This window comes from Bidens hawaiensis, unplaced genomic scaffold (assembly GCF_021521415.1).
Source record: "Bidens hawaiensis isolate Kalapana, Puna unplaced genomic scaffold, B.hawaiensis_p1.1 tig00000702_1, whole genome shotgun sequence".
NCBI lineage: Eukaryota > Viridiplantae > Streptophyta > Magnoliopsida > Asterales > Asteraceae > Bidens > Bidens hawaiensis.
This window is the reverse complement of record NW_027491042.1, coordinates 4,320,342-4,392,430: the sequence shown is the minus strand read 5'-3', so window position 1 is coordinate 4,392,430 and position 72,089 is coordinate 4,320,342. Positions and strand designations below refer to the sequence as shown.

General features: G+C 35.3%; 1 protein-coding gene across 1 annotated transcript; it reads left to right on the top strand.

Annotated features, from left to right (window-relative positions):
* The first annotated feature begins 38,758 nt into the window (after positions 1-38,758).
* Positions 38,759-40,433, top strand: LOC143532637 (transcription factor FAMA-like). The gene is made up of 3 exons (XM_077027639.1): positions 38,759-39,475; positions 39,706-40,152; positions 40,241-40,433. Exons 1-3 carry the CDS (start codon positions 38,963-38,965, stop codon positions 40,328-40,330), a joined length of 1,050 nt encoding a protein of 349 aa, XP_076883754.1. The 5' UTR covers positions 38,759-38,962; the 3' UTR covers positions 40,331-40,433.
* The last annotated feature ends 31,656 nt before the right edge of the window (positions 40,434-72,089 follow it).

Genomic DNA, 72,089 nt, shown 5'->3' with positions numbered 1-72,089 from the left:
CCGCTACTGGTCCTGAAGTTGGTGAGACAACAGTGGTCGTGTCGCTTCTGAGTGTAACAGCATTAGCTGTCGCATTCAGGTTGGTGATTGTGTTGCTTGGAAGAGTGCCAGGTGGTCTTTCGGATAATTGTTGGGCAATTTGTCCGATTTGAGTTTCTAGATTCTGAAGTGATGCTTGTTGACTTTTGAGGCCGGCTTCATGTTTTAATAATACTCCACTGATATCAACAGCTCTTGAGTCAGCCTTCTTTTCTGCTTCACTTGTTTTAGTCATAAATTGGATTAACATTTCTTCGATCTTTGAGTAGCTTGGGTTTTGATGGCTACTAGAACTTTGATCTTGCAATTGAGGTTTAGGCTGGAAGGATTGATTCATCGGTCTTTTTTCAAATCCGGGTAAGGGTTGAGTGTTACCTCCGTCTTTCCAGCTGAAATTCGGGTGGTTTCTCCATCCTGGATTGTAGTTATTGCTGAAAGCGTTGTTATGTCGAGCGATGAAATAAACTTCTTCCATGGCCATGATGACTTGTTTACAGTCACTCGTCTTATGATTTCCTCCACAAGTGTCACAGGTGGGTCTGGTTTTGATAGTTCGGCTTGAAGTTGTTCGATTTTTTAGAAAGAGCTTCAAGTTGTGCTGTGACAAGTGTGTTGGAATCAACGTGGTGTATTCGTTTATGGGTAGGTGTAGATCTTGGTGGGTTGTAAGCGAAACTCTTCTTTGCGGCCTTCTCCAGGACTTCAAATGCGTCGTTAGGTGATTTGGATCCCTGGTCTCCACCAGCGATCTGGTCGATGGCCTGCTTGTTTTGACTGGATTGTGCGTCAAAGAAAGTTTGTACTTGTAACTATACGCTCAGTCCATGGTGCGGACATCTTCTTAGAAGACTTTTGTATCTCTCCCGTGCTGCGTGCAACGATTCATCATCATCGGTCCGGAATCCGGTAATGTTGGCTCGGTATTTTGCAGTTTTATCAGGCGGAAAATATTTGTGGAGAAACTGTTCAACCATCTGGTCCCAAGTGGTGATGGAACCAGAGGAAAGGGATTCTATCCATTCTAGGGCTTGACCCCTTAGAGAGAAAGGAAAGAATTTAAGCTCGATTTGATAGTCTGGGCAGTTTTGTATTTTGAAGGTTCCGTAGATTCGTAGGAATTGAGATATGTGAGAAAGAGGGTCTTCGTCGAGGAGACCATGAAATTGAACTGAAGTTTCCACCATATGAATGGTGCTTGATTTGATTTCGAAATTTCGGTGATTTCGGGTGGAGCCATTCCATTTCCATAGCCTTCGAGAGTTGGCTTAGCATACTGGCTCATGTTCGGCTCATTGTTCTAGGCCGCCATCATTTCTTCGGTTTGATTTTCTCCCGATGTGGTGGTGTATACTGATTCGTCTTTGATTGCTTCGGCGGTTTCTATAGTCCGTTTACGTGCTCGTCGACGAAAGAGTCGTTCCGGTTCAGAAATTGGAAAAACAAGCTCAGGCTCAAAAGTAGAGGACATACATGGGAAAAATCAAAATGAAAACTAAAGTAAAAGTTAGCTAAGGTTAGTCTAAGTTAAACTATGAGTTAGGCTAAGCTATTTTAAACTAAACTAAGGTCCAAATTAATTAAGATAAAGTAAGGTAAGGTAAATAAAGGTTAAAATTTGGCTAGCTGTAAAATTATATATTTTAGTATTTAATAAAGATAAAATAAAATACAAGTTAAAAATTTGTACAATTATAGACAATGATTAAATTAAAACTTGGATAGTTCTTAGAAACGTACCGTGTCCCGGCAACGGCGCCAAAAACTTGGTTGTGTGCGTGCGTGTGGTGAAATATAAATAATGGGATGGATATTTTTGCTTTTGCACAAGATCGTGTTTTAAATTTATAAAAGTGATTTCTACAAAGACTAAACACACACAAAATAGACAAGTGTACCTATCGTATATGTAGAATAGTATTGGTAAGAATCAAGTATCGATCCGTGGACACAAATGTTTCTAATGATAAATCGTTGTTTTACTTTAATACGAGGTTTTAATCATTTTGGGGTTAATTTTTGAATTTTTTATAAAATATAAATACTTATATATAATATATAGGTGACCAAGATAAGAGATTCAAAACGAGTTGTTCAATTATACGAAGGTTACCATCTAAGATCAAGAATCCACTCCATTTTAGCATTGATAATTAATATTTAAACATGTGATAAACTTGTCGTAGCAATATATGATAGATAGCTCCTTAAACCTTAAGTGAGCATCTTTCCCACTAAGGAGGTAACATGCGCATTTTAAAGTCCACCATTTCCTAATGTCACGCCACCTCAATGATGTCAATTTAAGTTGGCAAGTAGTTTCGCAAAGTAGAAAGATTAGGATTGACTCCGATTTCTCAAATACCAATTCTAACAACTTCGGGTGGTTATAGTTTGGTCACACAACCTCCCCTTGGTTGATTTATGTAGGTTATAATTACACATTCCATTAACACATGATTTCTTTAACTAAAATGATATCCTAAGCAAAGCCATTTTCGAATTACCAAAACTTAGAAAAATACATCATAACTTGTATCTCATCATTTCTAAGTACAATATAAGGATCCATGTTTCGATAATGTATCAAAGTATTTTTATCTTTCAAGAACATGAATCGATCATGAACGATTGCCAATGGGATTGACAACCACCAACTTTGAATTAGTGATTTAAGATGGTGAAACATTTCTCATCAAAAGATAATTGTAATATAACCATGTACTTTACTAGACTACACCACATGTTTTAATTAATCATCAAGTAAAACAAAGCTTCTTCATAGATTTTAGATGGTAAATGGAGTTTAGCTCATAATGAGTGTGGTGATTAACATTAGGATGGATGATAATAACAAATACATGATTAAACTAGAACAATATAACCAAATGTAGATGAATCTTCCTTTTTAATTATGATGATGATGGTTGATGGTGATGACCTCCAAGCCTTCAAACTCTTCACTAAATCTTCTATGTGAGTGTTAGTGTGTGTTTTTATAAGAGAAAACCGGATAGAATTCTTTTCAAGGCACACCAAATGAGTGCAACATGAGCCACTATTTATAGGCAATCTGGAGTGAGAAGCACGGCCCCGTGCTTACGTAGGCACGCCCCCGTGTTTTATAGTGACATGTGCTAAATTCATTTTGTCTTTTCTGGCAGATATCCATGGCCCCGTGGTTGAGAGGCACGACCCCGTGCTTTTGTTCCATATTTTGTCTTTTCTTCTAGATTTTTGTCTTTTCTGGTGTTCAGAAGCATGGGGGCGTGTTTCTTGAGGCATGGGGGCGTGTTTCTTTGTTTTTCTTGTGTTTTCTTCTGTTTTTCTTCGTCTTTTCGCTTGTTTCTTCGTTTGGGGCTTGATTTCACCTGAAATTACATTTTATTGTGATAAGTAGCCTTTTATGCTATGTTATTTGAAAGAAATTGCAGTTTTTAGAGATTATTTGTTGACGAAAAGATGTATATTTTTATGTACATCATATGTCAATCCGAATAAAAGACAATGAACGTATTACACAATGACTAAAAGTTAATGACGAACAAAACAACACAATGACATAATCTTTGTTTTAATTTTTGTCTTTAATATGAGTACCAATTGAAAAATAAATGATCAAAATCTATAATACCATATGAAAACTCAACTAAAAGACACAATGAACAACAAAAAACACAATTAAAAAAACCCATTATTTTTTTTAATTTTATATAACAATATGATACTCATATTAAAGTTAAAAAAACGCTTATTATTATGGTGAATTTTTTTAAAAAAAAATAACGTCGTATGAAAAAGTTATGAACAATGATGGGGTAATTGACATGTGGAGAGAGAAAGTCAAGAAATGTGGGTTATTACCTTCATGCCTTTTTCATCAATTTTTATTTATCAAATTAATCTCAGCCATTCAAATCTAAGATCAATGGACTGGATTTCTTCTCACCACTCTCATTTTTGTTGTCATTTGTATTTTAACTTTACCATATATATATATAAGTTTTACTAATGCATATTACTTTAAACAAATTGATGTGTTATTAAAGGGAAGGAGTGTTTCCGGATAGTAGGAATCGGGTATACAAACTGCACGAGAGAACACCACCCCATCCTATTTTGCCCAAGCTGGCTACCAAAAGGCAAAAATCGGGTTATACAACCCTATGTAATGTGACAGTTGGAGAGAGCCGCCAGGCTTGAAAATTGTTTTAATTTATTTAAATAAATTTCAGTGTAAAACTCATCTTTTTACCATTCTACTCACACAAATCAAAATACACACAACCTACAATCATCATGGAATTTTTTTTTAAAAAGATCAAGCAATCTAAAATCCTCTAAAACCCAAGGAGGTGGTTCCACCGGTCGGGAATCTGTTAGAGTGCTGGTAGAGGCGGTATGAACAAGAGAAGGCGAGTCGACTGTGAGAATAACCGGTTCTTACACAAGAGGACACTATTCGGACACAAGTTGACGGGTTGAACTTATGTTCAACCATCCCATCTTTTATATACCCACAAATCCCTACTCTAGTTGCTCCTGGTCGATATGAATACCTTTTGGAGGGTCAAAATGTGTTCGAGCCATTTGCATATAAGAGCCTACCTCGAAGGTTCCTGGGTGATGATATGGAACAGTCACACCCTCTTCACGAAGACTCCGATGATGTAGATTATGTGCTCGAAACGCAAGATCCATTTAATTTGGATGATGATAATGTCGAAATGCAAGTTATAGAAGACAATAATGAAGTTAAAGTTGAAGACACAATTAGAACATGATTAGAAGGATGGGTGACTAGGGTCCAATAGTAAAAAAAAAACCAAGAAGCAGGCTTAGCTAAATCGTGGGTTTATTGCTTTAAAGAAAAAGAAGTAAAAAAATCCACAAAAAAGACGTTTTGGAAGACATTCTAAAACCATTAAAAGCAGTGGCAGATCCAGAAATTTTAGCCGGTTGGTGCCTTAAAAGGTTAACCTAGAACGAGTCTGGTTAAACTAAGCACGGGCCAACTAAAGACGGGTCAGGTTAAACCAAAATGGGGCGGGTAAAAAAGTTAAATTAAATAAATTATGTGTAAAAATTTAAGCAACAAAATTTATTAAACATAATAAACAAAATTCATATTACAATTGACCTTTACGTGATGTTATCTTTTGCAAACAGTCAACTATAGCATCATTCATAAAATCTACAACTGTTTTTTTTTCATCATTTAAATAGTGTAAAATTACTAAACATTAAAAAATGATACTAAGAATAAATTCATATTTCGGTCTATTTATTATAGCAGCCATATTATACTTTAAATTAGCTAGAATTAGTGATGTGTGCTGCGCGTGCTAGTAAAATGTAATGGATTGGGGTTTTAACTTTCGCATATGATCGTGTTTTAAATTTATAAAAGTGATTTCTACTAAGACTAAACACACAAAAAATAGGCAAGTGTACCTATCGTATATGTAGAATAGTATTGGTAAGAACCAAGTATTGAGCCGTGGACACAAATGTTTCTGATGATGAATCTTCGTTTTACTTTAATCGGAGGGTTTAGTCATTTTGAGGTTGATTTTCGAACTTTTTATAAAATAGAAGTACTTATATATATAATAAATAGGTGATAAGAAGAGAAATTCTAAGTGAGTAATTCAATTATATGAATGTTACCATCTAAGATAAAAAAATCCGCTCCATTATTTTTTGATGATTTATTAAATAAACATGTGATAAACTTGTCCTAATAATATATGATAGAACAGTCCCTCATTTCTAAGTGAACATATTCTATGACATAAAATAAAGTAGCATGCGCATTTTAAAGTCCACCCTTTCCTAATGTCATGCTACCACGAGAATGCCAATTTAAGTAGACATGCAGTTTGGAATAGTAGAACGATTAGGATTGATTTCGATTTCTCAAATACCAATCCTAACAACTTCGAGTGGTTTTAGTTAACTCACACATCCTCCCATTGGTTGATTTAATTAGATTATAATTACACATTCCATTAATATATGATTTCTTTGACTAGCATGATAACCTAAGCAATCGTGTTAACAATGTTATTTTAGAATGATCAAAACTAGAGAAATAGATTATAACTTATATCTCATCATTTCTAAGTACAACATAAGGATCCATGTTTTATCTTGAGTAAGTTATCAAAGTATTCTTTTTACTATTTCTAGTCTCCAAGAACATGAATGAACATGAATGATTGTTAATCATCAACCTTGATGTATTGAGTTAAAGTGATAAAACAAAACTTCATCAAAGGATAATTGCAAAATAACCATGTACTATTCCAAACTAAACCACATGTTTCACATAATCATCAAGTAAAACAAATCTTCTTCATAGATTTTAGATGGTAAATGGAGTTTTAGCTCATAATGAGCATTGTTTATAACATTAAAAGAGATGATGATACCAAACACATGATTAAACTAGAACAATCTAACCAAATGTGGATGAATCTTCTTTCTTAATGATGATGATGATGATGATGGATAACAATGGTAACCTCCAAGCCTTCAAACTCTCCACAAGATCTTCAATATGGGTGTAATGTGGGTGTTTTTATAAGAGAAACCCGTTTAAAGATTTTCTTCAACCACACTTGATCAATGCAACATGCTTCTCTATTTATAGGCATTCTGGAGAGACATGCACGGCCCCGTGTTTCTAGAGGCACGCCCCCGTGTCCAGGTGTCCAGTTGCATTAAATGTTGTCAGATCGTACATGATGACTCACCACGGGGGCGTGTTATTTAAGGCACGACCCCGTGCTTTTTTGTGATATGTGATAATTCTTTTTGTCTTTTCTCAAAGGTAACCACGGCCCCATGGTTGCTAAAGCACGGCCCCGTGCTTATGTATCCAGTATTTTTATTTTCTTGCAGATTTTTGTCTTTTCCTGTGTTCAGAAGCATTGGGGCGTGGTTAGGGAGGCACGAGGGCGTGGTTGGGGGTTTTCTTTCGTTTTTCTTCGTCTTTTCGCTTGTTTCTTCGTTCAAGGCTTGGGTTTACCTGAAATTGCATTTTAATGTGATAAGTAGCCTTCTGAGCTATGTTATTTGATAGAAGTTGCAGTTTTTAGAGATTATTTGATGGTAAAAAGATGTATAATTTTATATACATCAATTATAAACCTAGAACCCAAATTGTCGTTCCTCAAATGACAACAAAAATCCAATTAACATAAATCTAATGTAATACTTGATTAGTGTGTCTTGTATTTCAAAATAAAAACAAGAATCCGTAATATTAAAAAAGTCTTTTCATCTCTTGCTCTCGTATAACTTGCAGACTCAAAAATTTCAATTTATAATGTGGTTAGACAATTAAACAATTTGGACTTAATTGCTATTTTCCAAAAAAAAAATTAGGCTTAGAAAGTTAAGCTCAAAATGTGGGGTTGGGGCACTGAAAAAAATAAGGATGGGGCAAAAATGTCATTATGCTTAATACATTAGAAGTTTATAACATAAAATAGAGAGTTGAATGGGTGCATACGCTCCCACTGAATCAACACTGAATCCGTCCCTGATTACAAGCACTCATGAGTGGAAACAATCGAAATGCTCATCAAGTTCATTCAAAATGGGAGTCTATGAAGTCTAAAATGACTCTGTTCAATAAATTTTAGCGTCAATCGGTAAAATTTGTATATATATACATGTACATACATATATATATATATATATATATATATATATATAGGGTTGGTATCATTTAAGAACTCTAAAAAAATCAAGAACTCCTAGGAACTCATAACAACCAAACGTTTTTTTAATTTTTTTTTATATATTAACATTATTTAAGAGTAGTTTTATCATCTTTTATATATAAATTTTTGATTATATATATATATAAATCACAAGTTTACATATGTGTAAAATGTATGAACCAACAAATTTACATATGTGTTAAAAAAACATAAATATGTATACATACTAATTTTAATGATTGTAATCATAAATATAGATATAAAAAAAATAATAAAACTACACTCAAATAACACTAACATACAAAAAAATTTATAAAAGATATTAGTTTTCAAGGGTTCTCTCAAGTTCTTAAATAATTTAAGGGTTTTGTAATGATATTCACCATATATATATAACTTTATAGGACCATCTAAGAAATAGTGGGTGTGCCGATCTTGATGTAATGAAAAAGACGTTAAGTGATTACCAAACCAAACATCCCAATGGTTTTAGTTACGTTGATGCATGAGAGATTTTAAGAAAACATGATAAATGGGGCAAGGTCCTATTGATTGGTGAATAGGATGGTAGTAATTCCAACAAAAGAAGAAAATCGTTGGAAGTCGAGAGCTACTACTCGAGCATAAGTCCTTCGGCCCTTAATGAAGACGCCACACCAACAAGGCCACATCAAAAGAAAAGAGGTCATATTCGTCGACGTGAAGCAAAATGAGTATGGTCGAGACACTTATTGAATATAGGTCAAGGAAAGAATCAACGTTTAGGGAGTTTGTCGAAATAAAAAAAGAGGTAAGGAGAAGCCACCATGGCGTTGTTGGAGCAACAACAAGAGGTTGTGAAACAAATTATGTATGACCAGGAGTTGAAAACGTTTAATATCCCGACGACAATTTGCCCCGTCGGATGTTGGAAGTAACTTTAGATCAAAAACGTCAAATGTGGGAGAAATATGATTGGCTTTAGGATTTATACAATTTTTGTGATTGTTTTGTTTTGTTTTTTTAATTTATCATACTTGAATGTTGAATGTATTTTTTTAAGTTTTAATGGAATGGTATATATATTTATATTTTTATATGTTAGTTTTAATCTATAAAAGAAAAAAGTAAAAAAAAATGATTTTAATCACAAGCGTTGTTTGTGATTAAGGAGTTTTAAAGTAGTTTAGAACGTAAATGACAACACAGGACAAGATTGTTAGAAACTTAAATACATATAAGGAGCACCCTTCATCCATTATCTATGTTATATATAAAGTATGAGTAAAAGACCTCTTAAATTTTAAGAGGTACCAAACTTAATGCTTTAACTACAACACATAATACATTAAAAATTTGATTTTAAGGATAATTAAGTCTTTTCATTCTTTCAAAACATAGTTACAACTTTGGTCTCTCAACTTCACTCGCTTATTGTTAATTTAAAGAATATTTACATATATACCCCCTAATTCAAAACCAACTACCCAATGACTTTTTAACGGTTATAACCTTTTCACACGTTAATATATATATTTTTCAAATTGCACAATAAAAGCGAGCATTTTATTCTTTTTAATTTGAGTATGATATTTGTATATTTTTTTAGTTATAAACAGTTAACATTTAACAAGAATACCAGTTCGAACCTGTGATAGGTCGAGTCGGGCAAAGCTTGGGTCATATGTAATACTGGATTAGAAGCAGAACGAGTCGATACAAAAAAAATGGTTAATTTGGTTCAAGTAGGTTTGGTCGAGTCGAAAGGGTCAAGTCAGAACACTGTCGAGTCAGCTAAGCACGTTTAATGTCGGTAACGTGTATTCCGGTGCCGGTTACGCGTGTTCAATCTTCAGTTACACATGTACTAGCTTTACACGAGTTACACGTCTAATTTCAAGAAGTGGTAAAGAATATAAAAAAGATTTATCACCGGGTGTGGTTGATGGGGAAGTTGAGGATATTACGGGTAACGAAAGTGATGATGAAATAATAACAAATAAACCCACTAAACATGTCACTTTTGAAAACCCTTAAAAAATCCGGGTCAAACTTCAGATTTAAACGATGAAAATAAGGAAGTAGAACCAAAGGTGGTTCCATTTCCTTCGGCTTTACTTGACCCGGGTAAGAAAAGTATAATTTCAAGAAGGGGTCCTCAAAAAGAAGAGATGTGGGAAGTTTTTAAACAAGTAAAGGTAAATTTACCTCTACTTGAGGCAATTAAGCAAGTACCCGCATATGAAAATTTTTTGAAAGAATTGTGCACTCAAAAGAGTCAACAAAAAGTGCCTCTACGAGTGGATTTAACCGAGCGGGTGAGTGCGGTTTTAAAAGGAGATCTTCCTCCTAAGCTTCAAGATCCGGGAACGCCTTTAATTAACATTCAAGTAGGCGATTTTCAAATGTCTAAGGCATTACTAGATCTTGGGGCCGGAGTAAGTATTCTTTCGGGGGGTTTATACGACCAATATGATTTTGGTCCTTTAAAACGAGTTGAGACAACGGTTGTGTTAGCCGATTTGTCTCATAAACTCCCCCGAGGAATTGTGCGGGACATGATATTAAAAGTTGAAGAATTTAACTATCCGGTTGACTTTTTGGTCTTAGATTACTCATCGGTTGATTCGACACAACAACAAAATGTTATATTGGGTCGACCGTTTTTAAACACCGCTCATGCTATTATTGACTGTCGATCAGGCACAGTTGATATGGCTTTTGGAAATAGAAAAATGAGATTAAATGTGTTCACTAACGGATCTAATGCTTTATGTGGTGATGAGTGTTTCATGGCAGATATTGTTGACACGTGTGAACCGCACGATTATGAGGACGATGCTTTGAAAGCATGTGTTTGTGATTTTTCTGAACAGGTACATCATTGTGCATTGAAGATGGAAGAGAAAAATCAAGACGTGCTGGCGGTTAAAGAAGGACGACCACCATAGACTCATCAAATTGAAAGTGTACCGGCTGTGATTGATTCGGGTACAAAACCGTCATTGGAAAGTCCACCAAAGTTGGAATTGAAGGATTTTCCAAGCCACTTGAAGTATGCGTTTTTGGGGGATAATGACACATTACCGGTCATTATTGCATCTAATTTGGAAGAGGCTCAAGAACAAGAATTGTTGAAGGTGTTGAAGGCGAACAAAGCGGCCATAGGTTGGACAATTGCCGATTTAAAAGGCATTAGTCCATCTATAGTTATGCACAAAATCATCACTGACGAGGAGGCAAACCAACTCGAGAGACTCAAAGAAGGTTGAATCCCAATTTGAGAGAAGTTGTGAAGAAAGAGGTAATCAAGTGGTTGGATGCGGGAATAATCTATCCCATCTCGGATAGCGAATGGGTAAGTCCTACACAGGTAGTACCGAAAAAAGCAGGTATACAGGTAATTAAAGATGAAAGCGGTGAACAAATCGCCACCCGACCAGTCACCGGGTGGCGAGTTTGCATTGATTATCGTAAATTAAACGCCGCCACATCTAAAGATCATTTTTCATTACCTTTTATTGACCAAATTATTGAAAAATTATCGGGTCAAAAGTATTACTGTTTTTTGGATGGGTACTCGGGTTATAACCAAATTGACATTCACCCGGATGACCAACACAAGACCACTTTCACCTGTCCGTATGGCACTTTTGCTTTTAGGCGAATGCCATTCAGATTGTGTAATGCCCCGGCCACGTTCCAACGTTGTATGATGAGTATTTTTTCGGATATGGTCGGGGAGTCACTCGAAGTATTTATGGATGACTTTTCCATTTTTGGCCCAACTTATGAAAATTGTCTCAATGAATTAGAAAAAGTTTTAAAAAGGTGTGTTGAGACAAATTTAGTTTTAAGTTGGGAGAAAAGTCACTTCATGGTGCAAGAGGGTATTGTGTTGGGTCATGTGATTTCGGAAAGGGGAATGGAAGTGGATAAGGCAAAAGTCCGGGTAATATCATCTTTACCACCACCTAAAAACATTAAAGGGGTAAGGTCATTTTTGGGGCATGCGGGTTTTTATATGAGATTTATTAAAGGCTTTAGTGTTATCACAAAACCTTTATGTAATTTATTATTAAAAGATGTTCCTTTTGATTTTACTAATGAGTGTTTGCAAGCGTTTAATGTTTTGAGGGAAAAGTTGGTGGAAGCTCCCATTTTACGACCACCGTATTGGTCAAGGCCGTTTGAGATTATGTGCGATGCTAGTGATACTACTATCGGAGCGGTTTTGGGTCAACGATTCAATAAAAAGCCGATGGTCATTTATTATGCGAGTAAAACATTATCCGAAGCGCAACCTAATTATACAAACACCGAAAAAGAATTGCTTGCGGTGGTGTATGCTTTGGATAAGTTTTGCTCGTAAATTTGGGGGAGTAAGGTGATCATTTATTCGGACAATAGCGCGGTTCGATACTTGATGGAGAAGAAGGATGCAAAAGCGCGTTTAATTCGATGGGTATTGCTTTTGCAAGAGTTTGACTTAGAGGTTCGGGATAAAAAGGGTTGTGAAAATGTAGTGGCGGATCACTTATCCCGAATTCCATTGGAGGGTGTTGATGACCCGATGGAGATAAACGAACGATTTCTTGATGAACAATTGTTAGTCGTATCGACTACACCATGGTATGCCAATTTTGTGAATTATTTAGCAACGGGATCTATTCCAAGTCATTGGGTGAAGAAAAGAAGGCAACGATTCATGGCCCAAGTGAAACAGTATATTTGGGATGAACCGGACTTGTTCAAGATTGGTTCGAATCAAATGATAAGGAGGTGTATTCCCGATTCCGAGGTGTGGGAAGTTTTTACTCATGCACATGCATCGGCGTGTGGAGGTCATTTTAGTGGTCAAAAGACGAGTTATCGGTTGCTCCAATGTGGGTTTTATTGGCCCACCCTTTTTAAAGATGCAAGTGAATATTCCCGACATTGTTTGAATTGCCAAAAGTTGGGTGGTATCTCAAAACGGAATGAAATGCCTTTACAGCCCATTTTGGTGGTTGACATTTTTGACGTTTGGGGCATAGACTTTATGGGCCCGTTTCCGAACTCATATGGGTACTTGTACATTCTTGTTGCGGTTGATTATGTGTCGAAATGGGTTGAAGCGATTGCAACAAGAACTAATGATCATTCTGTGGTTTGTAAGTTTGTACAAACTAACATTTTCTCGAGATTCGGAATACCAAGAGTGATTATAAGTGATGGTGGATCGCACTTTAAGAACTTCACGTTTGGTAAGTTGTTGAAACGTTATGGTGTTAATCATCGAATTGCAACACCATATCATCCTCAAACGAGTGGCCAAGTTGAAGTTTCCAACCGCCAAATTAAGGAAATTTTGATGAAAACGGTTCGAGTGGATAGGAAAGATTGGTCGGTTAAGTTGGACGATGCATTATGGGCATATCGAACCGCGTATAAGACACCGATTGGTACTACTCCTTACCGGTTAGTGTATGGAAAGGGGTGCCATTTACCAATGGAGTTGGCTCGCCGAGCATTATGGGCACTTAAGAGTGGTAATATGGATTATCATGAAGCCGGAAAGTTGAGGAAGTTGAAGTTGAGCGAACTAGAGGAAATCCGAGACGAAGCGTATGAATGTTCCTCGGTGTATAAAGAAAAGTTAAAAAGAGTGCATGATGCTAAGATACGAAATAAAACATTTGAAGTTGGACAAAAAGTATGGTTGTACAATTCGAGACTCAAATTGTTTCCCGGGAAGCTAAAAAGCAAGTGGATGGGTCCGTATGTCATCACAAGAGTAGGGAAGTTTGGTGATGTGGAGATTGAAAATATGCAAAATCAAACGAAACAAGTGGTGAATGGTCATCGCCTCAAACCATACCTAGAAAGTAAGGATCTTAATGTGCTTGAAGGTGACAAGGTGAGTTTCGTTTTAAGCTCACCGGACGATGAAACAAATTAAGAGGCCAAGGTATGTTGTATATTTTAGTATAGATTAAATTAGTTTTTATTTGAAATTGGTTTTAAAAATTACCTTCTTCACTTTGGAGTTGTCCAAATCAAGTGTGGGGAAGTCCTTGTGATTTTTATACCGTGTTGAGGACAACTCGGGTTTTTCATGGGGGGTAGGGTAGTTTTGTTTAATTTTAATTTTTCTTTGGTAATTTTTATTTTTATTTTAATTTGCTAAATTAGTTTTTGTTACTAGTTTTTATTATTGCTGGTTATTGATTGATATGGTGTTAAAAAAAAAAGAAATATGCATGTCCTACCGTAGCTTACGGTAGGCACCGTAAGCTACGGTGGAGAGTTAAAAACCCACGCTGGCCAGCAACTGTTGTACGGTAGACATTTTTGAACCAAGGCCACCGTAAGCTACGGTGTCCACCGTAGCTTACGGTGGACCCTTGGAGCTGGGCGACCCGGGTTCCGATATTAAAAAAATTACAATTAATATACACCACATACGTATTACCCATCTCTTTCACCACATATTTCACCATCTTCTTCATCTACAACCTTCAAAAACCCTAACTCTTCAATCCATCATAACTTTCTCATCTCTCAACCAAATCAAGTGATTTTTGGGTCTATATTGGCTAGAATTTCACAAGGGTTTCAATTATACCATTGTATTTGTGAGAATCCTTTGTTTTGTTGGTCGGTTTTGGACATATAGAGTCTGAAATTTTTTGGGTTTTGGTGTATTTTGAAGCTTTCTTCATCTTCATCTTCTAGAACAACAAGAATGGGGCGAAAAGGGAAATAACCGGTTGGGTCTTCAAGTAACCCGGCTGACCAACCAAAAAGAAGAAGGTTAATTCAAAGGGATGACCCGGAAAGTGAGGAGGAAGAGGATCAAATAAGGGAAAATCCAATCTGGAGATCAGGGTCTTTGGCAAATCAACCTCAAGAATGGCAAGCGGAGCTCTTCCATGATCAAATGAACGCCTTGAGACAGCGAACTGATGCGTTTATTTGCGAAAAAGAAGTTAGAGAAGAGGATTTTGGTCCATTTGGGGTTACCGCTAAATTTAGAGAGTTGGGTTGGGAAGCAGCTCTGAAATGTTATGACAAGGAGTCGAGTAACCTGTTCGATACAGAAATACAAGAATGGATGGCTACTTTACGACAGGTTGCAGGTAACCATCCATCAAAGGATAAGTTAATTTGCATTGTGAATGGGGTTCAAGTGGAAATGTCGTTTGATAGTTTGAGACGGGTGGCAAAATTCGATAGTAAACCGCATAACCAATATAAGTTTCCGGATTTGGACAATTTGTATTTTGCACCCGAGAAGCACCCGATGTGGAACAAAATGTTGGATGATTTGTTTTTGCCCGGGACATACGCCGGGAAATTGTACCGAAAAAATTTGAAGATGGAAGCAAAATTGATGTTAACAATATGCATCAATAACGTCATCCTGCGTCGGGGTGATAGGATCGAGGTACGATATCCCGAAGTTCCAATATTATACACATTTCTACATGGCTCACCGCTGGTTTCATATCGATTTTTGGTAATGAGTAACGTATGGATAAGTCGGAATAGTGTGGACCGGAAGATCATACCACATTGTCTGTTAATAACGGCATTGTTGAAGAAATATGGTGCTATTCGAGTGGGTGATAGGGGTTCTTATAAGAAGTTCAAGCCATTTGACATTACACATTTGGGGTCTGGTTGGGTGTATTCACAATCCGAACGGTACCACAAGTTGAAGAGTGACATTACACATTTGGGGTCTGGATGATCTGTTTTTGCCCGGAACATACGCCGGGAAATTGTACCGAAAAAATTTGAAGATGGAAGCAAAATTGATGTTAACAATATACATCAATAACGTCATCCTGCGTCGGGGTGATAGGATCGAGGTACGATATCCCGAAGTTCCAATATTATACACATTTCTACATGGCTCACCGCTGGTTTCATATCGATTTTTGGTAATGAGTAACGTATGGATAAGTCGGAATAGTGTGGACCGGAAGATCATACCACATTGTCGGTTAATAACGGCATTGTTGAAGAAATATGGTGCTATTCGAGTGGGTGATAGGGGATCTTATAAGAAGTTCAAGCCATTTGACATTACACATTTGGGGTCTGGTTGGGTGTATTCACAATCCGAACGGTACCACAAGTTGAAGAGTGACGGAAGGAGATGGAGAGTCTTGAAAGAAGATGCAAGACCATTAAATGCGGGTGAAGCGGATGACCCGGAAAGTGAAGATGAGATGAGTGGTGATGAGGCATATCATGATGATTCAAATGTAACTCATATGAATGTGGATCAAGCGGGACCGAGTGGGGATGGAAGGCAACCGGGGATGCAATCCGGTTATGTGGGAAGTGCATTTGACTATGCACGAAGGCCGTATGATTTGAACTGGGCTCACCAGGGAACGATGCAAGAGGTGGTCGAAAGCCAAAGACCGCCTACGTTTGGGAATTGGCCCGAATATTCCCAAACCATTTTTGATCAACAAACCTTCATGGGTGCGAGCATGGAAAGGGCATTAAAGCAGAGTTATGATCGACAAGAGCAGTGGAACCGCATCTATGCATATGCCTTTGAAGATGACATGAACAGCCGATTCCTTGATGATCGTCAGCGACGGATGCATGACGCGTGGCATGCGGGACAGCCGGTTGTGGCCGACCCACCATATGTGGATTACACCACTTTGCCACCGTACGATGGTAGTGTCATACCCTACACCACCATTGCATCATTCTAGATGGGTGGATCCCAATCAAGGTTCAAGTCAAAGCACCTCGCAACAACAAGGAGGTGAGCAAGGTGGTGATGGTCAAGATGCATTTGGATTTGGTGAGTTCAACGATGTGATGGCGTCCATTTTCGGGCCAGCCCGACCGCCTTTCTTTTGATGGAATCTCGTGTTACCAGGTGAACATCATTTTGTATAGTTTTGTATAAGTTATTTTGTGTCTTTATGTGTTTTTGGGTGGATGGGTGGTGGATAAAATACTTTTGATTAAGTATTATGGGAATGTGTTGGAATGAAGGTGGTGTTTAACAAGTGGTTTGTTTTATTTTTCTTAAAACCGTACATTGGGGACAATGTATCCTAAGTGTGGGGATGAGGAAAAAAATTTTGTTTGTTTTGAAAAATCGAAAAAAAAAAATAAATAAATAATAAAATAAAATAAAAAAAATTAAAAAATTAAAAAATCAGAAAAATAAACAAAAATTTTAAAAATGTTTTAATGAAACCGGAAAGCGGTAAGATGGCGGGGTGAAGTGTTGGGTCCCTTTTCATGGTCACAATTCCTTAAATAACATGTGCCTAGTTATTTTTTTTTTAAAAAAAGGAAAATTAAAATGGACCGTTTAGATGGGTAACGAGTCATGGGGACGGGTACACATGTTTCATATCGGCAGCCTAATTCCTCCGGTATGTGTGTGAGATTTGCTTTATATATAATACACATATAATATATAGTATATACACATGTCATATAAGTGCCATTATAGAGAGTAACCGGTATGCCTATGATATCAAGAACTTGGTTGTCTCATGAATTTCGAGATCTTAATACCACCACCTGTATGGAGAAATAGGACTTTAGAGAACCCATTTTATATTGGCCTTACAATATATATATATATATATATATATATATATATATATATATATATATATATATATCCTGCCTTACATTATCCCTTAGGAGCCAATTGTTGCCTTTTCCATTTTTCTGTGCTCATTTTAACCCACATTACAAGCCGTGTTAGCCTTGGCCTTTTGTTTTAACCTTGTGGATGTAACCCGGTATGTTAAGAGTTGTATATAAGTTGTTTGTCGAGCATAGTACACAATGTACGTATGTCTCGGGTCAGTTGTTTGTATATATTAATGTCAGTATTCTAACAGTTAAAAAAAAAGATGGAAAGTCAAAGAAAAGCTCAAAAAGAGTCGATGTTTGAGTTAGTATCGTTTGTAAATAATTGTGAGTGAGTGGTCTGTTTGTTGAATAAATTGGGTTTCATCCACCGTAAGTCACTAAATAAATCCGCTTCCACACCCTAACCTAAGCCACAACCAAACCCTTAGTTCTATTCTCTATGCAACCGGTGGGTAATGGGTGGAGATATGACTTGCTTCCAAGCTTATTACATTGTGTTCATACTTGGTATTGAGGGCAGAGAGATACTAGCACATTTTATGCTGGTCCAGATATTAAACCGAGAGGAGTGATGTTATATTATGAGAGGTGTGATCATGTGTGCCCTAAACGGAAACAAAGTACACTCGTTTGGGCGGTTCCATGGTTTTAAATTGTAACATCAAATTATTTGGTGGGTTATCAACTTTGAACTAGTGCACCCGATAAAAACAAGGGAATAGGGTATGACTTGGGACCTTGACCGAACCGGATCTGTGGTAAGATTGGTGGATACAATTGAATGTAATCGGAAGTTGTTTTGAGATGTTGCTTGAGGGCAAGCAACGTGTACGTGTGGGAATGTGACGGGTGGTCCATGGGACAACCCTTAAGTGGTTTAAGTTCGTTAATAATCATGCGCTTAGTTGGTTTATTTTGTTGAATTAGATAACTACGTTTACTCGTGTAATGGCAGGTATGAAAAGCTAGATGAGGGAAATACGAGAACGTAGGCGAAAACGGACTTGGAACGAATAAAATATCAATAAAATAAGAAGTTGGTGTGAAGACCACCGTAGCTTACGGTGCCCACCGTAAGCTACGGTGGGGTTGAAGAAATCTAGATGCCGTAAGGCAGTTTCTAGCTACCGTTGGATAATTGGAAGCCACCGTAAGCTACAGTGGCCACCGTAGCTTACGGTGGAAACGACGCTACAACTTTGTAACTGCCGTTTTTCTTATATTTGGGACGGTTTTTCATATCTAAAACATATCTTTTCATCGAGAGACAACCTAAGGGCGATTTGGAGAGACAATCAATCAATATCAAGTGTAGTAATCATTAGAAACTCAATTTTGATTCTTATGCAAACGATAATCGAAGGGATGATAAACCGAAACATGTGTGGCTAAATTCCTTTGTGTTTTCCCTCGGATTGTAAGGTTTCTTATGTTTTTTTGGTTGAATGTTTATGAATTTCTGAGATATTAGTTTGATAATATTGATTAAATTATTATGGTGTTGATGTATTGATTGATAGATTATTAGTTTATCGATTTTGTTTTCTAAACCGTCAGTTCTTGGTTCTTTAAGTAATCGAGATTTATCGGGAGGGATTTAGGGTTGGATAAACTAATTGGTTTTTGATTGATCACCTTGCGTTGTATAATCCAAGTACTTGATCTTCATTTATCGCATTCGTTTACATAAACACGAACTTTACTTATTGTTCATCTCAGTTAAACATTAACCGTAACATTCATGGAAACCTGAAACCGAGGGAATGCATATTTTCGCATATTGATTAAAACTCGTTGTTGCTTTAGTTCTTTTTGTTATCAAAACCAAACAACCAAATCTTTGAATTTACTTTTTTCATTTAGTTTAATTTAGATAAATTACATAACTACTTAGTAACACAAATTCCACAAACTCCCTGTGTTCGATACCCGCTTACCGCTAGCTAATAGTTGTAATCGGTTTATTTTTGAGTGAGTCTTCGATCTCACGTCAAGAATTAGGGTTAACTATATTATATTGATTATTGAGTGATAACCTTGCGTTTTTTATAATCCAAGTACTTAGTCCTCTTTAATCACTTTCAAACTCACTTTCATGAATTATGTCTATGTAGTTCATCCCAAAAGTAAACATTAACATTATCAATATTGAAAACCTGAAATCGGGAGAGAGCATTGTTTCTTATATTGTTTATAACTCGTTTATTGCTTTAGCTATTTTTGTTAATCAAAACCAAGCAACCACTTATTTGAATTTACTTTTGCACTTAGTTTAATATAGTTTAATTATAAAGCTACTTAGTAACACATTTTTCACAAACTCCTTGTGTTTGACACCCGCTTATTGCTATCTAAATAGTTATAATCGGTTTATTTTTTAGTGAGTCTTCGACCTCACGTCACACGCCTGTGTGGATCTTACAGAAATGTCTCCACTTGTTGGGCTCAGGGACCGCGGGTTTGTTGTGGGTCAGGCTATGTTGAAGGCTGAATCGGGTAAAGTTGTTAAACACGAGAAAACTTGTTTAGAGAATCAAAATCTGTTTCTCCCATTTGCTTTTGATACATTTGATTTGTTGGCCCAAAGGCTGTGAATTTTTTGAGTAGGGTTCAACGTGTCGTACATGGTACCTCTTCGGCTCCTAGGACCCAAAGCTTCGTTTTTAGTAGGATAGGTTTTGCTATTCAAAAGGGGATTGCGGCGCAGCTTGGTGCTTGTTTACATGCCACTTTATTGTAATCGTTTTTGAAAATGTCATAATAAAAGGATCTAACTAGATGTTGGTTTTATAGTTCATACGTTATTATTTGTATATATATTTTTACACATTTTAAAGTATTTTAATATTTATGTTTAACGAATTTTAACGGTTTATTAGTATAATATTATTTATAAGATTAACATTAAATTTGAATATAATAATGTTACGTGATTTTAGCGTTATCGGTATATTTTATTTTAGTATAAACATTGTCGTTTAGAATTTATAAAGTTTACGACGAGATATATATATATATATATATATATATATATATATATATATATATATTTTTATATATATATATTTACATTACGAGTTTTAACGAACGTTTCGGGTTTGTAAAAGATTGGTTTTTGGATGAAAATGCTAAAAATAAATCTGTAATTGATTTTTATGTGATTATAAATAATTTTGTTTGATTTAAACTGATTTATAAATATATATATATATATATAGTTAATTATAATTAATAAATATGGTTTTAAAACATATAACTAGTTGTTGCAGTGACCCGGGTTCGAATCTGGGTCTTCATGACCACAACAAACATACACAACCACTGGATCAGACATGATTTGTGTTTTAAGGATGTAATCAATTACATATATATTATATTTCAAGTTCATCATCTACACTAACAAACCCTAGAATTTTAATTCTGTTAACCCGATGTTTGTTTGCTTGATTTATGTTAGGGGTTTTGTTTGACGCTTAAAAACAATAAGAATGCATACAACAATTACCTCTAAAAGTTAGGATTAACGGAGAACTGTAGTTTGGCCGGAGTAAAACTTAAAAGAATGATTTGATGTTATTAGAGAGTTTGCTTATATAAATTGATGTTTGCAGCAAGTTTAGATGAAAGTTAAAATCCTGTTTATAGTCTCACTTGAACAGTTTGATGTTTAATTCGAGTTATTGGAATCCTTAATATAATATGACGGTTCTGGGTTAAAATCCGGCCGTTGGAGGTGTTATTACGCGTAATAGGACTTGATTTAGCATTGTCGTTATGGTGCAACGGGTTTAAATATTAGAAAGGGATTAATTTGGCGTTTTGGGTAGTATTTAAGGGCTACCGGGAAGTTGTCGCCGTCGCCGGCCGGTTAACCAAAAAAACGAAGAGGACGGATGGGGGAAAGCCTTTTGCTTATTTTTATTATATTTTAAAATCACCTTTACACTTTCACCCTTGAACTATTAATCCCTTATAATTTGTTTTTAATTATATTTACACCTTGAACCTTTAACTTTATAAATAGATATAACTAAAATCAAAACTTGATATATTTTTAATATCTTTGGATTGCTTACATTTTAAACCCGTAAAGTTTGAAACATGATTATTTTATTAACTTTTAAGGCTCGAAGATTCGTTAATTTAACAGTACGAATAGTAAGTGAACGGATACGAACTTTAAATCATTGAAATTTATATAATTTGATAAAGTATAAAAAATTAATATATTGAAACGACAAAACGGGTCGATGTAACGAATTCAAATACAAAGACAAATACGGATAAAAATTGACAAATGTCACAGAGGGGGCTTTAAAGCCCTTTCATTGTGCAACATCACCACCACGGAGGCACCATGGGCTTTAAAGTCCCTCCACTATATTGCCACGCTATGGTTCGAACCAATTTTACCGCCCCATTATATATATACATGTATATAGATAGGCGCATATATATACATATATACAAACATAGAGAAATAATCTTTAAGAACTTGATGAGTTATAATAACTTTAAGAACTTAATATGGACCACACAATCAATTAAATAGGTATTAAATATGTGGATGAGTATAAATCTGATTAAAAAATTAATCAGGAGAGAGAATAAAGATTTTTTGATTATTACACAAGTTTAAATGTTAATTACACATGTGTAATAAGTCAATTCGGTGTGTAAAAAAATACTGTAATTTTTTACGTTACTTACACTTACGTAATACATATGTGTAAAACAAAATTAAAAAAATCATTACGTTGAGTCTTTCGAGTTCATAAAAAATCAAAGTGGTTCTCAAAAGAAATCAATCTTACATACGTATGTATATATATACATATATACACACCCACACTTATAGAAAATGGTTCAAATAAAAATAATTGTTTTGCGAGAAGTGTGAGAAGACTTTAAAATAAAACATACCACCTAAATAGAACACTATACCATGTAAATAGGAAACTATACAATTTTTAGAAACTATTATTATCAACCACTAGATACTAGATCCAAGGGCCTAGATATATAATTATGTTTATCACAAAACTATTGTTTCTTACGTTAACCCTACCATATATATATATAAGGGTTAAATTAAAATACATAGTTTTGTAGGAAGAGTATGAAGGGCATAAAATTTTGAGTTAGGAAACTATGTAGCCTAAATCCTTAATTATAGGAAACTATTTGCTATTTTGAAAACTACCAATCTCAACCACTAGATCAAATATCCAATGGCCTATATTTATTCTTCCTCTTCCTAGAAAACTATTTCTTTTTATTATAACTCACCCCTATATATATATATGTACATATGTATGTATGTATGTTTGTATGCAGGGCCGACCACAGGGGAGGGCAGGGAGGGCTCGAGCCCCAGGCCCATCCCTCAAAAAGGCCCATGTATTTTTAATTTTTTTTTGTAAGGCCCTGTTAGCGGTGCCCTACTTTGGACGTTGGATTTACTCATAAACACAGTTCTAAATATCAGAGTTAATAAAAACCTTTCGCGGAACATAAAAACTTCAACCATAATATATTACATAACATTAAGATCTTGTCTTTAACAAACATTAATAGTCATTTAGAAATAAAACATAGTCTTTAAAACATCATAACATTTCCTTGAGATTCCAGTATTTTCAATTACATGCCATGTGTCCACATCAAGCGAGCTGCCTCATTCTACTCACCTGCTTGCATACTAAAAGTCAGCTACACTAAGCGAGTTCTAGTGATTCATACATCATATAATACGTACGCTTACCTTCAATTATGCATCCGAAGATACACATTAAGTACTATACGTATTACTTTCATTTCATACATACATTCATACTTTATTACTTCCATACTATATACTTACTATCCTTTTTATCTCAGATATTGTTAGGGTCTGATCCCTTTCTTTTCTATCTCAGATATTATTAGGGTCTGATCTCTCTTTCCTTGTCTATCTCAGATATTATTAGGGTCTGATCCCTTACTTGTCTATCTCAGATATTATTAGGGTCTGATCCCTCTTTCCTTCTCTATCTCAAATATTATTAGGATCTGATCCCTTACTTCTCCATCTCCGTGCATACTTTCTTTACATAACCATATCATACTGTACCCCTCTTTCTCTCTCTCTACATATATATATATATATATATATATACTTTCTTTAACATTCATACATACTCACATGTCATACATATATCTTTCATACATATTCATAATTCACATACTTACCTTCCTTGTCCATACGTGCAATATCCGAAGATCGTTCACGTACCGACAAGCTTTCTTTCACATTCAAGACATATGTTAATTATCATATAAATCATACATGACATACACTTACCATTTAAGGTAAGTGTATTAACTATCATATCGAGTATGCGCACAGCCCCGAAATCATAACAAGGACATGGGGCTAGAAACTCACCTGGATTCTGTTACGCTCCCCGTTAATTGTTATCCATTTCTTTAATTGAGCTCTGCTAACTGTATATTAATTACATGTATCAATACTTTTCCTATCCGCATTATTCAAGTTTCAGCCATAATGGCTAAGTCTGGTCTATTCTAATGGTCTTATTTTAGAATACATTTTACTTAAGCACAAATGTATTCAAACGTTGGGTATTCAATTACTTTAGTATTATTTTATTTCGTTTCTTTGTAATCAGTTATTTCAATCCTTTGTTCATCTCTTTTTCTTTCTTTTCTGATTTGAATGCATATATATATATATATATACACATTGTTCTGTATTCTAGTTATATGTATTCGTGTCCCATATACATATTGTTTGCGGGTCACCCCATGTAATCGATCATAGATGTGTATTCGAGTGACCATGTAATCGATTATATATACATGCATTCGAGTGTCCATGTAATCGAATATGCATGTGTATTCGAGTAGGCCACTTGTAATCGAGTAGGCTTAATGTATGTGAATACAAACATGTAATTGAGTCTGCCTTGTATTCAAGTTACAAGCATGTATTCGAACCATCATGTAATCGATCTTAGGTAGTGTATTCGAACATAAGTGGATAACCATTGTATTCAAGTACATATATTTATGAGATTTTTCCTTTGTATTCGAATTTGTCCATTCAATCGAACACCCCCAATGTATTCGAACCGTGTAATGTAATCGAATAGGGTATTGTAATCAAATAAGGCATTGTAATCGAGTCTTGTTGTATTCGAATGCATGTATTGTAATCGATGGTAGCATTGTATGCAAATTTAACCAGGTAATCGAATACATGCATTTGTATTCGAACATGCTCATGTAATCGAGTATAAAATGTAATCGAATAAGCTCTTGGTTCTCATTGTATTCGAACGGGCTATTGGTTATGACTTGGTCCTCCACTACCAATATCATTATGCGTTTTGTCATCAAGTCTCATACTATGGTTCGGTATTAACCTATAATTGTTTCCCTAATCGTTTCGGCCAAAACTTGACCCGTGCAACCATAAAGCTTGGACCTTTATGGATTAAACCGTTCAAAAGCTAGATCTAGGGTTTCTTTTATGAGCCGCTTATAACCAAGAGTTCGTTCAGTCCATTTTAAGCATCAAGTTTTCAACTTTATGATTTATCTATACCCGATCTACTCTAGGGTTAAGTCTCAAGGCAAACCGTTCATAAAGACATAACCTTTAAAGATAAAGAACATACCTTTAAGTGTTTTTGGGCTACGATTAGCGTCTGTCAGGAAAAATAACCTTGTATCTTGCTTTTATGCCCAAGATTTATCAAGAGTCAAAACTCGCTTGGCCTCGGATCTTCTTCTCTTCTTACGGCCGTGAGTGAGTAGGGTTGTGTGTGTGTTTTGAGTGTGTCGAGAGTTAGATGGATAAGAATAAGGGTTTTAGGGTTTTTGGGAGGTTTAAGGGAGTATTTATACTCTCTTAAGCCCAGGGACCTAAGGCTCATTCCATTCCTTATTACATCTTTTCCCACCCAAGTCCATTCTCTTTGTTATATTTAATCTTAATTAAATATCAACACACAATAACAAAATATAATTCTTTTTATTTTTTAATATAAATTTTAGGATGTTACAAGTCTTCCCTCCTTAAAAGAGTTTCGTCCCCGAAACCTAACTATAACTAAAACAAATTTGGGTAAAACTTACGCATCTCTTCCTCGACTTCCCAAGTAGCGTCCGATCCTTTGTGATGCTTCCATATCACTTTTACTAAGGGTATAACCTTGTGACGAAGTTGCTTTTCTTTGCGGTCCACTATCTCTACAGTTTGTTCAAAGTAGTTCAGCTGTTCATCAACCTCAATATCCACCAATGGCACATGAGACGTGTCATCAGCTAGACATTTCCTCAAATGAGAAACATGAAAGGTTGAATGAATTCCTTCTAACTCCTCGGGTAAATCCAACTTGTAAGCCACTTCACCCACGCGATCCATAATCTTAAACGGTCCAATGTACCTCAGACTCAACTTCCCTCTCTTCTTAAATGGTATCATTCCTTTCCAAGGCAAGACCTTGAGCATCTCATTGTCACCAACGTTAAACTCGATCGTTCGTCACCGTAGATCAACATATGACTTTTGATGGTCTTGTGCAACCTTCATTCTTGCCTTGATCTGATCGAACTTTGAAGAGATTTCTTGAACAACTTCCAAACTTCCTATCTCTTTCTGACCAATCTCTCCCCAATATACAAGAGTCCTACATCGGCTTCCATACAACATTTCAAACAGCGGCATACCAATACTTGAATGGTAGATGTTGTTTTAGGAGAACTCTTCCAGATGCAGGTGATCATCCCAACTTCCTCCAAAGTCTAAAACACTAGCACGTAGCATATCCTCAATGGTTTGGATCGTCCTTTCAGACTCTCCATCTGTTTGAGAATGATACACCGTACTAATGTTCAATCTTGTTCCCATTGCTTCATGGAACTTCTTCCAAAACCTTGAAGTAAAATGAGTATCCCTATCAGACACAATCGACAGTGGCACCCGATGCTTAGTCACAACCTCTTTGATGAACAAACTTGCTAATGTTTCTGACGAGATAGCCTCTCGTATAGGCAGAAAGTTAGCACTCTTGGTCAAACGGTCCACTATCAACCAAATGGTATCATGATGCTTTGCTGTACGAGGTAGCTTAGTTATGAAATCCATGGTGATGTGTTGCCATTTCCATTCAGGTATCTCCAAAGGTTGCATCTTTCCATAAGGCTTCTGATGTTCAGCTTTGACTTGCAAACAAGTCAAGCACTTGCTGACATAATCTACTACATCATTCTTCATTCCCGGCCACCAATAGTCTCTCTTCAAGTGTTGATACATCTTAGTGGATCCTGGATGAATTGAATATCTTGAATTATGAGTTTCATCTAAGATTCGACCTCTAAGATTTCCATGGCGTGGAATCCACATACGGTCAAACCTAGTCTTTAAACCTTGAGTGTTTTCCATCAACTCGTCTTGCTGACCGAAAATCCTATCCTTCTTCACTAGCCCTTCATCTACCAGCACCTCTGACTGCACCTTGATGATTTCATCAAAAAGACTTGAGTTCATAATCAACTGGTATGACTTCACTGTTGCAACGAATTCCTCATTCTTACGGCTTAGCGTGTCGGCGACCAGATTAGCTTTACCAGGATAGTACTTAATATCGCAATCGTAATCCTTTATCAACTCTAGCCATCTTCTATGTCTCATGTTCAGCTCTTTCTGCTCGAAAAAGTACTTTAAACTTTTATGATCTGTGTAAATAGTACACTTAGTACCATACAGATAATGTCTCCATATCTTGAGAGCATGCACTACTACTGCTAGCTCTAGATCATGTGTCGAATAAGTACTTTCATGGACTTAATCCGTCTAGACGCATCATCAAAATGCAACCTAACCCACGATGCAAAGCATCAGCACAAACCACCAAATCCTCGTCACCATCGGGTAGAGCAAGGATTGGAGCTTGCGTGAGTCTTTTCTTTAATTCCTCAAAAGCTTCTTCTTGAAACTTAACCCAACTTAATACTACAGATTTTCGGGTCATACCGGTCAACGGTGCAGCTATCTTGGAGAAACCTTCGATGATCTCCTGTAATAGCCCGCTAACCCTAACAAGCTTCGTATGTCGGTCGGGTTCTGTGGAGTCTTCCAATTCATTATCGCCTCAATCTTAGCTGGGTCCACGGTGATCCCTTCAGGATTGATCAAGTGACCTAGAAACTATACTTCCCTTAACCAGAACGCGCATTTCGAAAACTTAGCATACCACTTCTCTTCCTTTAAAACCTCCAGTACTTCCCTCAGATGCTTAGTATGATCAGACTCGCTCTTTGAATAAATCAATATGTCATTAATGAAGACGATAACTGACTTATCCAACATCGGCCGACACACCCTATTCATCATGTCCATAAATGATGCGGGAGCATTCGTTAGACCAAATGACATCCCGAGGAACTCGTAGTGTCCATACCGCATCCGGAATGTTGTCTTAGGGATGTCTGCCTCTTTCATTTTCAGCTGATGATAGCCTGTCTGAGATCTATTCATGATAACCAACTTGAACCTTGCAGTTGGTCAAACATATCATCAATCCTTGGCAAAGGATATCTATTCTTTACCGTAAGCTTGTTCAACTCACGATAATCTATGCACATTCTCATACTTCTATTCTTCTTCTTCACAAATAACACCGGTGCGCCCCACGGGGAAACACTTGGTCTAATAAAACCTTTGTCGAGGAGTTCTTGCAGTTGGGAATCAAATTCCTTCATCTCGGACGGTGCCCAGACGGTAAGACACTTTCGCGACAGGTTAGGCTCCTGGTATTAAATCTATCTGGAATTCTATCTCTTGCTCCAGTGGCAACCCCGAAATATCCTCAGGGAATACTTCTGGGTAGTCGCGCACGATAGGAACATCTTTCATTTTTTTTTTCTCAGCCGTAGCGTTGACAACATACGCCAGGAAGGCACCGCACCCTCGCCTTAACAAAACTTCGGCTTTTATCATCGAAATGACATTAAGCCCTGAACTTTCTTTATCACCATAAACCGTCACTGCACTACCATCCAATGACTTTAACCTTATTATCCTACTCTTACACACTATCTGAGCATCAAACTCAGATATCCAATCCATTCCCAAAAACCACATCGAACCCTCCTAAGGTCATAACATACAAAGTAACGGGGAACTCATGTCCCTCTAACTCTATATTACAGTCCTTAACATTTTCATCATTTTAACCGAAGTGTCACTAGTGGTTTCTACTATAAAAGTTTCGAACACTTGGCAACATTTCATTTTAGCTAATCACTAAATGTTGTATCTACAAAACTCTTATTAGCACCTGAATCAAACAATAGTGAAGCAGAAATACCGTTTATTAGAAACGTACCTGTCACAACATCTGGGACCTGCTTGGCTTGCTCCTGGGTTAACATGTAGGCTTTGGTCTTTGGCCTAGTTTGATCAGTATCCTTCTTCCCGCTCCCTCCAGTTCCACCATCGGTGCATGCCTTAGCAAAATGACCCATCTTGTCGCAATTCTAACATGCGGGCTTTGCAGTACAATCGGGAGCATAATGTCCCACCTTTCCACACTTATAACAGGCATTCGATCCCAGCCTGCATTCTCCACCATGAGCCTTACCACACTTATAACAAACATCAGATCCTTTACTCCACTTAAACTCACCCCCATGCATCTTTCCACAGGTCTTACACGACCTCTTCTCTGAAACTCTCGGCTGCTTATTCTTAGGGTTCCACAATTGAGTACCTGGTCGTTTTACATGAGCGGCCCACTTCTTATCTTTCTTCTCTTATCCCACCACAACATCATCCACAGCCAGGTCTTCATAAACCATCTTTGCGAGTTCGACAACAGAGTCAAAAGTAGCAGGCTTATTCGCCCTGACTAGCGTGCGAACATTCTGTGGCAGTCCTCTCACATAGCACTTGATCCTCTTGGCCTTAGTGTTAACCATATCAGGCAACAAACTAGAAATTTGGTTGAATTCAGTAATATACTCACGGTGTGTCATCTTTCCTGCCTTCAAGTTCAGGAACCTCATCTCCGCCCTCTCAACTTCGGCATCAGCACAAAACCTCTTCATCACCAACTCTTTCAGATCATCCCACCTCAGTGCCTTAATCTCTTCCTTACTCTTCCTATACTCAACCGACTCCCATCAGTAATTGCTTCATCACCGAACGATTGAGTAGCATAACCCACAACTTGGTCAGGATGACATTCGCTAATCTGGATAGCCTTGTCCATCCTGGTTATCCATTGGAGAGGAGCTATTGCGTCTACTAAACCAGTCAGCTTCGGCTGGTCACAACCCTTGAAGGATTTGTAATTGCACCCACCTCGGCCTCTCTTCTTATCGTCAACCTTTAGAGATCGGACTTCACTGGAGTCACTCTTCTCTCTCTCCTCATATTTCTTATCATTCTCTCCTGATCCTTCAGCTGTTCTTACATGACTTCCAGCGGACTTTTCAGGATTCAAATTCTTCACTGCAGCTGCTACCGCTTGAGCAATGGCGGCTTGAACAGCAAGGTCAAGTTGACACCCTTCGTACTGGATTGGCCTTCGTAGAGTCTCACTTGGCCATTCAACAGAGTTAACAACTAGTCCTCCAGACGGTTCTCGAACAATACGTGGCCTTCCACGACGTCCAGTGCGACTTCCTTGTCCAACGACTTTCTTAGCTCCAGCCATTCGTATGCTATAAGGAAACACAAACATTGTCATTCAAGGAACTATTTAGTACAAGGATAGTAAGGCTAACAGGTAATAACAGTGGCCAGCTGTGATTAGCTGATCACGTTACTCTCCGTGTTCTATACACTTCCTCTTATGAGTATATTTGTGCTAATTCTACTTCTAACAGTTAATTCAAACAGTCAATTTATTCTATCCCTAACATTCACATATCCGTCCTTTAGCAATTAAGATAACATTAACATACATTATTCAACCATACACTTTACCTTTACTTAGCTTGCTTGAGTAACACATGGCTATCTTGAACTGGCACCTTCTTTCTTTTATTTCTTAAATCTCATTCTCTGTTCAAGTCTAAGAATGTAGGATGCTTAAATCTCTCGAACTTTGCTCTGATACCAACATGTAAGGCCCCGTTACCGGTGCCCTACTTTGGACGTTGGATTTACTCATAAACACAGTTCTAAATATCAGAGTTAATTAAAACTTTCGCGGAATATAAAAACTTCAACCATAATATATTACATAACATTCAGATCTTGTCTTTAACAAATATTCATAGTCATTTAGAAATAAAACATAGTCTTTAAAACATCATAACATGTCCTTAAGATGCCAGTATCTTCAATTCCATGTCATGTGTCCACATCAAGCGAGCTGCCTCATTCTACTCACCTGCGTGCATACTAAAAGTCAGCTACGTTGAGTGAGTTCTAGTTAATCATACATCATACAATACATACACTTACCTTCAATTATGCATCCTAAGATACACATTAAGTACTATTCGTATTACTTTCATTTCATACATACATTCATACTTTATCACTTCCATACTATATACTTACTATCCTTTCTATCTTAGATATTGCTAAGGTCTGATCCCTTACTTTTTTATCTCAGATATTATTAGGGTCTGATCCCTCTTTCCCTGTCTATCTCAGATATTATTAGGGTCCAATCCCTTACTTGTCTATCTCAATTATTATTAGGGTGCGATCCCTCTTTTCTTCTCTATCTGAGAAATTATTAGGGTCTGATCCCTTAATTCACCATCTTTGTGCATACGTTCTTTACATACCCATATCATGTTGTACCTCTATATGTATATATATATATGTATATATATATATACTTTCTTTAGCATTCATACATACTGGCATGTCATACATATATCTTTCATACATATTCATAATTCACATACTTACCTTCCTTAACCATACGTGAAATATCCGAAGATCGTTCACGTACCGACAAGCTTTCTTTCACATTCAAGACATATGTAAATTATCATATAAATTGTACATGGCATACACTTACAATCTAAGGTAAGTGTATTAACTATCACATTGAGTATGCACGCAACCCTGTAAACATAACAAGGACATGGGGCTAGAAACTCACCTGGATTCTGTTACGCTCTCCGTTAATCGTTCTCCCTTTCTTTAGCTGAGATTTGCTAACTGTATATTAATTACATGTATCAAAACTTGTCCTATCCAAATTATTCAAGTTTCAGCCAAAATGGCTAAGTCTGGTCTATTCTAATGGTCTTTGTTTAGAATACATTTAACTTAGAATATTTTATCCTTAAGCACTAATGTATTCAATTGCTGGGTATTCAACTAATATAGTATTCTTTTATTTCGTTTCTTTGTAATCAGTTATTTCAATCCTTTGTTCATCTCTTTTTCTTTCTTTTCTGATTTGAATGCATATATATATATATATATATATATATATATACATTGTTCTGTATTCTAGTTATATGTATTCGTGTCCCATAAGCATTCGATTATACATATTGTTTGCGGGTCACCCAATGTAATTGATCATAGATGTGTATTCGAGTTACCATGTAATCGATTATATATACATGCATTCGAGTGTCCATGTAATCGAATATGCATGTGTATTCGAGTAGGCCACTTGTAATCGAGTAGGCTTAATGTATGTGAATACAAACATGTAATCGAGTCTGCCTTGTATTCAAGTTACAAGCATGTATTCGAACCATCATATAATCGATCTTAGGTAGTGTATTCGAACGCATGTGGATAACCATTGTATTCGAGTACACCAATGTATGCGAGTTGCCCTTTGTATTCGAATTTGTCCATTTCAATCGAACACCCCCAATGTATTCGAGCTGTGTAATGTAATCGAATAGGGTATTGTAATCAAATAAGGCATTGTAATCGAATTGGGGCATTGAATCTAGTATTGTTGTATTCGAATTTTCCCTAATGTATTCCAATGCATGTATTGTAATCGATGGTAGCATTGTATGCGAATTTAACCAGGTAATCGAATACATGTTCGAACATGCTCATGTAATCGAGTATAAAACGTAATCGAATGAGCTGTTGGTTCTTATTGTATTCGAATGGGCAATTGGTTACGGTTTGGTCCTCCACTACCAATATCATTATGCGTTTTGTCATCAAGACTCATACTATGGTTCGGTATTAACCCATAATTGTTTCCCTAATCGTTTTCGGCCAAAACTTGACCCGTGCAACCATAAAACTTGGACCTTTATGGCTTAAAACGTTTAAAAGATAGATCTAGGGTTTCTTTTATGAGCCGTTTATAATCATGAGTTCGTTAAGTCCATTTTAAGCATCAAGTTTGCAACTTTATGATTTATCTAGACTCGATGTACTCTAGGATTAAGTCTCAAGGCAAACCGTTCATAAAGCCATAACCTTTATATATAAAGAACATACCTTTAAGCGTTTTTGGGCTACGGTTAGCCTTGGTTATTAACAATAACCTTTTGTCTTGCTTGTATGTCCAAGATTTATCAAGAGTCAAAGCTCGCTTGGTCTCGGATCTTCTTCTTTTCTTACGGCCATGAGTGAGTAGGGTTGTGTGTTTGTTTTGAGTGTGTAGAGAATAAGATGGATAAGAATGAGGGTTTTAGGGATTTAGGGAGGTTTAAGGGAATATTTATACTCTCTTAAGCCCATGGACCTAAGTTCCATTCCATTCCTTATTCCATCTTTCCCCACCCAAGTCTATACTCTTTGTTATATTTAATCTTAACTAAATATCAACACACAATAACAAAATATAATTCCTTTTATTTATTAATATAAATTTTAGGATGTTACATTTATATAAATATATATAGTTTTTAGTTATACAGTTCGCTTATTGATCACATAAAACGAGAAACAACGAATTTTGAGCTCTCAAAATTTTTCCGACGAGGATGACTGTAGAGGTGGCAGGGATATGTTTCCTTGAATAATGAAGAAGACGTCAAATAAATTATAATATTTCATTTGATGGATGAAAGTTACAAAGCATTGTTTTGTACTTTTGTTACATTAATTAATAGGAGACCACCTTTGTTATTTATTTATTTATCCTTTTTAGTTGATAAAATTTACTAGTAAACTTCTTTTTACGTTTCTTTTTAAGTTTTTTTATGTACCGTTCAATTCAATTTTAACCTTTTATATGTATTTATTTATCCATTAAATACCAACTAAAGTATTATTATATGGAGACAAGTATTCTCACATATAATACTACTATAATACCTTCTGAGTTAAAAATAAAATTTTAATTGAATTCTTAGTTAAAATTTCTTGGTTTCACCACTTCAATAAAGAAATGATGAAATATTACCCTATTTGATCCTTACGAGTACAAAGTATGTGATATCTTAATCTCCGAACACCGATCAACCAATTACTGAATTAGCATATTTTATTACCAGATTTACTAACCCCCCCCCCCCCCCCCAATCCCAAATCTTAATTAAGATTTGGTAAATTTTACAATTAATGTTTAAGAATTTTAGTTAGATAAATTTTGTTTATTATTATCATATTTGTTTAAGTTATATAAGAGTTTGAGATTATATTTTAGGGCCTTTTTTTTTCATGTCCCAGGCCCTGAGTTTTTTTCGTATTCTCGGGGACGACCCTGTTTGTATGTATGTACGCATGCATGTATGTATGTATGTATGCATGCATGTGTATGTGTGCATGAGTGTGGGAGAGAGAGAGAGAGAGAGTGAGTGAGAGAGAGAGAGAGAAAACACACGGCCCTACCATTTTTCCCTTTATCGCCGGTCTACCGCCCCCACCCTTACAGCCCTTCTGCGGTGTTACCCCCTACGTCGCCCCTACACCGCTCATAGCGAGAAGTCTAAGTAGTTGTTTCCGTTGGCATGCGTTGGATAACAATTGAGTTACTGCCCAACATGAAGTAATAATTGCTTCATCCTCCATATATGAATCTGAGAAAAAAATCAACGTGATAATAGCTGCATGACGATGAGCCAGAGTGCGAATCCATTTTTTATTGTAAAAAAACCTTGAAATAGAATGGTAGAAGTTTGGTAAAGAAGAAAATATTTTGGTAGAAGTTTGAGATAATGTGGCGGGTATATATATATAAAGTATTTATTAAAATTAATTAATTTTTTCTATTGAAATTAGTCGTTAGGCAACGACTGGTGCATGGGAACCCTCAAAATTTACATCAAATTCCACCACATACTTCCCCTTGGTGACGTGATGGAGATGGCGGTGACTAGTGGATGTTTCCGTTTAGTGAGGCTCAGCGCTATGTTCATAGCGCCAACTAGCCTACATGAAATAGATGACGCCATTTTCTACTCCGCAAAGAATAGCGGTAATTAAAAAGGTAAGTAAATCTAAACAATTTCTTATTTCACTTTGTGTTTAATCTATAGTCTACACAATTTGTTCCTTTTCGACAAATATAAAATCCATTAATTTTATATTATAATTGTTTTACCAATTGTCACGCTCTTTAAATTTACATACTTGCTATCATAACGATTGAAACCTCAATCTTACAAGAAGAGATACATTTTTTTACATCTTAGTATTGCTAGGCCAAATACTCGTTGTTCGTTCATGTTACGGTATTTATGTCTTTTTGAATAACCTAATATAGTGAAAATATATTAATCATTCTTATTGCTACAAAGTTTTCACAACACAATTTTTAAAAGAGAGTGTATTTATTTAAGATAATAAGATGAAGTCAAATGAACGAAATTTTTTAAAATTGTCATGTCAATTTCAAAAGATTTTGTTTATAAATATTTAAAATTAGCCATTTTGCTATATAAGTTACACTTCATTAGCATTATTCATGAGAAATATATTTTATAATCATAGAACGTGAATTTTGGGACGATAATTGTTCTCTCATAAAATAATATTTTAATAAGAAAAATATGTTACAGTGTTCAATAAAGTATCATCATGTTAAAAACTATACATTTTAGAATTAATTTATACTTTTATGCATATTGTACTATTTATCTTAAAACTTTAAAAATTGGATTTTAATAATCCTAATTTAATGCAGTTGGCTGATAATAATCCCAACTTTGAAAGTAGCTGTCACTGGTCCCAACTTTCACACTATTTATTTTCAATGGACCTCCGCTAAAAAAAACTTAACGACGTTATGTTTTTTTTCCAAATTTCAAACTGATATTTTAGGGCTTTTAATCGGAATGAGAATACGAGTCGATTGATGTAAAACTTAACTCAAAACAACGCTTCAGACAGCTTGATTATTGTTAATTAAAAGTTTAAACACCGAAATTGAAGCTTCCTTTAGTCGTTTGGACCACCGTTTGGAAGTAAGTTTTACATCAATCGACTCGTATTCTCATTCCGATCAAAAGCCCTAAAATATCAGTTTGAAATTTGGAAAAAAACATAACGTCGTTAAGATTTTTTTAACGGAGGTCCAATGAAAATAAATAGTGTGAAAGTTGGGATCAGTGACAGCTACTTTCATAGGTTGGGATTATTATCAGCCAACTGCATTAAGTTGGGATTATTAAAATCCAATTTTCCTAAAACTTTATTGCTTAAATGTTTATGATGATAAGCTAAAGGATGTACCAATTAAGATTTAAACTAGTGCAGTGCTAGTAGTTAGAGGAGTATAAATCGGGTTTTTTAAATATCCGGTTTCGGTATATATGGAACCAGTTCGGTATTAGAAAATCAGGTGAGAATACCCTGGTCGGGTTCGAGTCCGGGTTTTGCCTCTAAAAACCATACCCTATTTATCGGGTTCGATCGGGTCGGCTATAGAACCAATTATTCTAAAATCGGGTATTTGAATACTCTATTTTTGGGTATTGAAAAAACCTTATTTTTGGGGTTTTTTCGGGTATATTTTGGATTTTTTAAGGGGTTACACTTTTTAGGGATTTTTCAGGTGTTTTCAGTATTTTGCTAGTATAGATCGGGTATTTGAAAATCCCGGTTTCAGGTATTGGAAAAACCGGTTCCGAGTATGGAACCGGTTCCGGTTTTCAGGTATTACCGGGTACAAATCGTGTCCGGTTTAGGTGCGAGTTTTGGTACAAAATGCATACCCTATCCGTACCCTACTGGTAGGGTCGAGTACAGGTTTGGGTATTAAAAGCCCGGGTATAAAAAAAACCGATTACGGGTTTTTTTTCGGGTCCGGTTCCAAATTCAAAGTTTTTTTTACACCTCTAGTCCTCTACTAGTAGTAGTTTGTCTAGAAAATTAAAGCTCAATTAGCCTCTCTCCAAGTTAAGCGTGAACAGTTCTATTGGGCCTAACTAAAGTTTATGCCCGCTGTTTAGGACATTATAGTACGTGCTAATCACCCAAAATCTTCCTTGTTTAAAAATACAACACCCGTTGTTGATTTATTTAGTTTAATTTATGTTTGTTTAAAATTTTATATACATTTGTATACTTATCATTAGATGATGAAATACAGATGATGCGTTGTTTATCAATATTATGGATTGATGATGGTGGGAGCTTGTATTTTACTTAAAATCATCGGTGGTAATCTTATTGGAAACCCTATAATTAATTATCAACATGACTAGCTATCTATCGATGATACTTTTTATTGAACAATGAATTTCTGTCGTTCGAAAGACTTGAATTCAATATCTTCCAATCCCTTGATGTTTTGAAGGCTTTGTCTTTGTCAATGAGCCACTAACCCATTAGTATCTGTCGATGATGCTAATTGGAACTTGATCAAATTAAATAGAAGTATCAATGACAAAAATCTTATTTGTCACTGTCTTTGGAGAAATTGTTCATTTGAAGCGTCTAGCCTACACACGTTTGCAACCAAGGATGTTAGACGGCTTTAAAGAGGTTCCTATAATATATTTTATGATCATCAAATTGTTAACAAAAAATTTGAAATTTCAAATGTTGAAAAAGGCGAGCGTCTTAATGAATTAAGCGTGTCATGAAAAGAGAAGGTGATGTTGGTATGAGCGTTGTGTGCTTGTGATCACATTAATTAAAAAGGTGGTGAAATTTTGAGAGGTGATCTTGTGAGGTGTTTATTAATCCTTCCACAGGCTCCTTTTCTCTCTCTCTCTCTCTCTCTCTCTCTCTCTCTCTCTATATATATATATATATATATATATAATAAATTAATAATTACAATAATTATAATAAAACCACAGCTCTTTACAACTAAATAATGATAACTTACTTGTAGTGTGCATTGAACAAATATTTTAAAGTCTGTTTAATTCTTTTAAGCAAGATGTAAAAACTTAATTTCAACTTAATTGACCAATAATGATAATATTTAGCAAATACTAAATATAATTGTTAGAAACTATTAAAGATGACTAAAGGACATTTTTGCTTAATGATAATTGTTGATGCAACGATTGCTTTTTCTGTTTAAATTATAGAGGGTTCAAATCACGCGGTTAATTAAAGTTTTACTTTTCTTTCAACTTTTGTGATGCATGTGTATGTATATATATATATAGAAAGTCAAAGCCATCCCTAGCAGACCAACTGGGGCACGTTACATAGAGATAAACATCGCATATTGCATAAATCATACCATATATAATATACTAGTTTTTATCCCCTGTATTACGGGGGCTGTTTTATATTGTTTGTTCGAATATTTATTTATTTTTTGAATTTATAATTTTTTATTGTATGAAAGTTAATTATATATTTATGGTTTGATAATAAATTGTTTCACAAATAAATGAGATGTTATAACCCGGTTTAAAAGCTATATGGTTTTGATGAGACCCAAGATCTGTTTATTTTTGTACTATAAAATTGGTTTTTTAATTATAAATAATATTTATGAAAGTTAATAATATACTTATGGTTTGATGAGACCTAAGACCCGTTTATTTTTTAACTATAAAATTGGTTTTTAATTTAAATAATATATGTATATCTTTTTTAAAAATAAATAAGATATTAATTTTTATTATATCCTATTTTATAGGATTTTTACATCAATAATTTGATGAGAATAATTTTTAATTTAATGAGAAGTTATAACCCGTTTAAGGAATATATGGGTTTGGTAAGACCCATACCATGAATTCGGGTCAAATGCATGAGAAGACTCTATTTATAAATCAAACAAATCTGGTGACTCCAAAAAAGAGGGGAGCGACCACATCGCGACACATAGGATTTTTATGTTTTCGTTTATATATATTATAGATATGCATATATGTTCATGGTGTAACCCCACTCCTCTTTCTCCATGATTTACTAATTAATCACTGAATTCTGGACCCATTTGCCGCAACCTACAAAAGATTTTGTCTTTTAGGTTCAATTTCTTTAGTCAAAAGTCTTCCTTGTTTTGTATACAACTATATATATATGGAGAAAGACGATAACAACTACTCGGTATGAGCCCTAAATATCTAACCATTTTTTTTGTTACCATGTTATTTTACACTGAATTCGAACTCTTTCAGGGAGATTTCTTGGAGTGGACTTTAATGGTGATTATGAACATCAACATGAACATGATGATGACAACCATCATCATCAAATGGAGAAAAACACATACGATAATGGAAATCAAATGGCAGATTACCATTTTGGTAGCTCAAATTCTTTAGACAAGTTGAGCTTCGCAGATGTGATGCAGTTTGCAGATCTTGGACCAAAGTTAGCTTTGAATCAAAACAAAACATCTCATAATCATCTTGAAGATCAAGAAACAAGGATAGATCCGGTTTACTTCTTAAAGTTCCCGGTTTTAAACGAAAGGGTTGATCAAGATGATCATCAACCTTTATTGGATCATGAGCGTCCAGGAGGTAATGAAGCTAGGGTTTTGGAAGGCGTGTCGGACCGACTACAATATATCGCTGAAGATGTCCATAAAACCCTAGTTGCGGAAGGGAAGAATAAGAGGAAAAGACCAAGAACTATAAAGACTAGTGAAGAAGTTGAGAGCCAAAGAATGACTCATATCGCGATTGAAAGAAACCGTAGAAAGCAAATGAATGAACATTTACGTGTTCTACGGTCTCTCATGCCTGGCTCTTATGTTCAACGGGTACGAATTTATTGATTTGTAAATGATTATGAACTTTTATGTTTCTTATTATGTAATATTAATCAACTATATATATATAAAGTAAATGTAATCAGAATATAATAAAAGGAATACAAAAAGTTATACAATAAAGCCTAACAGATATATATATATATATATATATATATATATATATATATATATATATTTCCTTTTCTATATATATATTGCTTATAACACACTATATATAGGGTGATCAAGCATCAATTATCGGTGGGGCAATCGAGTTCGTGAGAGAACTAGAGCAACTCCTGCAGTGTCTTGAGTCACAAAAAAGGCGAAGACTCTATGGTGAGACTCCACGAGTGGTCGGAGACTCATCGGCTCTACCAATGATTCAGCAATCCAACCAAGGCCCGTCGGTGGCAATGCTCTACCCACAGCTGCCTGATGATCAGATGAAGCTGGCGGAATACGACGACGGCTTAATTAAGGAGGAGATGGCGGAGAGCAAGTCGTGTTTGGCTGATGTTGAAGTGAGATTATTAGGGTTTGATGCAATGATCAAGATTTTGTGTAGGAGAAGACCTGGTCAGCTTATTAAAACTATTGCTGCACTTGAAGATTTACAGTTTAATATCCTTCATACCAACATCACCACCATTGAACAAACTGTGCTCTATTCATTCAATGTTAAGGTACCATCATATTTATATATGGTCTTCACATCTAAATATTTGTGTTTTTAAGTCTTGTTTTCGCTAATGTCTGGATACATTCGTGTAGGTTGCTAGTGAAGCCCGGTTTTCAGCCGAAGATATTGCGAATTCCATACAACAAATCATTAGTTTTGTGCATGCAAATACGAGTACTTGATGTTTCTTATATTTTAGATTCGTTAGTGGCACTATATATATATCCTGTCTATTTAATGTACGAGGTGATCTCTAGATTGCATGTTAAAGCACAAAGTATACTAATGTAAGGACATATATATCCACGGTGATTAAAAAACATGTGTGTTGTGATTAACTATCGTACTGCATCATTGTCATGTAGACCAGTGGCGGATCCAAGAATTTTTTTCGGGTGGTGCACTACTTTAGATGTTTCAATTTCATAAAGTCGGGTAAAAAATTTCCGGGTCAGTTTGAGGTTCGGGTCGGTTCGATGGTTCGGGAAAAAGTTCATTACATAACAAAAATACAATAAAATAATAAAAGAAACTAACAAAAACTAACAAACTAACAAATTAAAACCAACAATCTAATAAACTAAAACTAAATTTAGCAAATAACTTAACAATTAAGTAGTTAACACTTAACAATTAAGAACAGTTAACATTTAACAATGAATCATGAATGTAAACTTTCCTTTAAAGTGGGAGGATAAGAGGATTCGAGTAAGAGTAGGCAATGGCAGGAGGATGGGGACGGCTAAGTGGCAGACAGAGACGAGGTTGACGGCGTTCCGCGATGGTCGGAGTGAAGGGGACGAGTGGCTGACCTGACGGAGTGAGGCTGCCGGCGGTCAGGGGTTGAAGAGGTTCAGGGACTGGGGCGGACTGTGGAGACTGGAGAGGGGCTCTAATTGTGGACTGGTTATGTTTGAAACCCTTACTGATGTTTGGGTAAGTTATTAAAAAAAAGAAAAAACAAAATGTGTCAAAACCGGAATCGAACCTGTGACCTCTGGGTTACAAAACCAACATGTTACCATCTAGACAAGCGCCTCAAATGTTTATAGAGTGATTCATTTCTAATTTATAAGGTGGTTCCTTTATTATGTTCTATATATAACTACACTATTATTTCAAAACTCGGGTGGTTTCGAGGAACCACCCGTTAACACCGTAGATCCGCCCCTGATGTAGACAATGAAACAATAAATAGTCACTTATTAATTTAAGCATTGAGATAGTTTTTTCTTTTTAAAATAAAGAAAAAAGGGGATTGTTTGTTAGTGGAAACGGAGGCGCCATCGGCTTAATGGGTAGAGGGGAAAAGGGGCATGGCGCCACCCTTTGTTTTACCCATGTTACGTCCCGCTACAAATAACCTATTTAAAAATTTCCAACAATTCAATTCAGGACTTATTTTATTATCTAACTAAACCCTCAAAAGTATATTGTATATACTACTTTGAATATAATACACAAGAGGCGACGTTATATAATTGCCTCTATTTCTATTTTTTATTATTTATGATATTCTTTTATGTACCATGTATAAATGGAGTATGTGATTTTTCAGGTTAAGTTAATTATTATTGATTATAGTATCATCACATTCATTTGAATCCTACTTAGATACATAAAAACATGAAAACAAGTTGTTATAACTATAGATACTATGTTGACAAATGTCAACGGGGGTGTTTGGTTCTACATGCTATGTAAGGTACATGTTTGACATGGAAGAGGTTTGACTTGTCAGAATTTATGGATAATTGGATGTATTACATTATTCTTTCCATTTCCAAACATCAGAACCCACCCTAGCTTGTGCCTTGTCCCAAGCTAAAATAATATGTTACACCGACAAGTTAAAGGAACTTGTTTTTGTAACTTATCTACCATTAATATTAGTTGTGACATTTAAATTTGATTTAACATATTTCATTTTTTTTGTCTCAAGGAGAAAATAGTCTTTCTTTTTTTATCTTAATTATCTTATCAGAATTTTGGGTGAAACTCTTTGTCCAATTGTTCTTGGATTGTAATAAAATCAAATGAAAAATGAAACTGTAATCAATTTTAATGAAAGAAATGATAGAAACTTAGGTTATTGTTGAAATTGCATTAACTGTACCATAAATAAAGTTATCAACACATTTGGTATAAATTTTATTATTTGTTAATTGTTTGTTGAATGCCCTATTATATTATATACATATAAAAAAAACGGTTTTTTTACACGCAGCAAAGTTACTATTCATATAACTTTACGCAGCAAAGTTACTATTCATATAACTTAGACCGGAGACCCACAATTCACCCTTTATTAGCACATGTTAACCCTTCTTTATCTTCTTTTCTGTGCGCATATTAGCGTCATAGGCCATACACCCCTCTAGGCTCTTTTTTTTTCTTAAACCATATGTATTTTTATTAAATACAATATATAAATTTAATATTTAAACTTAATTACATAATCACTGGCTTGATCTAGTGACAAATGGGTATTACTCTCAACCAAAAGGTTATGAGTTCTAGTTTCTTTTGAGACATGTTTAATCATATTTTTACACAAAAGTTTTTTACACAACCTAAATTATAACCAAATAAACCCATATAAAAATTAAATTGTTTAAACCCAACAAAATACTCCTTTTCCTTAAGACCCAAAATTTTTTTCGCATTCAGCCCAAAACTTTTTTTGCTTTATCGAAGCCGGCTCTGCTATGATATGCTAGTTTTTGTTGTTAGAAAACACAAAATTAACTAAAACCATATCGAGCAGCTTTTTGGTTGTAGTTGGTCCTAATGGAAGTGAGAAGAGAAAGTTGATTGATGGCCGCAGTTTGTATTGGGAAAACTAGCAAAACAGGTTACAATTTATTATTAGGTTTCGTGTTTGAGGTAGTGTAACAATCTTTTGTAACTATTGATCTTATATATAAAAACTTTAAGCTTTCCTAACTGTTAATTTGGACAACGTTTAAAGTATAGAAAAAATGAATTCTCGGTGAAAGGTTAGGCACTTGTTAAAACAGCGAATTTCTTAATAAGCAATTGACTTTGATTTGAAGATTTATGTTAAACCCATTTTAACTCAAATAAAGCAACAGACAAAAGTTGATTTTATGGTATTGATATACAAAATATAACATCATTTGCCAATTTATGAGAGAGAATCATGAAATTATTATCAAAGAAGGCCCGCATGTTTTAGCTTTCCAAAGCTATTTTTATTATATTTTGTTCAGTAAACACACAAGTCATGAAAAAATATTGAGCATAAAAAGGTACCCAAGTCATGAAAAATTATAGAACATAAAAAGGTACCAACAGCCCTTTATGTGCGCAACATTGTTTAGTTGAGTACCGAATACTCAACTTAATTGAGCAAGGCCATTCGGATTAGATTCTTAACTCAAAAAATAGACTTTCAAAAGTGAAATTTACCCATTTGGACATGTCAAGAAAGATTTATGATGTCGGGAATCTAGGATAGTGAACTAGTACCTGAAACAGCCTCGACACTTTTCTTTTGTAAAATCAAGAAATCCAATCAAAACTCGTCAAAAATTACATGGCTTAGTTTTCTGGAAATTAAACTCAAAGTAAAACATCTTAGACTCTAGAATCAACCCAAATAGTTTTTTATCATCGATTTATGATATCATCAAGAAACATTTTAAAATCTGTTGGAGTCATACGAAATACATTTTATATAAATTTTAGGGTTCATAATCGATCAAACAAACCAATTAACATCATAAACATGTTTTAACCCTAATATTACTGAGAGATTTGGATTGTCTAGGGTTTTCATCAAGAAATCACAAAACTTTTCAAGAAAACAAGAATCAAACGTTAAATACTTAATTGTATTGATTATTAGATGAAACTACGAACTCTAGCTCCTCTAATCACCCAATAAACTCCAAAATTAACCAAGGAATGTGTGAGATCGTTTGGAGATGACTGGAAGTGTTTTGGGGTGATTAGGGTTTAATAAAACGGTTTTAAACAAAAATCCCATGTCCGCGTATTGCGACGGGTTTAATAATTTTTTTGTAATAGTCGGTATTGACTGGCTATCTAAGTATAAACAGAAACTGTTTGTAAGGACAAAACTATTAGAATTCCCCTTTCGGAAAATGAAATGATCACGGTACAAGGAGAGAAATCTTGTAATACATTGCCTCTCGTGTCTCATCTTAAGGTATTAAAATATTTACACCAAGGATGTTGGCATATTTGGCAAGTGTAACAATAGAGAACCCTGATGAAAAGCGTATTGAAGATATATCAGTAGTACGAGAATATTCAGATGTTTTCCAGTTGAACTGCCTGGATTACTACCGACCCGACAAGTTGAATTTCGTATTGACCTAATAACAGGAGCAGCTCCCATCGCTAAGGCACCTTACCGACTTACACCTTCTAAAATGCAAGAATTATCCAATCAGTTGTAAGAATTATTGGATAGGGGTTTTATACGTCCTAGCTATTCGTCATGGGGAGCACCGGTTTTGTTTGTGAAAAAGAAGGAAGTTTTTGAATGTGTATTGATTATTGGGAATTGAACAAAGTGATAATCAAGAATAGATATCCCTTCCTCGAACTGATAATTTGTTTGACCAACTTCAAGGAGCGAAATATTATTCCAAAATAGACCTTAGATCCGGTTATCACCAAGTGAAAATTCAGGAGGAAGATATTTCAAAAACAGCCTTTCAAACTCGATATGGTCATTATGTAATCTTATTTATTCCTTTTGGGTTAACAAATGCACCAGAAATATTTATGGGTCTTATGAACCGAGTCTACAAACGCTACCTTGATAAGTTCGTAATAGTATTCATTGACGACATTTTAATATATTCGAAAAGTAAGGAGGAACATGTGCAACACCAACGTGTTATTTTGGAGTTGTTAAGACAAGAGAAACTATATGCAAAGTTGTCCAAGTGTGAATTATGGCTAAAGTAAGTGTAATTTTTGGGACACATTTTATACCAACAAGGAATTCAGGTAGATCCTAGTAAGATAGAGGCTATCAAAAATTGGCAGGCGCCTAAGTCTACAAAAGAAATCCGCCAATTTCTGGGATTAGCTGGATATTACCGGTGTTTCATTGAAAAGGTTTCCGGCATTGCCCAACCTTTAACCATCCTAACTCAAAAATATCAAAAGTATGACTGGGAGAAGAACAAGAAATGGCCATTCAACTGATAAAACAAAAATTGTGTCAAGCTTCAATATTAAGTCTTCCAGATGGGAGATATGATTAAGGTTTAGGATGCGTACTGATACAAAGAAACAAGGTAATAGCATATGCTTCCCGACAACTAAATGTGCACGAAAAGAATTATACTAGGACACTACTAGTATGGTACCAATTGTACAATTTACACGGACCACAAAAGCCTACTACAAATATTTGATCAAAAAGAGTTGGACATCAGGCAAAGAAGATGGGTAGAATTATTAAACGACTATGATTGTGAAATATGATACCGCAAGGCCAATATTGTAGCCGATGCCTTGGCCGAAAAAATAGAATTAAAGCTTTGAGAGTACAAGCACTTGAAATTAAAGCCACTCGAGACCGACAAAAGAGTGATGCCGATGTTCGTAGAAAACCGTTATCTTTTGAAGTGGGCGATAAAGTGTTTCTTAAAGTATCCCTATGGAAAAGCATTATAAGATTTGGTAAACCTTATGAAATCATTGCCAAAATTAGTGTCGTAGCACATCGACTGAAACTACCTTTGGAACTGAGTACTATTCATGATGTTTTCCACGTATCAAACCTGAAAAAGTGCCTGGCCGACAAAACGGCAATAGTACCACTGGAATATGTACAAGTAAAAGATAAGTTAAACTTTGTAGAGGAACCTATAGAAATAGTTGACGGGAAAACCAAACAGTTACGACACGACAAAATTTCGTTGGTGAAAGTTAGGTGAAACTCACAATGAGGACCCGAATATACTTGGGAACGAAATGATGAATTTCGAAAGAAATACCCACACATTTTCTCTTAAAAACGAAAGCAGTTGGTACATCGAATTTCATGGATGAAATTTCTTAACTTAGGGATAATGCGACATTCATGACAAAATGAGGTATACCTTATTTATTACGTAACGAGTAAGCAATTAATTGGTTACGTTGTGTAACGCTTAGTTTTTAACAATAGTTAAAACAATGTAGCATGATGTAAGTTAGTCTGTTATTTTCTTTAAAAAAATGTAGTTGATACCAGAGGTGTCTATTGCATTCCCGTATTATGATTCCACATATGTCTAGTCGAGGTGTGACAATAGCTCTACCATCTAGTCCCAAGTGGTGATGGTACCAGATGGTAAAGATTTAAGCCATTCCAAGGCCTGGCCTCGGAGCATACATGGAAAGAGTTTAAGTCTAATTCGATATTCGGAGCATCCTTGTATTTTAATAGTTCCACAAATTCGAAGAAATCGGGAAATATGAAACAACGGGTCTACGTTGAGAAGGACATGAAATTGGATAGATTTTTCGATCATATGAATGATATTATATTTGATTTCAAAGTTTTGAAGTATTTCGGGTGGTGCAACGCTATTGTCTTGCCATATTGGCTCATGTTTAGCTCGTTGTTTAGCTCCGCCATCATATGTTCTTCTTGGTTCTCCTCGTTCGATGTACCGCCCTCTGGTTCATCCTTAACTCCCTTGGTTGCTTTACGCGTCTGAGTGAGTTTTCTTTGGTGAAAGTGGTGTTTAGGTTCGGAAAGTTATGAAATGAGACCGAGAGTAGAAATAGAGGCCATACACTAACTAAGAGAGTAAAAACTTAAAAGTTAAAACTAAATCTAAAATTGGAAATATAAAGAAGATAGAAAAATATTTTTGGGTTTTTTTGATAAGTTTTTAAATATATACACTATAAACAAGGTTTAGTAAATACTTGGATTGTTTGTAAAAATTCACCCTGTGTCCCGGCAACGTCGCCAATAACTTGATGTAAGTGTAATGGTACAGAAAAAGTGTTAAGTTTTTTCAAAGGTTTTGTTTACACAATGTCTAATTTTAAATTTATTAAAATGATTATTATCATAACTAAACCACACACAAATAGGCAAGTGTACCTATCGTATATGTAGAAAAGTATAGGTAAGAACCAAGTATTGATCCACGGACACACTTGTTTTATTTTTACTACTAAATCGTTGTATTTATTTCAACATGAAGTGAATATCATAATAGTTTTGGTTTTGATAAGAAAGTTTAGACATAAATTAAAAGACTGTATTTTTGGGTTTTTATATATTTTTGTTTAAGATAGAAAATTAAAGATTAAAGTGTATCATCTTGGTTCAAACTCCTCTTAACTTTGGTTTAACAATGAATGGTTAACTTGTGATATAAGCTTGCTATGGTGATTAAAGTGGGAATACCACCTTATTCCCAAGTCATGTTATTCCATGATAATTAAAGAAAGAGATATGCATAAATTCATGATCTCCACTAAGACATCATTTTATGTAAGCAAGCGGTTTATAATAATTATTTATAAAATAATTCACTTTAAATATGAGACAATCTCTTAAATTACTAAGTGAATTGTCCTTTATACTTTAGTAAAAATAACCCTTGTATTATACATAAAATATCAATTAATATTAGTTGAGTTATGAAGGATTAACCTTGAATTACCAAGTATTAATCCCCACAATTCTTGAGCAATTATAGAACTTATTTGATGTGCGAAAAGCTATATATAAATATTAATAAATAATTCTCGCAATTTAACACTAAGTCTTAGATTTTTAAAACCAAACAATCCTAACTAAGCTTCACACAAACGGCAAGTGTACCGGTCGCGTAGCAGCACACTCTAATGGAAGTCTGGATGTCGAACACAAAGACACGTGAGAACGGCTCACATAATTAACCCTAATATAGGTTCTGCCTAAATAATATATTTATTTATCATAATTATTTAAACTACTAAACTTAACTAACTTAACTTAACTAACAGTGAAACTTAACGGAACTAATGATAATAAAAAAACGTCTACCTAGGTAAGAATCAAATTGACGGCTCAACAAGCAAATGGATTGAATGATCTCACGACACCTGTATCTGATGACACAACTAAGGTTCCCTCAAGCTAGCTAGATCACCTCTCGGTCTCACTAACAAACCCTACTTACACTTAATTGATTAGACAAGCAAACCGGAAAACGATTACTAAGGTGTTCTAATGTCGACTCTTCTCTCGGACTCACCGACACTCAACCCTAATGGAAATGAATACTACACAACCAAGGATATAGGAACAATTCCATTTAACACAAATTAGATCAACTAGTCGCTCAAAAATCCAAACCCGACAAGAACCAAACTCGCTCTCGCGCAATCTTAATCCTAACATGCAAAGCCTATGAGACAACCCTAACTTCTTATCACCTCTCGGTCTCTAAGAAGGTGCTCACCCGCTGATTTTTACCAAAACACACTCAACAAATCCTACGGTGATATCTATCGCAAACAAATTCTAAACACCAAGTAAAGAATCAAACAAGCAACAATTAATCAAAACATAATTAACCAATCGAAGCAAGATATTTATGAAGTATAATTAATAAAATTCTAGCCACTAAACACAACATAATTCAATATTAAACAAAACTCTACAATAGTAATTCAAGTCTTTTGATCAAACAATCCATAAAACTCATCAAATCCGAACAATTATCATCAAACCTAGGTAGAACTAAGAAGATTAGCCAAGCATATTATTAGGACAGCAGCATATACTTATAAAAATCTTCATATTACTGATCCAAATCATAAGTAAACTCATTCAACAATCAAGTATAATAAAAAAATAACTCAATCCTTAACTCAATTGCAAAATAAATCAACTTTATGATAAAAAAACAAGACAATAATGAAACTTAAATCAAACCAAAGTATATGATGATGAAGTATGATGATGATGGCTGCTCTTGGCTGTGAAAAACACTTAGAAATACTTGTAACCTTAGCTGCAGCACTCCTTTCTTCCTTGAACTTGAAGCTGCCAATCGGAAATCTCAAAAGCTAGGGTTTATATCTTTTGTCTTCTTTTCTCTTGTTGGCTGCTGCTAATTTCGGGATTTTGGGCTGAATAGGGTTTGTTTTAGTGTTGTTTATTATATTATAGCACATATGGGCTTCACAAAATGAATATGGGTTGGGCCTTTAACTTAATTCTTCAATAATAGTGCATAAAAGGCTTCTAAATCTCTTTCAAAGCTCAGTTTCTTTCTCTTTAAACCCATAACCTATAAAATACATATTCATGTAAGATCATACTAAAACAAGTTAAAAACATTAAATATTAGATAAATAAGCGATTAAAACAATGATAAATAGCGCGAAAAACTAGTGTGTTTTACAACACATCATGTAATAACCACCCAAGAGTTGTTAAAATAGGTTATGTTGCACACTCACTTAACGAGTAATTAACCGATTTTAGTGGATGAACATCAACAATCCGTTTCCGCACACATTGTTAATAGTTACCATTTTAAAATGATTAATCACTACTAATATTCCACTTGGTCCATGTCAATATTAGGATTCACAGTTTTTCCCCAACTAAGCCCTTACAAGAATGACGATTCCTCAACTTATCATCAGGCTCAGAACTTGGCGGCTCATTTGAAGAACTGAATTTAATAACCAAGTCCTCACAAGAGTGGCACTTCCCCGGCTTATCGTCAAGCTTGGAACTTGGTGTCTATTTTAAGGTTTGCCAAGGCCTCACAAGACTAGCAATTTCTCGGCTTATCGTCAAGCTTGGCACTTGGGGTATCTTTTAAGAGTATTTTAGCATTCCTCATCAAGTGATAATTGCAACATAACCGTGAAAGTAATAGATACAAACACGTTCAAGTTTAAACATTCTAAACAATTTGGATGACTAAACTTAGATGCTAATGACCTCTTCCAAGAGCATAGTTTTCTTAATCTTCAAGGGTTGGATAGATGTGATTAATTTTTTATTAATGGTGTTGAAAAGAGGTGGCTAAAGTGGAGTAAATGATGTTGGACAGTGTATTGAATAAAAGAGATGGACATTCAATTTATAGGTTGTCTAGGTGCCCATAATACGACCGTGTAGAGTATAACACGGCTGTGGTGACTTTTTTATCCTGCTGCATTAAATGCTTCAACATCAGTTTGTACAACATGAGTTAACACAACCATGTTAAGCTAGGCACGACCGTGTTAAGTCAACAATAGTCCAAATTTCATCCAATTTTTACATGTTCTCTTGTACTAAAGGCATGACCGTCTTTTGGGAAGGCATTACCATGTTTTGCTTTAGAATTTTCTATTTTGTCTTTTCCTCTTACATGGGTGTGTCTAGGTTAACATGGCCATGTTTTGGGTTTATGATTTTTGTCTTTACTTCGTAGTATCTAGGCATGGTCATGTCTTGATACACCATGGGGTGTGTTGATGTAAGGCCCCGAGCGCAGTGCCCTACATTATCGTTGGATTTACTCATAAACACAGTTCTAAATATCATAGTGAATTAAAACTTTCGTTGAAACATTAAACTTCAACCATATATTACATAATCATTCAGTTGTTTTCATAACCATCAAACTTTTGTCTTAAAACATGATATAAAAAGTCATATTAAAACATCATAACATTCTTTTCAAGATGCCGACCTCTTCAATCTAATGTCATGTGTCTCCCTCAAGCTAACTGTCTTAGCCTATTACCTAGGTGCATACTAAAAGTTAGCTACAGTGCGTGAGTTGTAGTTAATCGGGCAGCGTACATAACATTCGCACATATATATATATATATATATGTGTGTGTGTGTGTGTGTGTGTGTGTGTGTGTGTACCCAACGACACATATTATACTTAACTTACCTATCATTCATGCACACATACATTCTTACTTTAATACCTTCATACTTTCCTTCTTTCTTGCTTTATCTTACTAATACATACATAATTATTTCTAAATTTTACATAGCATTTCGCACTACTTCCTTGAGTATTATTAGGGCTTGGTTCCTTTTTGCCTTAGCCATTATTAGGGTCAGGTTTCCTTCTGCCTCAGATATTGTTAGGGTATGGTTCCTTTCTGCATCGAATGACCATACAACCATACATCTGCCTCAGATATTATTAGAGTCTGGTTCCCTTTTGCATCGGATAACCATAAAACCATACATACTTTTAGATATATATCAATATATATATATATGTACTTCAATCCTTTCTACCTTCATACATCATTTATTTATCATTCATAAGACATTCATATTGCATACACTTACCACGAACAGTAAGTGTATTAACTAAACACATTGGAGTATGCACACAGTCCCAGAAAACATAATAAAGAAAGGGGCTAAAAACTCACTTGTGTCATGTTCCTCTCTGAATTAACTATAATACCCCTCCTTAGTTGTGCACAGCTAACTGTGTAATAATTATAAGTATAATTTAACTACCTCTAACTATGACATATTAGTGAAACCTCTAACTAACAGGGGTTCTATGGGCCACAGCCCCTAATAGGGTCCAGGGGCAGAGCCCCTGGCTTGGGTTAAAATTTCATCAGAATAACGCATCTTCAAACGAATCAAATTTCATTCTAATCGAATTGGGTTCCATTCTAATCGAAGTTTTTTAAAATTTAGCCAGTAGCACATTTGGAGGATTCGTTTTCTGTTCAAATAAAAGGTCTTTAAATATTTAGACAATATTTCCCTTTAAAACATCTTTATTACTTAAACAAAAGGCATCAAGTGTTGTAATTTATGCGTCAAATGTTGTAAAACTGTTAGACTTAAAAAGTTTTTAAACTACCTTTATCAAATGTTTTGTAATATATATATATATATACATATACAATTTCTGGAGACATGGTTAATCAGGATTGTAGCTTGCGCTTCTAAGGAGTGTACATTGCTGATCTCATTGTGCTTTTCTGGTTTATTGACAATTGTCCCTAGTATGTGTCCATTTACTCTTCTCCTCCCTTCTTCGCCACCGTTGCTTTCTTTGTCTCTTATCTCTCTCCAACTACACCACCATTGGCCTTTTTTCACAGCTGTTATCGGGTTCCTTTTACGAACCATAGGCACTACGGTGGTGACGGTAATTCTATATGACGGTATTGCTTCCAACCAAACCACCGCAAACGTCGCCACCCTATCACCGGATGTGGCGATGGCGATGATGTTATGCGTCGGTGGTGCTAGAAGGGTCCAAATTATTCGGCAACTGTTTCCGCGTTCGATTTTTAAACTCTAGGTGGTGGTTGCAGTGGTCTGATGAGATGTTGTGGCGGAGACAAATAAACTCGTGTATGTTTAGATATTCTTGAATTTTTAAGATGCAAGAAGCTAGAGGTATGATATCTGAAACCTAAATGTTGATTAGTTGAATGGATCAAACATGGTTACTGAAATTAGAACAAAAAAATGAACTTTTAGTAGTTTAACCTTCATATACGATTGTGTATATGAAAACCATGTTTAGATTGTTAGAATTTTTTTCGAAACCAGGAAATCATGGATTTTGTAATGGGTCAAACTGTATGTAACGTTGTGTTCTCATGCCTTTTGTTTTGTCACTAATAAGATGGTTTATTAAGAAACAAGGGCATTCTTTTATGGTTCATTGTGTGTTTGTCACTACTAAGTTGGTTTATTAAGAAATGAGTGTATATGCACGGAAGTTCAATATATTCAAATATTGATGTGTTCATTGTTTTGGCGTGACATTACTTTGCAACTACAATGACTCAATGAGCTATCGTCTCAAAGCTTTCTAAATATTTCTACGAGACAATACAACTAAAACATAACTAGCTCCAGTACACATCGAATTTTGACAAGTGCGAATCAGACACGTGGTGGTCATTCTATTAGGCAACCTGTGGGTTTTGCGGTTGCACTCGTACATTCATTCTATGCGAAAGAGTCTCGCGGCAAGAGCGCTGCCGTAACCAATTCTGATCTCAAGCATCTAACCTTTGTTGTGAGGACTTATTCGCCATTGGCCGGTAATACCCAATTCGTGTAATGGCGGTGATCTTTAGCTGGTCATGACCATAATGTTTTGTTTTCCCCAGAAAAAGTAGAACCTTCTTTGGAAGAAGAACAACCTCTTCGCAACTCGCAAGCCATGTTTGCATCAAATCTTTCAAAATTGTTATACACCCATAGATCATCCACCATATGATTATCTGGTCCGTCAACTGTTGCGTTTTTCTCCAATTTCGACTAGTAGCTGCCTAAAAGCCTTCTCCACTTCGACTCGCAACTGCCCAAAAGTCTCATCAAAGGCCACTATATGATCAAAATCATAAACGTACAGGTTAATAAGTAGTCTAGTAGCATGTGATAATAGAAAAAAGAAAAAACCCTCAATCCTTACTAAATCTTTAACCTACTATTTAATAAGAAGTCCAGTAGCATGTGAATTAGACCTGACTTATAATATGATTTTTGTAATTGTGTTAGTGAACATACCAACTCTTTTCAATCTCTAAATATATCTTTCGGTGGGTCTCATATATATATAACTAGGTTACGTACCCGTGTGCAACATGGGTTGAAATAAATAAATTTATTCAAACGGCAAAATTATAAGAGATACAAAAAATGTGTTAAACTATTTATATAAATATGTATTATACGGTATTTTAAACCACATATTAAACAATATGAAAAATATATATATAACATACATGTCAGAAATTCATAAATATCAAAATATTTCTTTTTGATTTTTGTTACAAATAAAATTCAACTTATTTAATATTTTACTCGATTTGAGATAAAAGCAGTGTTTAGAAACTGGACCATATTGGACGTCCAACCGACAAAAAAATAAAAAAAAATGGTTGGTTGTTCGCAAACCAGCTTTCAAACCACAAAAAGAACTAGGGAAAAAAACAACAGGGATAACATTAAATATTTTTAAAACTGAGTAGTTGTACATAAAATTTCATGCACCGTCTAATGATAATAATAAGTTAGATGCACTACCTTTTCTTTTATGAATGTTGGTTTTCTTCTAGATTTTTTATTGAAGCAATATAAGATGAGATATAATTTTATTTTGACCCTTGAAGTGCCAAGTGACACAAAGATGGTCCAATTATGTGTCAAGTGATATAACCATGTTTTTGTATATTATAGTAAGGATGAGTTTTCATTATCTTCTTTTTTCAGTGGCATCAGAATATGCATTGTTCATATTAAAGACTCTAAGAAAGATACATATTTAAATGAAATTAAAAAAAATGTGTTGGGAAAATTTAAACTTTTATTATTATTTTTCAAATTATATTCAAGTTAAATTAAATAATAATGGAATACCATTTGAAACGTATGATAACGGACATGTAAATGCGTCAACTGAAACATTAAAACAAATAGGTACAATCTTATATGTTAGTTGTAATATAAAATAAACACATATCCCATAAAATTTAATTATAAGCAGGTAAACGAATGATACTTTATTGTATAAATCATGTTAGAAACATCGTTCTCCGAATTTATATGTGAGCTTTTGATCTTTTAGACATCGTCTCATAATTTGACAAAATAAATACATTTATAAAAATGAATCGTATGAATGGTAGAAGAAGTATAAAATAGCATTAACGATGAATTTAAAGCGTAAACAACATGAAGAAAATTGAAATTGGTCAACCACCTCCTACAGTCTAGTTTGGTTTACACGGCCCATAATTATAAAAATCGTAAACCAAACCGTTAGTCATGATTTTACACAATTTTGAGTGGGGTACCACATTTATGTTTATTGTATCAATGATGTGTGACTATTTTTTTATAAAAAAACTTCATTTTAATTTTCTATTTTAACCCCTAATTAGTTTTTATTTTATACATTTATCTAGTTATGGAACCATGTTCCTGCATGTTTTGTTGGGAGCTTTAAAAAAGTTATCATCCAATATGTACATGTAAATTTTATATGAAAACCACGTGTAATATGACGTTTGTAACCCAAGTATATAATATATGTATAACACTGTATAAACATAAACAACTGAATTAAAGGTGAATTTCATTTCAAGATGGTAAGTTTTGCTGGTTTACGGTTTTAAAGAAAACAAAGAAGACACCTAATTGATATATATACATGTAATTCACAAATGCTTAAAAGTGAAAATAATACAATATTAATATATGATGCGCAATTTAAAATGCGTAATTGGATGTAAGACTTGTTGTAATTAAGGTAAATTGATTGAAGATGAGCATAGCTATCTCGAGTGTGTTTGTGAGTACAGGCACTATCAAATAAAGGTGTTTACTACTAAAGAAATTTAGTTTTCGTTGTTGTTGCTGACGGAAATCACTAATGGAATAAACAATTTTTACGGTAACTAATAGCTACTGTATATTAACTGTCTACGTAATTAGTGATACGCAACTTAAAGGAAATCACTAATTATTAATTGATAATGAAATTTTGTTTCCATAGAAGAAAAAATTCAAATAACTATCATGATTAGTTGATGTCTAATTTTATAATTAAAGATTAAAAATCAAGTAATACATATAGTTGTGCATATGGAAGGTTTTAATTGCTTAATTATAATTTAATTAGAAATATTTATGACTTAAAGCTTCAAAGATAGGGTGACACATGGCAAAATTTTAGGCCAATTAGGGTTAATATGGTTCAACCATCATTTTTGTTTATTAATAGTAGACTAGGTTATTGACCCGTGGGCGCCACGGGTGGAAACAATTAAATTTTGTAACATCAACCGATAATATGAAAGTGGAAAAAAAATTTCATACATACATATGGCGACGATAAGAGAATATACAATTGTTAATAACGTCGGTAACAAAATTAAAACTTTATAAAACATAACTTTCAAACGAAAATAAAATACATTTTACAATCATTCAATAGATTAAAAATAACAACTTCATATATTACTAAATAGTTTCTTATAAACCACATTTGTAGTTTTATTTGTAACTTTACCCTCCTTATCTGATATAAGCATTTTAACACCGGCTCTACTCTTCACTCGGGATAAAGCCACATATTGATATTGTATAAGTTCATGTATTCAATATATAGGCTTGAAGTTTAGGCGTGGAAGTTTATAGTAAAAGTATTTTCAGGGAAGATCAAGCTAGTTGGTTGGCATAAATTATGTTGCTTCTATACAAATAATCATTTCATAAGTTAAGAAATGTTTTTTTTGGATTTGATTTGGCATAATTTAGTTTGTCGTTACAAAGGATCATTATGTTTATGTAATTTGTTTGACCAAATCAATATAGTATATAGTGTATTTTGTATAATATTGAGTAGGTTGAAAATTAATTTGTAAATATATTTACTATGAATTAAAAAGAATGACCGACATTGTTGATCACAATAATATATAAAAAACAAAAGTATTGTTCATAATAAATAAACAAAAACTAATTTTCATAAAACTTATAATTTAAAACACAATCTATTTATTCTAATGTTAACGAAAAACTTGGATGAATTTACATTTATTGATGAATTTGTTCCAATTTAAACTAATTTGATTTAAAATGTAAAAAAATATGACAATCTACATTTATTGATGAATTTCTTCCAATTTTATGTGATTATGAGTTACAAATTATATGTAACTCTCAAAATAAAGAAATAGTTCAATTCTAAAATTATCTAATAATTTAATACGACAAACTTTCATATGTGAAACTATAAATTTAATACTAATTGACTAACATATGCATATACATATTGAATAAGTAAATTAATAAATGATAACTAACTATTGAATTTGAAATTGAAACATTAAATATGCTTAAATATAAATTTACTTTTAAAAGTGTTGATTATAATGTTTAACACTCTAAACTAACATATAGCGATTCCGTTAATAACTAAATTATAAAGAAAGCAATAAATCATTGGAATATTTAGTTTACTTAACACATGTATGTTAATAGTTGACATAAATAGTGTCTTTTTAATAAACGTTTACTGCTCTATTTTCTTTTAAAAAAGGGTTAAAAATGATCCATTTAAATTTACCGGTTTTACTTAATTTAGGATATGTTAAGTGCTATTTATATTTATAATGAAGTTGTTTGTAAGTAGTGGCGGATCCATGATTTTATTCATATGGGTTCATGATGACCGTCGTTTGAGTCAATCAAAAACCTAATTATTCTAAATAGTTAGAGCAAGTAGGGTATCGTATCACAAGGAGTATGTGGTCAATGTATACGTGTAACAGATTTCTAATTATGAAGTGACTGGTTTTTAGTGCTGATCACACAAGCAATTAAAGTGAGTTTAAAGAACTAAGCAATGAACAAGTAAACGAATTTCAAACAGTTAACAAAGCAGATCACACTCGGGAATTCAAGTAAGCAACCAACAGTATCTCATGCAATCTAACCGATTAATTATTAACGATTAACTGAAAACTGATCAATCAGACAAAACCTTAGACATCAACAATTACTTTACACACGGCACTGGTTATCAAACAGTCCTTGCCAGTGTGACTCAGTTAAGGGTAATTGTATGTTTTTTCGTATTCAATCTAACCAAACAGTTATATGACTAACTATCTAGCAACTGGTAACAGATCGTTCAGACCAACGTAAACCTAAACCGACCGAACACTCAGAAATACCAAAAATTAATAATCATATATTAATCAACAATAACAAAACACAAGTATTCTTAATCACATGAGAAAAACTGTAAAAGGTTACAAACTATACATCCCGGGTGCGATTCTAGGAGATTAGCCAAGCCTAAACATCATTGAATCTTCGATACGGATGATAGGAATCATATGTAGGGTCTTGACATGAGCTAGGATAATGGAAATCGCCTTCTTGGACTGCTGGAATCGCCTCTTGGTCGTCAAAACGGAGTTAGGGTTTTTCTTCATGAAAAAGATGATATAAACTAAAAAATCCCGTCTGCACCTCCCAACGCGGTACGCGGTGGGGTCTTCTATGGCCTATCGCGTACCGCGATTGACCAAAGTCAACATTTAATTTATCTCCCATCACGGTACGCGATGGGGCCCTCAGCAAGCCCATCGCGTACTACGATGGGACCCTGCTACAGCAAACTTCAATCATTTCATCGTTTTGCGTGCTGGACATCCCGGGTCTTCATTCCGTGTCACAACAGGTCCATATAAAGTACTTTAACGCCTATGACCTGAAATCCATTAATACACGTATGAAGTATCGATAGTTCTAGAATAAATAGTTAAAACTAAACAATAAACTAACTAAAACATATACAAATTAACCGACCATCAGTTCACTGGTTTTAGATACTTTAATATTATACAACCGGACAAAAAGTTTCGAGTCAGTTTGACGGTGTCGGGTCAGGTAAGGTTCATCACATAATAAATATACGATACAATAACTAAAAACAAACATCATTAGAAATTCAAAAACACATCATATAAATATGATTGACTTTTTAAACTAAAAAAAATACTTATAGTTGTTCTTTATGATTCGACAGTTCAAGTGAGGTAAGATTCAAGTTTCAACGAATTAACATCTAATTCAAGCTCAAAGAAATTAAAAATTTGACGGGTTCATGTCATGTAATGTTCAAGTTTCAACGAACTAACATCTAATTCATGTTTAAACAAATTAACAATTTGATGTTACAACTAACATGTAACATAACTTTTTTTTTTGAAAGGCAACACAAAGAGACCAAACTCCATAACTAATTGTGTAAAAAAATAAAACTATGCTTAAAAGTGGATTAGAACCCAGGTTATCTTGGTAGGGACTGGGTATCTTTACCACTGAGCCATAGTTTACATTTGCTTAATTTCACAATCAACATTGATACATGGGTTCACTCTTATATTTTATACAGACTTTATATACAAAATTCGAAACTCAGTGGGTTCTCATGAACCCACAACTTGTACATTAGATCCGCCCATGATTGTAAGTTGTAACATAACCCGGGCCGGTAGTTTCCTTAGAATTTCTATTGTCGTTCAAACTATCTTCTAGATTTATTCTGTAATATTTGTCATTTAGTGTTGGTTGGACACCGTCTATACACTCCATAAAGCCCTTGTTGAAGTCACATGAGCCTGTTGTGTTTCAGGTGAACGGAGGCTTCAACGAATTTTCTATTTTTTATTTTTTTTTTCTAAAATTTAAAAACAAGAACAAAAGTTAAAAGATAATTTTTAAAATAAAAGATAAAACATTATACATCATAAAAAAGTAAGAAATACATAATAAAAAAAATACAAAACTATTCTCTATTTCTTTGATCTCTTTCTATTGCCTTTAGAATAAGCTCATGTTCTTTTTTCATTACCGCTCGGCGATCCACATCTAGGTTGCAAAAATCCTTAGTAAGAATATCCATGTTCCTCAACTTTTGTTTAGCAGCTTTCACCTCCGTCGTCATGATATTACTTGATATTTTATGGATGTCTTCATATATTCTGAATCGGCATCGGTAGTTCTTTTTCACGGGTCCCTTCCGAGTGGTCGACGTTGGACTTGTGGTGAATCTTCTTGCCCGACCACGTCTATGCTGATCCTCACATGAGCATCCGAGCTACTAGATGAGACATATGCATCGGACGAAGTAGCTTTCGTACGCTTTGTCATTAGGCCACCCTCGTTCGGTGTAATTAACTCGATTCATTTCGAGCATTACTTGCGTGTTTTCCACAAATGGTCCTCGTCAAACGTTTTTTACCATTCCATGCTTATTCAACACGCCAACCTTCAATTCTTAACATGTGAACTGGTAAACTTGAAGATCATTATTCTCACTCGCTTGCATTCGACGTCTGTTTCCATCAAATATTTTTTTAACCTGCTCCAACGTTCAAGGGGAGTTCCCCATGCCCAACGGCTACTTGGCAGTTGGCTCACGCGAGTTTGCTTGCGCCCCCGGCCATCACGCCCCCATTCACTTGAACCCGTAGCGGTATTCGCATCTATGTGGCTCACGCCTCTACCGCTCACGCCCTTCCTCGCCCACCACAACATATATTCTTAATATGACACCAAAATAGACTTGTTTTTATTTTCGTATCAAAATAAAGAAAAACCCATTTTTCCTGTATACTTTATGTACTGACTTTTACCTTTTCGTCATAGCACGCAAAATAATGACATAACATACCTACACGTCATTTTATTTTGTATAGAGAAATAGTGCGTAAAATTGTGATGTTTTAAAGTATATCACATGTAAATAATTTAATAACCTTATTTATAATATCAAAACTGTTGTTTATGGTTATTCAACAAATATAGCATTTTACTCCAAAATTGTTTGGAACTTTATGATCTACTTTTCTAACTTGCATATTGCTTTGTTTACATTTTGAGAAAATTTTCAAAATAAACGTTTATGATTACGTTTTTCAGGTTTTAGGTGTCACTTTCAACAATTCCCAAAATCGGTGTCATAAACTAGTCATGACGAATAATTTATGACTGCCCACGAGTAATTTGTATAACCAATTAAAACTTGCCACGTGTCTATAAACTAACTGTAACGACCAGTTTCACTAATCATCTACTTGTATAGATTAAATAAGTTTAAAGCCTCGTAATCAACACCCACGAGTAAATAAGAAATCCTTTAGTCGCGACGAGTAGATTCTAAAACTTTACGAGTCACGAGTAGTTTATCAAACAAACCACAACGATGCATTTGGTTACCAAATGCTTCGAACCGGTTAGTTTAACAAAATACTAACCGGAATGGTTAGTTTGATTGGTCAACTAGTCGTTACGAGTAGATCATGTTCAACGACTAGTTTACATTCACCATACGAGTACTTTATTTCTGATTAACTTGTCTCGATAAGTTTACCTGGTAAACATTACGCTTACGAGTAGTTTATATGTAGTTAACTCGTCGTGACTAGTTTACATTCCCGATATAAGTGTTTTATTAGTAATTAACTCGTCCTAATAAGTTTACCTGATTTACATCACCCATAAGAGTAGTTTATAGGTAGTTAACTCGTCATGTCTAGTTTACCTTGTTTACATTCTTGTACGAGTAGTTAATTAGTAACTAACTCGTCTTGACTAGTTTAATGTAACAATCTACTCATCTCATTACTTTATAGTCTAAAGACTCTAAACTAGTCACAATGTTGTTTTGAAGTTGTTGGGTTTATATAAACGTCATGTTCTTGTTGTTTTGAACCCGCACATCAATGGAGGAGGAAATTGATAATATTGTAGTTTGTTAGGCGAAAAGTGGGAAGAAACAAAAGGAGTTACTGAGTATGTTGCGTTTGATTGTGGGCTGCAAAATGTATCTCTATCTTTGAGATTCGATTATTTTCAATTTATAGATTTTGTTACTAGTCGTTTTAAAATAGGTCATGTTAAACGATTATCTTATAAGTTCTGTAATTACTTATATCTAGTGGATATACACGACGACTATGGCCTGACGCTTTTTCTAAAACGTGCTAAAGGAAGACCAAATGAAGTCGTTTATGTCTACGTTGTTGAGGATGACAATGGAGACTTTGCAAAACAAAGTTTGATGTTGGATGAGTTACTTACAAACAAAGTAATGAGACGAGTAGATTGTTATATTAAACTAGCCAAGACGAGTTAGTTACTAATTAACTACTCATATAGGAATGTAAACAAGGTAAACTAGACACGACAAGTTAACTACCTGTAAACTACTAGTATGGGTAATGTAAATAAGATAAACTTTTCAATACGAGTTAATTACTAATAAAACACTCGTATCGGGAATGTAAACTAGTCACGACGAGTTAACTACATATAAACTACTCGTATGCGTAATGTTTACCAGGTAAACTTATCGAGACGATTTAATTACAAATAAAATACTCGTATGGTGAATGTAAAATAGTCGTTGACCATGATCTACTCGTAACGACTAGTTGGCCAATCAAACTAACCAATCCGGTTAGTATTTTGTTAGACTAACCGGTTCGATGCATTTGGTAATCAAATCAGTGTCTTGGTTAGTTTGATAAACTACTCGTGACTCGTAAAGATTTAGAATTTAATCGTCGCGACTAAATGATTTCTTATTTACTCGTGTGTGTTGATTACGAGACTTTAAACTTATTTAATCTTTACGAGTAGATGATTAGTGAAACTGGTCGTTTCGGTAAGTTTATAGACAAGTGGCAAGTTTTAATTAGTTATACAAACTACTTGTGGGTAATCATAAACTATTCGTCAAGACTAGTTTATACTACCTATTTTGGGAATTTGTTAGAAATGACACCTAAAACCTGAAAAACGTAACTATAAACGCTTATTTTGGGAATTTTCTCTTACAATTTTATCATTTGCTTAATTAAAATTTTAAATCGTGATGTTGGTAACTAACAGACCATTAACTTGCCCGATCATTTTCATTTTTCTCTCAAAAGAAAATCCATCGTATGTAAGAAAACCTCTTTCAAACCTAAAACGCTATTTTTTTTTTCACATGTGATACCTGAAACTAAAAACTCAAATCTTGTTAAATCAAATTAGTCTTTTAGTGCATAACTTAAAATAAGGATAATTGGTTTTTGTCTTATCAAATTGCATCATTGTGATCACACTAAGTTTATATATGTTTCATTTAACGCTTTTGGTTTTATTAAATATTTATTTAGTGTGATTTATGCCCTTTTCACATCTTGATTAAATCGAAATGATCCAGAAAGTTATAGATTAATCTTGTAATATCCCTCACATGTTTTACTTTTTTTTATAATCTTATCATTGTATATTGTAATATATGTCTTAGTATTATAAATAATAAATAATATACCTTGTCTTTAGTTTATAGTCAAAATATATGAGTTGTTTTAAATATCATGCATATAAATATACTGAAAAGCTTGACGATAAAATTTGGCGTAAAAAACTTCAAACTTATACTTTTAACAAAATTTGTGTAAGCATGTTCTATGAAAATGGGTTCTCACATTAGATTTGAAGTAGTAATGTCTAAATCACATATAACTAAAAGATAATCACCTTTGATATCCAAAAAAAAATGTTGCACCATTTCTAATAATTTTATATATTAAAAATTGTTGGAAATCTTGTATTAATAATAATCAGAAATATAAAGAAATAAGAATAAACGACACGGTAAACCGGGCTTGTGTTTAACACAATTCCCTTAAACAGATTCTCGGTCTGTTCCCAGGGTACTCCGGTTCGAAACAAAATCAGTGCTCTGCCGGACTCGGACACTTGCTTGAAACGAAATCGAAACAATATTGCAGTAGTAGAGAGGAAGAAGATGAAGTGTGTTCGTATGGTGTTGGTGTGTCTAAACTGAAGAGTTGGTCTGGTTTATATAGCCACAGGAATCAACATGATAATGACCATTAAGTAATAGTAATATCACATAATGGCCCATTAGTGCAGATTGCAAAACTGAAAGAAAATAATCATTTTCTTAATGATTATTAATTGTGTTGACCAGACCAGCTTTTGAATTTCAAAACCAAATTCAAAAAATCGTCTCACGCGGGCTCGGGTTTTCGGAGTTGCATTCGTGTCCGCGGGACGTGCGGGCACGCAGGAGTTCGATGGATTTCTAGCCAGAAACCCAATTTTGCACCCCCCCCCCCTACGCGCGCGTAGGACTTGTGGTAAAACATGTCATAAAGAATTCAAATGGGTGTAAGGTCACTACCTAATAAACCATTCATTATTTTGTTCCCAAACCGATGTGGGACAAACCTTTACCACTTCCACCACTTCCTTCATTCACACACTTAAAAACTTCCAACAATCCCCCACATGAATGGAGGTCGAAACAACATTATTCCAATTTGATTTCAACAGTTGAATCTTGCATACAAAAGGTAAGTGATATCCTTTGAACCTTTGCTTATGAAGCATACTTAGCCCACTGGCTTTGAGTAGACTGTGATGTCTTTGAACTCGTCTGCCGTTTGTGTAGACGACAATACACTTCACACAAGACTCTCCCTGACAAAGTCAAGTCCTCATAGTTATGTTTGTTATGGTCATGAACATGCGCCTGGTTCTGCAAGAGCTATTAAGTGTTGTTCCCAACAACACCCTTCGAAGCGACCCCACTTCTCTCTCACATAGGTGATTCACCATGTATGACTACCTTGGTCGAATCATTAAAATCCATATGCTTAGCCTCACACTTGTCACTTTTAGGAATGGACTAGGAATGTTACCTTTCCACGTGGTAAACTTCCTTTTTAAAAATTGTAGGGTTATCCCCCCCCTCCTCCATAGTGACCGCACTAATTCATACAATTAGGTTTTCCTATTGAACTCAACTCTTGGGATCTCCAGTCTGTTGAGTTAGGTTTCCATCGCATGAACTTTAATTTTTCAAGGGATTTAGTCCCATTCCCATGGACGACTTCTAAACTAACTCTCTACTTAGGCCTTTTGTTAGCGGATCCGCAATATTATCCTTTGACTTCACATAGTCAACAGTGATAATTCCAGTAGATATTAGTTGTCGTTCCGTATTATGTCTACGTCTAATATGTCTGTTCTTACCATTATACATTGTGCTATGAGCTACATTGTGCTATGAGCTCTGCCAATTGCCGATTGGCTATCACAATGTATACAGATGGCCGATGCCGGCTTAGGCCATCTTGGTATATTCTCAACAAATTGACGTAACCATTCTGCCTCTTCGCCCGCTTTATCTAGGGCGATGAATTCCGATTTCATCTTGGATCTAGCTATAACCGTTTGTTTAGACGATTTCCACGATATAGCAGCACCTCCAAGCGTGAATACATACACACTTGTTGCTCTGGAATCATTCGTGTCAGATATCCAATTTGCATCACAATGTCTTTCGACAACTGCAGGATATCTGTTATAATATAACCCGTATTCTCTAGTGTATCTTAGGTACCGAAGCAACCGAATCACACAGTTCCAATGACTTGAACTTGGGTTGCTTGTGTATCTACTTAGCTTACTCACAGCATATGCTAAGTCGGGTCTAGCGCAACTCATAAGATACATCAAGCTGCCATTAATTCTTGAGTATTCCAACTCGTTAACGGGTTCACCTCTATTCTTAGCTAGATGTTGACTCGTGTCAATGGGAGTTCTAGCTACATTAGAGTCATTAGCATTAAACTTCTAAAGAATTTTTCTCACGTAATGTGATTGACTTAAAACAAGTCCATTTTGGGTTCGTATGATTTTAACTCCCAAAATCACATCCGCCAAACCCATGTCCTTCATGTCAAATCTTGTTTTTAGCATGTTCTTTGTGGACATTATGATTTTGTCATCACTTCCAGCAATGAGCATATCATCTACGTATAAACACAAAATGACATATCCTTTGGATGTGTCTTTCACGTATACACATTTGTCACATTCATGGATTTTGAACCCAGCATCAAGCATGACATGATCAAACTTTTGGTGCCATTGTTTAGGAGCTTGTTTCAATCCATACAAGGATTTCACAAGTTTACATACTTTCTTTTCTTGCCCAACGGCTATGAAGCCTTCGGGTTGTTCCATGTAAATCTCTTCCTCTAGATTTCCATTCAAGAAAGCCGTTTTTACATCCATTTGGTGAACTTCCAAGTTTCTAATGGCGGCAATGGCAAGCACCAACCTTATAGATATTATTCGCGTAACCGGCGAATATGTATCAAAGTAATCTAAACCTTCTCGTTGTTTATATCATTTGATCACCAACCTTGCCTTATACTTATCGATGGTGCCATCAGGTTTCATCTTCTTCTTGAAGATCCATCAATATCCTAGTGGTTTACACCTTTGAGGAAGATCCACTAGTTCCCAAGTATGATTTTGTAAAATAGAATCTATCTCACATTTGATGGCCTCCCTCCACTGAGGTCCTTTAGCGGAATTCACCGCTTGTTGATACGTTTGAGGTTCCCCTTCTACCATGTAGGTATAGGAATCAGGGCCGAAGGATTTTTCAGTCCTTTGCCGTTTACTTTTCCTGATTTCAACCTCCTCTGTCTCAGATTGTTCCCGAGGTTCATCTCCAGTACTCTCGTTTTGAATACTTTCCTCAACCGGTCAGAATAGCTCGGTTTTCCTTTATCCGAACATGAGAACTTATATTCAAACCATGATGCATCCTTTGCTTCTATTATGGTGCCATTGTTTATTCCGGGATTCTTGGAATCATGCACCAGAAATCGATATGCACCACCGGGAAGGGTATATCCTACAAATACACAATCCACGGTTTTGGGTCCTATTAGTAGGCGTTTTGGTGGAGTCACCACTACCTTGGCTAGGCACCCCCATACTCGCAAGTATTTATATGGTGGTTTAATTCTCGTCCATAACTCATATGGAGTTAGATCTTTCTTCTTATTCGGTATCATGTTTAAGACATAATTAGCCGATAAGGTTGCTTCCCCCCACATGTCCGGGCTTACTCCAGAACTTATCATCATGGCATTCATCATTTCTTTCAAGGTTCGGTTCTTAAGTTCCGCTATGCCATTTGATTGAGGGGAGTAAGGAGGCGTGACTTCATGTATGATTCCTTCCTTTTCACATAAGTCAATAAAAGGTGAAACATATTCACCTCCTCGGTCACTCCTTACTATTTTAATTTTTCGATTTAGTTGATTCTCAACTTCGGCTTTAAATAAGATAAACTTATCAATAGCCTCGTCCTTACTCTTAAGTAAGTAAACATAGCAATATCTTGTACTATCATCAATGAACGTTATGAAGTACTTGTTCCCACCACGAGTAGGAATTGCTTTTAGATTACACACATCGTTGTGAATCATCTCGAGGGGTTCGGTATATCGTTCAATCTTTTTGAATGACGATCTCGTTTGTTTTGCTTCGACGCAAGTTTCACATTTATTATTTGAGTCGATATCGAATGTTGGTATGCATTTAAGTTTAATCAAACGTCAAATGGAATTAAAATTAACATGACCTAGTCTACCATGCCAAACATTAGAAGACTCAAGCATATAAGCAGAACTAGTAGCATTCTCATTCATATTGTTAAACACAGTTACATTCAATTTGAACATACCATTAAGGGCATAGCCCTTACCAACATACACACCATTTTTGGTCAACACGACCTTATCACACTCAATCACCATTTTGAACCCAAACTTGTTCAACTGCCACCCCGACACAAGATTCTTACGAATTTCGGGAACATACAACACATTTGACAAAGTAAGTTCCTTTCCCGAAGTCATCTTCAAAACCACATTCCCCTCACCTTTGACTTCGGCCGTATCGGAGTTTCCCATAAACACCTTTTCTCCATTAGTCACCTCTTTGAAAGTGCTAAAGAGACTTTTGCAAAAACACACATGATGGGTAGCCCCCGTATCAACCCACCAATCTTTGTTATTTTTCCCAACCAAGTTAACTTCGGTGACCATAATCGAGAGGTCCGTGAACACCGCAACAAGGTTCTCAACCTCACAAACCATGTTAACTTGTCGAGCATTTTCCTTCTTCGGAAGCTTTCACTCATTGGCCCTATGGCCTTGCTTTCCACAATTGTAGCAAGTTCCTTGGAACTTATTTTTCTTCCCAACTCCCCCCTTAGGACCAAGGTTGAAGCTTTTCCCATGATTTTTCTTTCCACCATTTTTACCCTTTGAAGATTGGCCATGTTCAACAACATTGGCCTTTGTTGTTCCGGGACTATCAATTATTTTTAGAGCAATTTTATTGTCTTCTTCAATACGAAGACGAACAACAAGATCTTCAATGGTCATCTCCTTTCACTTATGCTTGAGATAATTCTTGAAATCGACCCAACTTGGTGGTAGCTTTTCAATAATACAAGAAACTTGGAATGTCTCACCAAGTGACATCCCTTACGCATGAATATCATAAAGAATAACTTGCAAATCTTTGACTTGACTCATAACAGTTTTTGAGTATATCATTTTAAAGTCCAAGAATTTAGCCACCACGAATTTCTTAGTACCGGCATCTTTGGTTTTGTATTTGCGATCCAACGACTCCCATAATTCTTTGGCAGTCTTGGCCTTACAATACACGTTATAAAGTGCATCAACAATGCCATTCAATACATAGTTCCGGCATAAGAAATCCGAATGATTCCAAGCGTGAACCGCGCTCACCGACAGCGCATCCGTTGCCCCTTCATCAACATGAGGAACGGTTTCAGTCAAGAACCTCGCGAGGTTCAAAGTGGTCAAATAAAAGAACATCTTTTGTTGCCACTGTTTGAAATTCACACCGGTGAACTTCTCCGGTTTCTCAGCATGATTTTCCAATATACATCTCATATTGGGCTATAGGGATGAGATCGGGACCGTACCGATACCGATCGGTCCTGTCTCGAAAATCCCGGTCCTGAAAATCGCGAATTTTTGGTACCGGTATGGGACCGGGACGAAACCGGGATTGAGTAAAAATTCGGGAAATACCGGTCCCGTACTGGCACCGAAACTCAAAACTTTGCTACTAATTCGGTACTGACGGTACCAAATCAGTACCGATTTCGGTACCGGTACCAGTACCGATTTTGCTCATCCCTATTGGGCTATACTTGGAGTATAGACTTGGATTTGGTTGCATATAGGTCTTTATTTTCTCAAAATCTAACAAATTTCGTCGAAAGAAAAAATCAAAAGCGATGTATGTGTGTAAACACTGTGTATAGCCCAAACTCTAGACAAGATGTGACACCATACTCTGTAGAAGATGTTAAGGTAATAAGGTCTATACACTCTAGGTCTATATAGAGGGTGTTGCATTAAAAACCTGGATGTGTGAATTAAATCACATTATATAATGTAGTTTTAGTTCAATTAGACCGAATGCTACGGGGCACCTTTGGGGGGCTTTTTGGGCGATGTGTGCGCCGAACTCCGCCGTAGGGCACCGACGAACCAAGGGTGACGAAGGAGAGTCCGTTCCAACGGTCGACGCGGTTTTAAATTCTGGTGGGTCCCCCCCCCCCCTCCAACGTTCATATTAACGACTCTTTAAAAAAAACTAATTATTTTATTTATAAATACTAACCCATTTTATCAATTTTTACTCAAACAAATATCAAATTTCAATCAAATTTCACTAAAAAAAATCCCTCAACTCTCTACCATGGATTCTTTCTCAAATTTCACAAGCTCGAGCTCAATGCCGAACCCAAACCCGTACACAAGCTCGAGCTCAAATCCTAACCAAAACCCCAACACCAACCCAAACCCGTGGGATCCGGCTCAAATGTGGTGGGCTAGTATGCTCGCAAACAACAATGACCCTACCAACCCCCTTTCTATGCCAACCAGCATCTACCCGCAATGCCTCCAAACGTACAACCGTTTCCCAATGATATGTTTTATCGAATGCCAATGCCGTTTATGCCTCCACCACCCCAAACCCAAACACCCCAAACCCCAATACTCGAAACCGAAGTTCCCGAAACCCAAGTTCGTCGCAAACGAAGCCATAAAAAGAAGGTTGTTACCGGTCAAACACCAACCGAAAAGGTTGACAGGAAAAGCGGGAAGACGATGAGGAAGCGGCGTTGGCGCAAGCGTGGATCGACTCATCCGAAGACTCAGTTTTAGGTGACGGTAAACGCAGCGCGATATTTTGGACGGAAATACGTGATAAGTTTTTTGAGATAATGGGCCGAGGTTGCTACCGCGGGGATGATTCCGTCTCCAACAAATGGAAGGCAATGGTTTTAAAAATGAACCGCTTCTCCACAATTCACACTCGCCTTAAGAACAACAAAGGAAGCGGCACGAACGACGCCAACCTTCTTAAGGCTATGTTGAAACAATACAGGGCCTTCATGGTCACCACTTCGGCATGGAGATGTTTGAAATTTGGAAGAAATGAACGAGCTTGCAAAAGTGGCATCCGATCCTGGCATCTTCACCGTGACCGTCCAAACGGTAAAAAACAACGCGAACTTCGGCCAATCAATCGTCGTCTCAAGCCGGGTCGGATATGCTCGTTCTCAATTTAACTTAAACGAGATTAATCCCGATTTTCTTTTTGATGAACCGGATGAGTTGCCACGTCCGGTAGGAAGAGAAAAGGCCAAGGCGGCAGCTAGAGGTAGGGGATCTTCGTCTAGAACGACAACCACGATGAGTTCGGACATGAGCGCGCGGTTTGACAATTTGGAACTTGTACTTAAAGAGTTTCGCGAGGTAAAAAAACACTTGAAAGAGGAAACTCAAGATAATACACGTAGAAATAAAAACGATGCATGCGGAATACAAAGCCATGCATGAAGAAAGAAAGAAGGCTAGCTCGGAGCGGCAACGAGAGAAGGACTTCAAGCTCCTCGCAAAGGATCTCTTGCATCTAGATCCGGCCACGCGGGCATTTTTGTAGAAAAAGAAAGCAAGAATAATGGCAAAATACGCAAACGAGGATGATGACGCCGAATAGTAGTTCTATTTTTTTTATATATGTACGTTTTTTTATGTTTTTAGTTTCATTTAGTTTGTATTTTATTATTTAGTTTAATTTAGTTTGTATTTTGTTATTAAGTTTGTTGGTTTATTAAATTTATAAAAAAAAATAAAAAAAATAAGGCCCCCCTCACCATAGAGGGGCATTGGGGTGGGGCTTTGAAGCCCTCAGTGCCCACGTGACGCTGACGTGGCACTGGGAAGGGGCTTCGAAGCCACTCACCATAAAGGATGGTCTTATAGGATGATGATTGAAAATCCAACGGGAGTACACGGAGTGAAAAGTTAGTTTGTTAACTTCATTCTTATTTTAAAGCTAAAAAATCTCTTTTAAGTTTTTATTAATTATAGGTGTTAGATTATTAGTTGAAAATTTTAGTTTTGGGAAATACAAGGTGAGCCGTTAAATGTGATGTAATTTTTATGCAAATAACATAACAGAAAAACAAGTACTTAGATAAGTAAATAACAACACAAGTTTAATAGTGTGGGAAGGGAATCAGCTGATTATATTACTATCGGGATGCATGGTCGTGGCGGTAGTGTGGGATCATATTGATCACTGGTGTAAAGCGCCCATATTTTTTGTTCCTCGGTTAGACACTTGTTAGATCTTCATAAATCTATCAAGCTCAGAGTGGTTAAGAAGTAGGGATTGTGATAATTGCTTGTTAAGAATTTGATCAAATGTGAGGAACGAAAAGGTTTTTTATAGTAAAGAAGTCAAGATTGAAGGGGTTATAAGAGATATAAAGTTGTGTGGATATATTTAGTTAAAAAATAGTTTGATAAATAGATCCTTAGAATGATCGAGTTAGTGTAACTTTTTTTTTTAAAGTAGTGCTTCTAGAGTTGTGGGTGGCTTCTCTTCGATCACCTTGTGAAGGTTGCTTGGCTATTGGGTGTTGTTCAAAATAAAAAAAACAACAGAAATTTGCCACATGGATAATTGAATATGGTAACATCTCCATGTGAGGGACGTCTTCTAGATGGTGACATCTCCATGTCCCTCACTTTGAATAACTGAATATGATTGCTACCTCCTTTGACTAGTCCAGGGTCTTCAGATATAAAAGTCCTACAAGTGTTATGAGAAGTTGATGTGATATTTTTTAACTACAAGTTGATGTGGTCTTTTTAAACCACAATATTTTCTAAAAGTTCACTTTTATATAAGCATATAATTTAGATATAAAATGTAGTACTATATTTTAATATACTTATTCACAACATATTAAGCTACTTCTTATATATAAATCTCCACTTTTCTATTTGCCTTTTCGGTCACATTGCCTTTTCAATCATCACTAATAATTGACAACATACGATTTTTAAACCCTCACTGCCTCACACACATAGAGAGAATTTATTAAAAAGTACTAAGTTATAATTAGAGCCTTGCTCTCCCCTCTTCTCGTCGATTGCCGCACAAGAGAG

Coding starts and splice junctions, on each gene's coding strand:
- LOC143532637 (XM_077027639.1), top strand. CDS start 38,963: ATGGAGAAAAACACATACGATAATGGAAATCAAATGGCAGATTACCAT. Junction 39,476..39,705: donor CTGGCTCTTATGTTCAACGG/GTACGAATTTAT, acceptor CACTATATATAG/GGTGATCAAGCATCAATTAT. Junction 40,153..40,240: donor TCTATTCATTCAATGTTAAG/GTACCATCATAT, acceptor ACATTCGTGTAG/GTTGCTAGTGAAGCCCGGTT.